Source organism: Cydia strobilella, chromosome Z (assembly GCF_947568885.1).
Source record: "Cydia strobilella chromosome Z, ilCydStro3.1, whole genome shotgun sequence".
Taxonomy (NCBI): Eukaryota; Metazoa; Arthropoda; class Insecta; order Lepidoptera; family Tortricidae; genus Cydia; species Cydia strobilella.
Genome location: NC_086068.1, coordinates 371,821 through 443,909, shown reverse-complemented (window position 1 = coordinate 443,909; position 72,089 = coordinate 371,821). Strand labels below are relative to the sequence as shown.

The 72,089-nt window shown below is 38.6% G+C and overlaps 6 protein-coding genes and 1 pseudogene across 6 annotated transcripts; 4 read left to right on the top strand and 3 right to left on the bottom strand.

Moving 5' to 3' along the window:
• The first annotated feature begins 23,567 nt into the window (after positions 1–23,567).
• Positions 23,568–25,684, top strand: LOC134755264 (E3 ubiquitin-protein ligase SIAH1B-like). The gene is made up of 3 exons (XM_063691778.1): positions 23,568–23,748; positions 24,390–24,582; positions 25,327–25,684. Exons 1-3 carry the CDS (start codon positions 23,581–23,583, stop codon positions 25,509–25,511), a joined length of 546 nt encoding a protein of 181 aa, XP_063547848.1. The 5' UTR covers positions 23,568–23,580; the 3' UTR covers positions 25,512–25,684.
• Positions 25,685–27,649: 1,965 nt separating this feature from the next.
• LOC134755262 (E3 ubiquitin-protein ligase SIAH1-like) lies at positions 27,650–32,854 on the top strand (annotated as a pseudogene).
• Positions 32,855–32,863: 9 nt separating this feature from the next.
• On the bottom strand, positions 32,864–34,037 carry LOC134755263 (ribonuclease P protein subunit p29-like). Its single transcript, XM_063691777.1, has one exon. It carries the CDS (start codon positions 33,918–33,920, stop codon positions 33,294–33,296), a length of 627 nt encoding a protein of 208 aa, XP_063547847.1. The 5' UTR covers positions 33,921–34,037; the 3' UTR covers positions 32,864–33,293.
• A 1,564-nt stretch (positions 34,038–35,601) lies between these two features.
• LOC134754126 (transforming acidic coiled-coil-containing protein 3-like) lies at positions 35,602–38,619 on the top strand. The gene has a single exon (XM_063690205.1). It carries the CDS (start codon positions 36,007–36,009, stop codon positions 37,438–37,440), a length of 1,434 nt encoding a protein of 477 aa, XP_063546275.1. The 5' UTR covers positions 35,602–36,006; the 3' UTR covers positions 37,441–38,619.
• A 746-nt stretch (positions 38,620–39,365) lies between these two features.
• Positions 39,366–47,764, top strand: LOC134755040 (complex I intermediate-associated protein 30, mitochondrial-like). The gene is made up of 5 exons (XM_063691518.1): positions 39,366–39,393; positions 40,928–41,047; positions 41,199–41,296; positions 42,408–42,593; positions 47,669–47,764. Exons 1-5 carry the CDS (start codon positions 39,366–39,368, stop codon positions 47,762–47,764), a joined length of 528 nt encoding a protein of 175 aa, XP_063547588.1.
• A 2,414-nt stretch (positions 47,765–50,178) lies between these two features.
• On the bottom strand, positions 50,179–52,457 carry LOC134755038 (tudor domain-containing protein 1-like). Its single transcript, XM_063691516.1, has 3 exons — positions 52,444–52,457; positions 52,015–52,238; positions 50,179–51,090 (listed from the first exon to the last, which is right to left on the bottom strand). The coding sequence occupies exons 1-3, from the start codon at positions 52,455–52,457 to the stop codon at positions 50,243–50,245; spliced, it is 1,086 nt and encodes a 361-aa protein (XP_063547586.1). The 3' UTR covers positions 50,179–50,242.
• A 3,552-nt stretch (positions 52,458–56,009) lies between these two features.
• On the bottom strand, positions 56,010–59,617 carry LOC134755037 (uncharacterized). Its single transcript, XM_063691515.1, has 4 exons — positions 59,583–59,617; positions 58,277–58,974; positions 57,730–57,878; positions 56,010–56,141 (listed from the first exon to the last, which is right to left on the bottom strand). The coding sequence occupies exons 2-4, from the start codon at positions 58,434–58,436 to the stop codon at positions 56,010–56,012; spliced, it is 441 nt and encodes a 146-aa protein (XP_063547585.1). The 5' UTR covers positions 58,437–58,974; positions 59,583–59,617.
• Positions 59,618–72,089: the final 12,472 nt, after the last annotated feature.

The window sequence follows — 72,089 nt, the reverse complement described above, 5'->3', positions numbered from 1 at the left end:
GTAGCGGAGGTATAATACACTGAAGGTTGGATGGATACTGAACGATTTATTGCAATATTGTGTTACTTAGGGCAAGCAATATAGTGTTATATAGTATAGGGGTAGTACTATTAGTTGTTCTGTGGTATAGGTCCATTTCGTGGTATAGTTGGTTGACAGTAGTTTTGCAATACCAGTCTTCGACTCCGTGCAGGTAAGTTGCAATGCGATGAACTCCTTTCCAGTAGTTAGTTAGGTTGTAATACATAAGTAGCGTCCATTGGTCATGTATCATTTGTACCGGTCAGTACCTCAGGGGTCCAATGTTGGTAACACGATATTTCTGGTGCTGATGAATGACTTGCCATTTTTATCTTCTCACACGCAGCTTATTATGTATGCAGACGATATCTGCGCCGTAGTGAGTGGGGACTGTGAGGATGAGCTCCGTATCAATGTCGAAACGGTAATAGTGAGGCTCTTGCACTGGTTTACTGCGAATGGCATGCAGCTCAACCTCGAATAAACGAATATTCTGGACTTCTCATTGGCTACAAGTAAGACCACAAACATAAACCCTGTAGTAATACAAAACACAAACATTGAAGCCGTGAGCTCCGCAAGATTCGTGGGATTTACTCTAGACGGTAGACTGCAGTGGCAGGAACATATTGATTCCCTCTGTGCTAGGTTAAACTCTGCTTATTATGCCGTAACCAGACTCAAAGGCTCCTTGTCTCAAAAAAATCTACTAGCCGCCTACTACGCTTATTTTCACTCCCATCTTTCCTATGGAATCGATCTTTGGGGTTTAGCTGCAGACCGTGATCGCCCTTTTATTATTCAAAAAAAAGTCGTCCGGTCTATATGCAGAGTACCACCTGACGAACCAGCAAGAGAGCTTTTTATTAAATTACGCATCCTAACGGTCCCCTCGCTCTTTATATTTGAGGTGGGAAAACTTATCCGACGGAGCAGGAAACACCTTTCCATCTCTACTATGCGTGAGTCGTCAAATTACAGTAATAACATATACTAATCTATGGTCGTCAAGACGAACGCAGGTACTAGTAATACCTAGGCACAGGCTTGCAAAAACAGGTAACTGCGTCCAAATTATAGGCCCACGCATCTATAACAGGTTACCGTCTGATATAAAGGATGTTGCATCAGAACCCATTTTTATAAGAAAACTCAAGTGTTTCCTGATCCAAAAGGCGTATTACTCGGTTAAGGAATTTCTGGAAGGCTAATTGGGATCACTCCTAACGTATTGGAACGGGGTATGATTATTTTATTGACAATTGAATTATTATTATTATTTTTTGTTATTATTGTTATTCTAATGTTTAATGAAACCCAATTTTAATTGCACATATTTCTGACATATCTATTGTAAATAATAATATTAATAATGTAAATTACGCATCCGCGACAATGTATGATTAATACAAATAAAAAATATGAATATGAATACCTTGCCAATTGTGTCGTAGTATATGGGCCCCTTGGCCAGTAAACCGATTCACTATCGTAATAAGCAACAAAAACACTAAATACCTTTTGTGAGCAGCGAAGGACCCGGAGAGGTTCGAAGGACTATAAAATGTAGGGGCCGTTCGTTAGCCCTTACACTTGATTGACGTAGCTGGTAGCGTTGGTGGCGGAGGTAGAAAATAATACACTGAAGATTGGATGGATACTGAACGATTTATTGAGGAAAACCAGGGTTTAATAGTGGCTGTCTACGTGCTTGGCATTTAGGTGACATTTTACAGTATTACCATAAATATAATAAATATTAGATGATTCATGCCCTTAACATTTCTATTGTGCATTTAATTAATCTATTTTCTATTTTCTTAATGTCACATGACATATGCATCACGTAGGGCTTACGCTATAGTTGATCACAATTCACAACGTACCTATATAAGCATGTACAGTAATAGGACTGTAGAAGAATAGAGATAGCAATATGATAGGTGAGTCAATGGTATGTGGAACGCGTCTCTTCTGTGTCCATTTTTGTATTTTGGTGCTGGCAACCCTAAAAAAAACTATTTGACAGCTGAATGTTTAAGGTTTCTAAAAATAGCGAGTTATACAAAAGATCAACGCGTTTTTATTATTGACCAATATTTCAAAAGTAATGAAAGTTTCGCTGGTACGGTTCGAAAATTCCGTGCAAAATATGGTCGGAATATTGACTTGACTTCATGATTCATCAACTGTGAACTTGCAATTTGACGCCTTTCTTCTTTTATGGGGTTATTTAAAGTCTAAAGTCTATGCCAATAAGCTCACAACCACTCATGCTTTAAAAAGCATGAGTGGTTTTTTTTTGCTCTTTTAAGAGGAAATTCGACGCTGCATCGGAGAAATTCAGCCGCATCTATGCAAAATGGTCATAGAAAATTTTGACAAAAGAGTGCGGATGTGCCAGCAAAGCCTAGGAGGACATTTGCCTGACGTATTATTCCACAAATAACCCTATTTTATGTATTTCAAGATTTTATATACAAATATATTATAACGAAAAAAAAAATGTGTTTTTCATCAATTTCAAATCTTGCGTTTTTTGGGACAGCCTTTATTATAGTTGTCATTCTTGTCATACATCATTCTCATTAATTAATAAGGAATTTGTTTCAAATGTTTAAATGAGGGCAATAACCAAATATTTAAAAATGTTGCTTTTTTAAACTCGAATATATGTATTCACAAATTTTTTACAAAAACTTGCTATATTAATTTCTTGAACGTGATTATTAAAAATATGAATTGCAAAATATTGTTGATGCATGAAGTCAATTCAATTATCCTCCTTATAAGTTACTTATAACACAATCTCCAATCCGTGTTAAAGCTGCACCTTAAGACTGCGTCTTACGTATAGGCTAACGACTCGCGAACGCGAAGCGAAGCGGCGCGACGCGGCGGCCCACGCAGCGAGAAAGAAACAAATCGTTGATACGTATGGAAGTGTCCTGGGTGAGCGTTATTCGCGCGAACGCGGGCGGCGCGGAGCGGCGCGATGCGATGGGCGTCTGTCTATAAGGGTGCGTTTTGACCAGAGATGTGCTATGCTATGTTTTCATACATTTGAAACGTAGCTGTAGCTGGAGCATCAGCGTTTCAAATGTATGAAAACATAGCATACCGCATCTTTGCTCGAAACGCACCCTAATACACGTGCACAGGTTTGATGCTAGAAAGATATCGACCTTATTTTTATTTAATAAAGTCGATTTTTGTATTGTGTGTGTTAACAGCGCCATCTATGGGACTCTCTGTATTCTCTATCGAACCCTAGATAGTTTACCTACATTACGCACCCACCAGGGTACGTAGTTCACAAGACGGTCCATAGGTGGCGCTATAATCAACTTAGGATAGAAATTATTTTATTTATTTTCCCTATAAATTACAGTCTAATCCGGTATTTTACATGCGCCACGCCTCTAGCCGCGTCGTAGTCGCGTCAAAAAATCAAATGGGTTGATCGCGTCCGCTTCGCGCCGCTTCGCCATCGCGTCAAGATCGCTCACCTAGGACGGCTAGGACACTTACATAGGTAAGAACGGTTTGTTTCTTCCGCGCCGCGCCGCATCGCGCCGCCTGACGTTCGCGTGCAAATCGCGCCGCTTCACCCCGCGCCCGCGTCGCGTTCGCAACGAGATCGCTCACGTAGGACACTTCTATGGGTATCAAAGGATTGATTTAGCCGCGTCGCGCCGCTTCGCTTCGCGTTCGCGCGTCGATCGCCTACGTAAGACGCTACGTAAGATACAAGTTGTTACAGATCGGTGAAAATTATGTTTCATCGACCGTACGTAGTTTTATTTAACTTGTGTTTGATTGAGTTAAATTATAGGTCCTTGCGTTATTCCGACGACAATACGATAATAATTTCATTAAAAAAAAGGAGAGGAGCTACTCGAGCAGTAGGCCGAGCACATGACTGGCGCGACAGTATCTCGCCGCGAGATAGACTACCCTTCTTTTACTAACTGTATGAATTAAAGAGGGACGGGTAGTCTATGTCGCGGCGAGATACTCTCGCGCCAATCATGTGCTAGCCCGGCAGGTGATCACAGTCACAGCAGAACGCTCTCTGTTGCAGCTCGACAGTCGTCGGGCGTGCATTACACCTTTGGGGAAGTACCGTTCGCCCTCAAGCCGGGCTGGGGGCGTTTTTCGGTCCGGGGTGACTTAAACGCCCACATACGCCTTTACAACCAGTATCGGTATAAAGGAACGCCAAAACATCCACACCATAGTTATTGGGTAATTCGGTTTACTAATGAATGGGCCAAAAACGTTTCCCAAATTATCACACCCCAAACTATTAAAATAGTTATTTACGATACAAGTGCGGAAAAGAGAAAATTCGAAACGAGTGGCGATAAATTCAAACACGACCGCAGGGAGTGTTTTAAATCGACACTAGTTGCGAATTACCTTTTCGCACGTGTATCGTACAACGTTTTACAGTACATATGGCCCTTTAAACTTTCGACATATGGACGAAAAGTGCTCTTTACGCACTAGTGCGAGAAAGTAGCACCATATGTACTGTAAAATATATTTGGCAAAACAACTTATCGCAATTTTACAGTTAGCAACACTCTTTTTTTGGCAAGTTATTGTTTGACAAGTAATTGCTTGGTCGAGTTTAATTTTATTTAGTAATTATTATAACAAGTATTATTTAGTCGAATGTATCGTTAGGGATTAGGGATAACTAACATTTCCTAAAATATTGCATGGCATACGACTTACATCCCAATAGGCTATTGTTAAAAAGTCACTGATAGATATAAATGTACCTACAAAGACTCAGTAGCATGTAAAAATATTTATCCTGAGTCATGGGTGTTTTCTATGTATTTAAGTATTTATACAATAATATACAATAAGTATTTATACAATTTTTACCCTTCCATAGAAAATGGACCAGCCAAAATGTATGAAACAGCCAATTTTTTTTTCGCTTCGGGATGGTCCCATAGTAAAAGTTGCCCAGTATAATCCCAAAACCTCCCTGGCAACGGGAATTTACATATTTTTGGCCACCTGTATATCATTGTCCGAGTACCCATAACACAAGCCTCCTTGGGCTTACCGTGGGACTTAGTCAATCTGTGTAAGAATGTCCTATAATATATTTATTTATTTATAACCATTTTGTTTAAAATTTATTAAGGATTATTAAATTTCTTTCCTAATACTTTCTGAAAAGTTAAAAAACCGTCAACCGCGACATATTTCATACTAAAAGGAGGGGCTGCGTCAGTTGGAGGGGAGCTAGGGCACGCTAGTGTGCGTAAAGCACCATTCACCATACCCAAATACTACGTTTACTGGCCATTACGGGGTCAAGGGAATCCTGGCCAAGATGGGGCCTCATGGGGCACGCTGACAAGTAACAGCGATTGTCTTATGTGTGGCGAAGAGGAAGAGGAAGAGAAGAGACAGTAGAACACCCACAACACCAGGCCCCGTAGACATGCCAATCGCTAACGCTCCGTAGCGAACGAAACGCAACTGTCACTGTCACACTAATATGGAAGAGTGGAGAGGCACAAAGCGATTCGATGGCGAAGCGATAGCGATTGTCACCTTGGCTAGGCAGCCTGATGTGTGAATGTCACGCGTCACGCCCTCGTCAGACAAACAATGAAGGACTTTGGAAGTTTGGAACAGGCTATCTGGAACCAAAGGAATTCAAAACCCAGGAGCTCCATCATCCGGCACATGGAGATGGTGGGAAAGCTCTTGAGTAGCTGACGGATCTTTCCCAGGGGGTAACTGCACAAAAGATCCCTATGGGTCGAAGACTCGAAGTGTATCCGCAAGGGCCCCCGAAAACCATAAGATAAAATCGTACTACATTAATTTCATGCTGGCTATAATGAGGGCTATCGTTTTTTTGCTCACCAGTTGGCGCCTCTGTTGATGGTGGTCCAAAAGACTATAGAAAAGCTGTCAGTCATTGAAGTGACAAGTGACATTTGACATTTCGAACTATGGAAAAGACCACCATCTACACTAGCGCCCCTAGCGGCGAATTCATACGCGTTAGCCCTCATTTGTTTGTCTTCCCTATAAATTAGAAAATAACTTGACCGAATCAGAGCGTACGTGTACAGTCAGCAATACTATTCGCTTAGCACCTTTGCATACAAACTTCTATGCAGGGGGGGGTACCTTTTCTCTGCAGCTGACTGTACGTCGCGTCGCGTATACGCGCGTATAATATAATAAGTAGATCAAATGTAAAGTTGACATTTAACATTACGCAGCTCCAAACGTAAACATCGGTCAAGCGTCAACTGTAACCTTACCACGAGTTCCTGTTCCTGTTCCTGTTCCTGACAGTGTGCAGTGCCAGAACTGACATATACGCTAACGACGACGTAACTTACTTTCTATGCATCTCGCTTGTACTGACACTACTGACATATTGGTGCGAGTGAGATGCAAGTATAAGGTCCGCGACCTTGGTGCGGTGCGGCATATGTGCGATCGTGTGTAAAAGCCGTAACAGACTACCGCACCGCACCGCGATCTTGGTGCGCCACACCCATAAGTGAGAGCGAGAACGAGAATATCTCGAAAACCCGTATTGGTGCGGTCAAAATATCTCTTTCTTGCTCTAACTTATAGCTGCGTCCTTAACGTACGTACGGTGACCACGGTGCACACTATCGATACGTGCGCCGCACCGCACCAAGGCCGCGGTGAGGTGTGGTAGTCTCTAACGACTTTTACGATAGTCTGTTAAATACGGCTATAATATTTCTTTCTCGCTCTAACTTATAGCTGCGTCCTTAACGTACGTACGGTGACCACGGTGCACACTATCGATACGTGCGCCGCACCGCACCAAGGCCGCGGTGAGGTGTGGTAGTCTCTAACGGCTTATACGATAGACGTAAGAGATGCCTATTTGCGCTATATACCTTTGCGAAGTGACAGTTTGATCAAACATCTTCATGGACTATAACGTTAGCGCATAAAATACGATGCCAAATGATAATTAGCTCCATGCATGAATTTATTTTTATTTTTGGATTCATAATTTATATCGTTCATCCTTGCGACGTGTCCGGCCCACTGCCATTTTTGTTTGAGTGAGTGCTCGAGAGCGTCTATCACTTTAGTTTTTGCTCTTATGGTTGTGTGGCGTATTTTATCCATCAGTTTGATTTTTAATATTTTTCTCTCTATTGCCCTTTGACAAACTTTAATTTTCTGTTTTATGTTGCTTGTGTATTTCCATGTCTGACATCCGTAATTCAATGTGGGGAGAAGACAAGAATCGAGCACTTTTCGTTTCAGATATAGTGGAAGAGTGCTCAAAAGGACATCTGCCATACTCCAAAACTTCTTCCATGTCTTGTTCATACGTCTCTCTACTTCTTCGTTGTTTTCTGGCCTGAAGGATATTTGTTTCCCTAGGTAGATATATTCTTGTACATAATCTAATTTGATGTCATCTATAAATACGTCTCTTTCTATATTGTTAGTCATTATTTTGGTTTTTTGTAAATTCATTTCTAGACCAACTTTTTTACTAGCTGTGTTTAGAGTGCTAATTAAAAATTGCATCTCCTTCCAATTTTTAGATAGCAATACTATATCATCTGCAAAAGCAAGATATGTAAGATATTTTCCTTGGATATATATTCCTCTATGTTCCCATTCTAAGTTCTTCATTACATAATGCAGGACGATTATGAAAAGAGTTGGAGAAAGCGGGTCTCCTTGCCTGACTCCTCTTTCGATGCTTATATATCTGCCGGTGTTTTCTAGCTTGATTCTACTTCTGCAATTTGTGTATATGTGTTTTAGTATGTTTATGTAAGTTTCGTTTATCGTTGCTTCACTCAACGCTTTCCATATAAAATTCGTGTTCTACAGAGTCAAACGCCTTCTGGTAGTCTATGAAAGCTATGTATAATGGTTTCCTGAATTCTCTATGTTTCTCTATGAGCTGCTCTACCGTTTGTAAATGGTCGATAGTACTAAACCCCTTTCGAAAGCCCGCTTGTTCTACAGCCAGAAAACTTTCTATTTTTGGGGCCACTCGGTTCTGAAGTCCTATTGCAAACAACTTATATAAGCTGGACATAAGGCTAATTGGACGGTAGTTTGCGATGTCTCTTGGATCGCCTTTTTTATACAGGATCACGATGTCCGACTCTACCCATTGTATAGGTACTTTTTCCTGTTGCAGAACTTTATTAAAGAGTTGGACAATGGGCGTCAGTAGTATATCTTTGGACTCAATCAGCATATCATTAGTTATGCCGTCGCATCCTGGGCTTTTTCGGATTTTCATTTTCTTTAATAGTTTGAGCACCTCGTTTCCGTCAAAAGGTTCTGGATATCCTTCTCTTTGCAATGCTACGTCCGTTTCATATAATGGTGTGTTATTGTGGCTTTTGTAAAGATTTTCATAGAAAGAGGTAGCTATATCTAAAATATTTGGTCTCTGTACATCATTGTTAAGTTGTGCAATCCATTTCTTGCTACAGTTTAGTTCTGCTTTTGCTCTTTTAATACTGCCTGAACTTTTTAGGTGTTTCTCTACTATGCGAGATCTATACTGCTCATATTCCCTTTTAATTCTCTTGTTAATTTGTTTATAGAGCGTACTTAACTCTGTCTTATCTTCTTTCGTGAGTGGTCTCTTTTTCTGCAATTCAGATCTACGTTTGATGAGTTTCTTAGTTTCTTCTGATATTTTGTGTTTGTTTTGTCTTGTTTTGTTTTGTCTTGATTCTGGTTTTTGTGTGTTGTAGCGTGAATGCTTTCTGTAATAACCGCCTCTATTCTATTATAATAAGCTTGGACCAGTTCAAATTCATTTGTACACGATATTTGTTCTTGTAGCTCAGACAGTTTGTTAAGATATGTTATTTGTTCTTCCTTTGTTGATATAAAATGGACAAAGCGAACCACTACTTGGCTCGGCCTCGGCCCAGGAGGCAAGCGCGGAGCAGGGCGCCCCGAAAGGGCGTTCAGACGATATTGAAAAGATATCCCACAACTGGCTTTCGGAGGCACAAGACCGAGAACGGTGGAAGAGGTTGGAGGAGGCCTATACCCGACAGGGGTCCTAACACTATAGTATGTAAGGTTAAATATATTTTTTTAAGATTGTAAATGTTTTATTAGTAGTTATGGAATAAAAAGGCTTTTTATTTTATTTTATTTTATTTATTATTAATTTATATCGTTGGAACACCGGAAATGATAAAAATACTTTTGTAAACCTTAACATTTTTTTTTTTTTTAAATATTTAAAATGTTGAAAATTTTTGAGCGGTTGAAACGCTCATAATTTTTGGCGCGAATTCGACAGAGCGTGATGACGTCACACGTTGGGCGGCCCAACTGACGTTTGCTACTAATGACACTAATCTGTCGAACGCGTGAAGTCACGTGGCGTTTCGAGCGTTTCGCTCACTAGCTTTTCGCGGGCAAATTTTTGTACTTTTTATTTATAATTTTAAGTAATTAAATGGTAATTTAAAAACGGAAATGCATTTGTAACATGATATAACGGTAACAAACATCCGAATAAAACATATTTCGTTCAACTATAAACTTCATGCATGAGGCTAATTCGGCCAAATTTGCTGAAGGTTCATTTGGGATATGAAACTACTGAGATAAGTTTGTTGGGAAGTGTCACTTGGCGGAAGTAACCCATGCCACGCCATGTCTTGCCTTGCCTTGCTTTGCCTTACTGTAAAACATTTGATATCAATCTTTCGACGCGACGTATGTATGACGTATAGTTGATCGATCGTATTCGTATTCCAGCTGATCCTCGACGCCGACTGGGGTGCAGTTTCTGGGAACTACTATTGGCAGGACGACTTAGGGGAGACCCGGATAGTTCAGCCGCCGTACGGACTCCGCGGCGTTAACGCCTGGGCGGAGTACACCGTTGTGTGGAACGCGACCTCCGGCTGGTTCCTCATGTCGCAAGCGCGCGAGCCCGACTGGCGGTCGCACTACCACCTCGAGCTCACGTCCCCTTGCCCCTGGGACATCAAGTACCTCGACGTGACGGCTCACATCAACAAGCCGTCCTGGATATTCCACGGTGTGTAGTGTACACGTACACGACACGAGCGCGGCGCGGCGCGGCTGCAGAAGAGATTTAGGCTTAGAACGCCCTACTATTCATTTCTTGCGTTTTCAGTCTTGCCGAAACCGCCGAACCGCGTACGAAGTCGCCCCGCGGTTTGTGTTTTCGCGTTTTTTTCCTCAGCATGTATTGTGGCCTTCGCTCTCGAAGCCGAACTGACGAAAAAACCGCGTTTGCGACCCGCAGTGGGGGCGCCACTATACACAATGTATGGGATACATAAAAAGGGGCGTTTGAATTGTATTTAAGAAGTTGCGTTTTTAATCAGTGACTGAAATAAATCGCAAGTGCTTAAGAAGCATGCCGTACGTTCTGTTCTGAAACCGCAAAAAACTAATCGCAGTGCGTGCTAAGCCTTAGTTCATTTCTAACGCCCGACGCAAAAATAGGGGTGTTATAATAGTCAGATCATAAGTTTTGTCAAAAAGGTTTTGAGGTGGTTTGGTTTGACACAGACAAAATGTAATACAAAACCTTTTAATAATAAAATATAAACTTGATTTGAAATTTATTTTCAAAATTTTTGGTCGCGATTTTTTTTACGATTTATTTACTCTGTTAGACGCGAATACACGGCTGGATTGTGAAAAATTATACTTCACAAAAGGGAAGGGAGTAAAATTATACTTTACAAAAGGGAAGGGAGTAAAATCCAGTGTCACATTAATATAAAAAAATATGTGTGCTCGAGTATTTAGCAAAAAGATAGGGTTTAAAAATTGCCTACTCCAGAGCACACAGTCGCTGTGGCCGAAATCGGTCAGGAGAGCATCATCATCATGTGTTTGTATGAAACTACTTTATTTGTTCGACAAGTCTGGAACTCTGTACCAGCATATTATTTAGATCTCGGACAAGTCTAGATACTTATAAAGTAAATAAAATAAAAAAGCCTTTATTTCTTACAGAATTAATTTTTCAGTTTCCAAAAGTTCCATCACCTTATATTATGAAATAAGTGTGTCTTATGCAATAAAGAATTTTTGAAAAGTAGTCTTGTTAGTAATTATCATGAAAAAAGAGTGTAGCTATTTTAGTGTTAGTAAACTATAGGAAAAAGTATTATTAGAATATTAGAATTATTATGGTTAGCGTTATTATTATTTGTTTCTTTTTCCTGTGAGTTATTCTGCAAGAACCCCTCTGCAGGTAAAGGCCTCTAGATACTTAAGGCCGTTCCCTGAGTCAGATGTGCAAAAATACCCCAAGATTTTTCCTATTTTTCGAAGAAACGTTGAAATTTTTAGACGTGGGAAAAATATATGTAATTCTTGATTATATTATCTTTCATATCATAGCGGTCGATACACGATTCATAAGACTTCGCTCGATACAATTTATTCCCAAAGTAACCTCCAACTCGAATTTTTACTCTTACTTTACTCGTTTTTTTACTTTGTGACACTATGAAATACAAAAAGGAGAAATATCAATCATAACTAAAATAGTAATTTCATATCTTCCGAATTTCGATAATTTGAGGCAATATTTTTAAAATAAATAAATATCGACAAATTCTATCGCAACAAGATATTGACTTACGGGCTGCAAGCTCTATCTCCGTCCCTACTTAAGTCGCCACTTCTTACGTGGCGCTGTTGTATCGTCATTGTACCGAGGGGCGGGACGGGTGGCGTAAGGAGAGGCTTGATTTTAGATTTCATTTGGGTATGGGAACAGCCTTAAGTCGCCACTCCTTACGTGGCGCTGTTGTATCGTCATTGTACCGAGGGGCGGGACGGGTGGCGTAAGGAGAGGCTCGATTTTAGATTTCATTTGGGTATGGGAACAGCCTTAAGTCGCCACTCCTTACGTGGCGCTGTTGTATCGTCATTGTACCGAGGGGTGGGACGGGTGGCGTAAGGAGAGGCTCGATTTTAGATTTCATTTGGGTATGGGAACAGCCTTAAGTCGCCACTTGTTACGTGGCGCTGTTGTATCGTCATTGTACCGAGGGGTGGGACGGGTGGCGTAAGGAGAGGCTCGATTTTAGATTTCATTTGGGTATGGGAACAGCCTTAATAGCCTTCAAACTAAGGCGGGTACTTTTCAGTAACACGCTTAGATTTGATTCGCTTAACAAGTAGACATACCTTTTTACGAAGTATCAAACTTCTTGCTTAAAATAAAACTTGAACCCCATACAAACTTTCAACTTTCAACCCCTTTACACCCCCTTTCGAAAACGGTGAAATTTGCTTTCCTGCATTTTATAAAAATACATTTTTACGAAGTTTCAAATTCCTAGCTTAAAATAAAACTTTCGCTTTAGCAGTAGGTATCACAGTATTTCACAGTGTAGTTTAGACACAGAATAACTAATGGTTTAGGATCAGGATTCTACATCCGACATCCGATAATGTCGGTCAGACTCAGACAGCTGACAGGGGTTCGACATCTCTGAAATTATCGGAAGTGCCTCAGATATCGGATCGGATGTCGGACGTTGCCTATGCCTGTGAGAAAAACAGCCCAGATGCCCTACGGCGTAATGAACATAATTTTTCGTTTTTTTTTTTCAGATTTACCACACAGTAAGTCTATATTTAGTACCCAGAGACGTGCACAAGAGAGCAGCGTGTGTTTCGGTTGATAAAAATACAATCAATTAAATTTAAGTAATCAAAACATTCCTAAAATAAGGGTACAGTACAGAGTTAGGAAAAGAGAGTATGTCTTGGTTTTCCAATAAAACACAAAATATAGGGAAAGTGAAAATATGACCTCAGCCTACAACAAAGAATATAATACTCACTAGGAGAAGGATAACTCCATCTCCCCATACAAAACTTGTCCCTTTCAAAAGTTCGTTTATACCTATACTAGTGGCGCTCACAAGTTCACAACCCGTTTAGCCTAGCGGGTATTAGCAGTAATCCAATGAGGGCTATCGTTTTTTTGCTCACCAATTGGCGCCTCTGTATTCAATTAAATTTTTCAGGTAGTATGGCTCCATCGGTACTGTCGATGATTTCGCCAACGTCAAAGTGGAATCCACGTGGGATCGAATTAATATTTCTTGATTAAAACATATCGGCCATCGGCCATAGCCAGTGTACGGTAAACAATAAAATTATGGGTCTCTAGGGCTCTAGCCAGACACGGTTAGAGGTAGAAATACCAAATGCTCTTAGAGCACGACGTTGTTCGGTGGTTGTTGTAGTTGTCTCGTAAAACCGATAGCTGGATTTTACGAGAAGCACGTGGACTACCGGCCGTTGACTCCAAAATGGTGGTTAAACACGCTTTGAGATTAATTCTCCATTCACTGCACACTACTACATTAGATTACTGTATAATAAAGCTATCGATATTACACTTTAAACAATATTAATGAGCAAAAAACAAAGTAATTAATCACGAGGCTACTATCAAGATGGCGTTCGAACCGGAAGTCCCGGCGCCTCTGTAAAGAAAGACAGTTAAACAGCTGTCAGTCATTAAAGTGACAAGTGACATTTGACATTTCGAACTATGGAAAAGACCACCATCTACACTAGCGCCCCTAGCGGCGAATTCATACGCGTTAGCCCTCATTCAGGTAATAGTTCTGGGTTCGGATCCCAGCGAGGGAATTTCTTTTTGTATTTATTTCTTTTTTGTTTTTGTTGGGGTTAATTTATTTCTCAAATAAATAAATAAATATGTGAAGAGATAATGATTTATAATCTCTTACAATACAAAAAGACAAACAGTTATTCATTAAGATATAAATAAATATTTTCATTCCTATTACCAAAGATAGATATAACTCCGTAATAGATGGATACAGTCTAAGGAAAAAACGTGCCTCGAAAATCACGAAAATTTGATTCTCGATCAGATGGCGCCACTAGTTTTGGCCTACACTCGTATAGAGGGCGTTGACGGTTTCGTTTGTTATTTATAATTTTAACGCATATCAGTGAAAGAACATGGGTCAAAATCATATAAAAATAATTAATGCAAATAAAAAAATCATTTATCCATATTTAAATACATTTTAACGTATTTTTATAAATCTTCATTTTTAGTTTTAAAGTATGTCGATAGATGGCAGTGAATTTACAGCGGTTACAAAATTTACTATGACAGTACCGCTCTATCTAATTATATCCTCATTGCTATTACGTAGTTGGTAGCATCAAAAGAGCTTGATTCGAAAAAAATACAATAGGCAGACGGTTCGTGTTCCGCTGCCAGCCTTCTTGTCCTCGGTGCATAGTGCTCAAAACTTAATGTCGAGCATTTTAACCCCTTCTCTCGGGGCCATAGAGGCAGCACATTGCACCGAGGCCAAGAATGTTTGGTCACTAACCTGTGGCAACACAGACCCACCTGACAATCCCTGCTCGCAGAGGCAATGGGACGAGCCGATCTGCCGTCTAGTACGGACGGAATAATCTTGTTGATACGTCAACTGGTAAGTCAGATCATAGAGTAACTTATACTAGAGCGGTACTGTCATAGTAAATTTTGTAACCCCAGTAAATTCACTGCCATCTGTCGACACACTTTAAAACTAAAAATAAATATTTATAAAAATACGATAAAATGTATTTAAATATGGATAAATGATTTTTTTATTTGCATTAATTATTTTTATGATTTTGACCCATGTTCTGTCACTTATATGCGTTAAAATTGTTAAATAACAAACGAAACCGTCAACGCCATCTATACGACTGTAGGCCAAAACTAGTAGCGCCCTCTGAACGAGAATCAAATTTTCTTGATTTTCGAGGCACGTTTTTTCCTTAGACTGTATCCATCTATTACGGAGTTATATCTATCTTTGGTCAGATCGAGCTCGTCTTCTTGCCACTACAGAGTGAGAGTCGGGTCTGTGGTTGCAAGCTCTACCCTCACCATCCATAGGCACCCTAATAGACAATTCCACATTTCGATTGGCGACCTGTTTGCGTTTAGGGACTATAACTATACGGACTATGAATATACCTAAACGACATTTTTTTCTAGGTACAAACTTTAATCGTTAAAATGATTATATTTTCAGATCTCCAACTGGTGAACACGGGCAGTTGCCAGCCCAAGCTGCGGGACGACTTCCCGACCGATACGGAGGAGGTGATGAAGAGGACGCGGGACGTGGAGAGGGAGTACCAAGAGCGCGTGCAGGCCGCGCGCGTGCGCCCTCAGAACTGGTCCGCGGAGGACGGGCCCTACATTGAGTACCCCCACGGCTTCTTCGACAATCAGGGATAACAAAATGGGCTGAAGAGATTGATAGATTGATTGAGACTGCAGAGATTGTAAGAGTTTACTAATTAAAGTTTACATTTGTTATGTGAACAGTGAGTTTATTATATTATTTAAAAATAAGTTTTATATAAGAGATGGTCTAGGTCCAAGTATAATACCGCGAGTCAGAGCACTGTTTAGTGCATGTTTAGAGCAGGGCCGGTTGCCACGAGCATGGAAGATAGGGAAACTGGTACTTATACAAAAAATAGGACGTCCGGTTGACTCACCTTCCGCATATCGACCGATCGTTTTGCTTGACGAGGTGAGCAAGCTCTTCGAGCGGGTCATCTCACTCCGCCTTGTCAAGCACCTCGAAACTGTGGGTCCAAATCTGAGCAATAACCAGTACGGCTTCCGTCGCTGCCGATCTACCGTTGACGCGATCGCCAGAGTCAAGACCAAAGAGTAGTATGCTCCAGCTCCAGACTACGCGGCGCGAAGCCGCGAACGCGAGTGTGGAGTCGATTTCGCTGATTAGCGAACTAGACTCCATACTCACGTTCGCAGCTTCGCGCCGCGATTCGCGCACGAGTGTGGAGGGCCCTTAATATAGTTATTTGTTATACAAGGGTGCAAAGTTGTATTTTACCCGCGAGTGTGGAATTGAAACACGAGCAAGCGAAAGGATTCTATAGTTGAACCACGAGCGAAGCGAGTGGTTCTAAAATAGAATCCTGAGCGTAGCAAGTGTTTCAACACACGAGAAGTAAAATACATTTGCACCCGTGTGTAACACAAAACTTTTCACCTCACTATAGCGAGGAAAGTGCAACATCCACAGGCGTTAGATCACTGAAATCACTAATTTTTTTTACGATATTATAACAAAAAAAACTGGAAATTCTGTATTTTTACGTGAGAAGTTTTTAAGTAAAAATTTTGTTGACATTTCTGACGTATGAAATGTCAATGATGCGTTTTGAAATTGCATGGACTCAACTTGTGCGTTCAGAATAATATTTAACATCATTATTAAAAAAACAAACGTTTCTTATGGAACTTTAAGGTATATGACATAAAATCATTAAATAAAGCTAAATTTGGTATTTTTTATTAGATTCTCAAACCATTTGTTTAATGATAATTAATATCAAACCTCAGAATAATGACTAAAGAAGAAGCCAGGCAAAAATAAAAGCTTGGTAAAAGATATCGTATTCACAACACGTTATTACTTTTTTGTCTATGAGTGAGTGAGACAACAATCCGCAAGTTCTTTCGTTTTTTTCAGTATTGTCATAAGATGAACTGAGGGAAATGTCAAATGGTCCTATGTGGTTCTATAATATAATCCAGCCAAATAAAATATATGTTCGTTATTTCACAGGTAGGTGTCAACTGTAACAACTTGACATAGTCGTATTATTTTAGTTGAAATATTTCGGGACGTTTCAGCGGTCATCTTGGTTTATTTTAATTATATTCTTGTTATTCCTGAAAGATTGTTGGAAAACGTGCTGAGTTTTTATTTGTAATGGTTTGAAGTTCCCTTTGTGATAATGTCTTGTGTGATCGAGGGCTGTAAATCGCATACAGGAAGAAAAGAAAATACGCACGAACCGATAACCTTTAATCGGTGAGTTTTGTTCAATTTTGAAGAAATTTATTTATAGGACCTGACCCTAAACATAGAAATCGATATGTTGTTTATGTAATTATTACTTGCATTCAAGTCTATATAGATTTTTGCATATATTTTCGAACTTTTCTGCTAAGTATGAAAGGTTATATTTTTGGCATAGTGATGTATCGACCTCAGATCAATAACCTATCGACATTTACAGCTTTCTTATAGTTTGGCCCAGGACTGTCTCATTTTAATTGATGAGTACAGTCAGTCAGTACAGTAACATACATTCCCAAAGTCTCAAAAATATGTGTACGCTCAGAGAATAAAATCGTGTTCACATATTTTTAAGCCATTTGTCTGGATCGATATTTTTGCCTTCGACTGTACCTATAGTTTTCTTTGTTCTTACTTACTGACAGATTGTGTTTGCCAAACTATAGTTTAATACTAAAAACCGATCAAGTGCGGGTCGGACGCGCGCACCAAGGGGACCGTACTTTTTAGTATTTATTGTTATAGCGGCAACAGAAATACATCATCTGTGAAAATTTCAACTGTCTAGCTATCACGGTTCATGAGATACAGCCTGGTGACAGACAGATGGACAGCGAAGTATTAGTAATAGGGTCCCGTTTTTACCCTTTGGGTACGGAACCCTAATAAAAAAGACATTAATGATCATTGATGAATGTTCCTTTTATTTATATTATTGGTCACAAAACTCAACTTTTTATTTCAGATTTCCAAAGGACGAGGAATAGGGGATATTACTCCAATGTTCTGCCACCAGAGTGCAGCACTAGCTTTTTTAGTGCACCGTGAAGTAACTTATTCATACTGTACCTTTAACAGGTTTTTGACAAGTTTTCAGGGGACCTACCGGAAAACTCGAATCCGAAATTTCGTTATCTAGCTGCCTCTTTATCGCTCGAATACGCAAGAGTGACAGAGATATAAAACGAAAGTTCGATTTTCTTGTTTCGCGATAGACCCTTAGATTGTGATAGTGGCGCCACCTACGCCGAGTTTTGCGTAATATTCCCTATTATTAAATAAAAAATATATATTACACGAACGTTTTTTTTTTCATTTCCTATTTGGTACTACATGACTAGAAACTATACTTAGTCTTAAAAGACTAGTAAGAGTAGTATGCTAAAGCATTAGAAAAAACGGTAAACCATTTCCACGTGTCTTTTTATTGACAAGTTTTTTTATAAATATAGCAATATTTTACTTATGAAAGCAAAAGTATGTAAATGATCGTATATTATATTTGTTGTGACTTATTTTCAAAGTGTTTTTCGATAAAACGACACGTTAAGATCGCTCGCCTTCTTTCTAATGATAAAAAAACGAGAGGTATAGTTAGATGGTTCTGAGTGGTAGACTGCAAATGAGATAAAAGCTATATTAGGTACATGCATTAATCCTCATATCAGGCGGCTCTTTGATTCCAAGGATTGCATAATTTTTATACTTTTTAATGATTTTTAGAATATGAAAATTATAAAAAGTATAAAAGTTATGCAATCCTTGTATTCCACGCATTTCCTTTCATTTCATTTCAACGAGCCGCCTGCTACAGATTTCTTGAAATTGCCGCGTTTTTTCAGGTTCAACTTTCATTAGCCAGACCAATATCAATTTGCCAATTTCGTGATTATTCTTTTACACGGCACATAAACTTATGCATAATTTATCGATATAAAAAGTCGACACAGTTACATCCCTAGCAAATTATCAAACTTATGACACCGTACGTAAATGAGAAATAACAAGCATATATGCATCTCTTTTCGGCACATTATCTAATTCGTAAGGAAGTAAAGTACGGGTATACATATTTGCGAAGCATTTTTGCCCGACTTCTATGCTTTAGTCATTATTCTGAGACATGCACCTTGAACCATAGAGTTGCCACTCTTTCTCCTATATATTACAATACTCTTTGGTAGCCGGTACCTTTGTGTATAGACGTGTGCGCGTATCCGACCCTACGACCGATCACGAGTATCATAACATTGAATTGTAATAGTTTTAGTAATTTTTAAGTATAGTGGACTGTTGTGTATCGTAAACCGTGTTCTTTAAGTTCAATAAACTGTTTTAACTTCAGTGCCGGTTGTTATTATACCTACACCCGCTATATAAATAATATTCGATTTCTTTAAAAAAATATGATTTTTTAACATTATGAAACGTTGCATTTGTAGTGCCTGGTAAATCATTAATTCTAGTTTCAAAATAACTTTAATCGTATAAACCGTTTAGGAGATATAAGCAAAGTTAGTCGCAAAACGGCCTGTCGTAATGTTCCTTTTATGGAGAAACTATAAGTCACAGGGAAAAAGTCAAACGTTACTTCATGTCAAAAATAAAATAAGTATTTGGTTAAAAGTAAACTTTAATAGCTAAAAACATAACAACCATATAAGGCTGCGCGTGCAGTAAAGGGTTAAGTAGGTAAGTTTAGGTTTAAGATAAAGTTAAGTTGCATATCAACAGCACAAACGCAAAGGAGCCTCGTCTGCCAACAAACCACTGTGTGGTTTGGCAGAAGAAAATAGGTATTTAGTTGTAAGTAAGATCTTTGAATAAACGTTTTTTTTTTTTTTTTTGTTGTACATAAAATGTAGATTCATATATATTTTTTTCATAATTTTTTGTTGAACCGTTAAGAAGATATATACTCTAGAAAGTAAGAGTTTACGGCCAAAAATAGCAACTAGCGCCGTGGCGGCGGTGGCGGTAAAGTCGGCCGGCGCTTTTGATACATGAGATGAGAGGCCGGGCCGACCCAGCTGATCCACACTTTTGCCGCATGGCCCGCATGCGCAGGTATGGGGCAGGCATATTTTGGAGCCGGTTCTTAGACAGACGGGTATTCTCAGTGTATTTTTTATCTAAAACTGAACCGATGTTATGTGATGTAATACACATTTAAAATATTTCATTTAAATATTAGCGGTAAAAATGTCTACTATTAGCGGTAAACACGCGTAGGAATTTTTAAATCGTTTGTGTTTACTTCCTGGGTCATAGGGGGCGGCAGAGACCCAATAGCCCCGGGCGCCAAAGCGTACACGGAAAGAACATGTCTAGAGTTAGACCAAGACTAGTCTGAAACGATTTTGATAGCAGCAGTGCGTTATTTAAAACGTCAAACTTCTATGAAACTATGACTTATAAAATAAATAACACTTGCACTGCGTATGCTATCAAAATCGTTGCAGACTTTTCTTGGTCTAACTCTAGTCACTTTTTTTTGCGAAAATGAGATGGTATGAATTTGAGGTACTTTCCCTCCAGGGCCCATTCATTCTTTCCACACTGTATAGTACATACATATAGGTACCACCACATTTTAACCACGCATTTCTGAGGCCAAAAGAAGGAAAAAAAATTTTTTTTAATGTATTTGTTGTCCACACACATGCACGAACCGCGGCGCGAAGCCGCGAACGCGAGTGTGGAGTCTTGTTCGCTAATCAGCAAAATCCGCGTTCGCGGCTTCGTGCCTCGTATTCTGGAGCGGGCTTAAGGTCAATTCGGAGAAGACCGTCTATCAGGCAAGTCCGTCTAGTCTACTCTCTATAACTTTTATACTGCTCCGTACGTATAGGAGAGACGGGTAGAAACATTTCCACATTTTCCACCAGATTATCCGAGCACATAACGTAATATGAAGAACAGGGATAGGTAATTAGCGCGAGGGACCACCTAGACGCCAAATTAAAAAAAAACTTATTTTTAGGGTTCCGTAGTCAACTAGGAATATACTTATAGTTTCGCCATGTCCGTCCGTCCGTCCGTCTTTCTGTCTATCCGAAGCTTTGCTCCGTGATCGTTAGTGCTAGAAAGCTGCAATTTGGCATGAATGAAATATTTGCTTAAACATGGATATATAACTCTAAGAACAAATTAAATTATTTTCTATGAAAATATTTTTAGCCGAGCGGTTCAGGCACCTGTCCGGTAAACGGGGTACGCTGGTTCGATTCCAGCTCTGGACACTGGAGGCTTTGGTCATTTTTTCCTTCGTATATGACATTTATTTCAGTTCATGGATATATAAATCAATAAATCCAACAAAGTCGTACAATAAAAACTAAAACAAGTTTTTTTAGGGTACCTCATCTACACGTAAAGTGGGGGTGGGGGTGGGGGTTTTTTCACTTTAACCCTACAGTGTGGGGTATCGTTAGGTAGGTCTTTCAAAACTATTAGGGGTCCTTAACAAACATTTTTTTGGAAAAGTGAAAATTTTCGACAATAATCGCTCCGAAAAAAAAATGTGTCCCTCCCCGCTCTAACTTTTGAACCATGGGTCCAAAAAATATGAAAAAAATCGTATAAATAGAGCTCTAAAAAGACATTAAATGAAATCTATAGCGAACATGATCAGTTTAGCCATTTTTCAGTTATCGCATAAAGTCGCCAAAGGCCAAAACCAAAGCGCTGATGGCCTAGCGGCGGATAGAGCGTACGACTGTCAATCCGGAGGTCGCGGGTCCAAACCCCGGCTCGTACCAATGAGTTTTTCGGAACTTATGTACGAAATATCATTTGATATTTAGTTATTTACCAGTTGCTTCTTGGTGAAGGAAAAACATCGTGAGGAAACCGGACTAATCCCAATAAGACCTAGTTTCCCCTCTGGGTTGGAAGATCAGATGGCAGTCGCTTTCGTAAAAACTAGTGCCTACGTCAATTCATGGGATTAGTTGTCAAGCGGACCCCAGGCCTCCATAAGCCGTGGCAAAATGCCGGGATAACGCGAGGAAGAAGATACATGCTAAAGTTTGGGGTGACTGACGACATGAGTCGCGACCAGCGGCGTTCTCAATAACAAGCAATACATTTTGCGAACTTCGATGTTCGCGGTAGGCCCTCTGAACTCTGATGATTCTGGTACAGTGAGAATCGGGTTCATTTTGATTCTTTGGAGCTCGCGCGCGCACCTTATGATAACATTCATGTGGTATTTTCTATAAAAAGGGACCTTATTGTCGATAGCGCTTACGCCATTATAAACGATGCTCCGATATAAATATAATGCTGCGCGACGCTGTGCGGCGTAAGCGCCATCGACAATAAGGTCCCTTTTCATAGAAAATGCCAATGATTGTAAGACGCTGCGTAACTTGCGTAAGGATTACATAACAGTGTAAGCTTTCTATTTGTACCAAATATAGCAATGAGTTATGAGTCATCGGGTGTTATGCTTTGTATTTGAATATTGTTTAAACTACAGTGCTGCCAAAGTGCCCATTATAGAACTTCGAACCTTGGGTGTATGTTACTTTGGTATTACGGTATTTTTTCGCCTGTTCTTCCTCAATAAACGAAATGAAATAAGGTATACAAATACAGTGTGTCCAAAAGTAATGCTGATTTCGTTACGTTTAACGACATAATCGGCATATTCATCACTATTTTGTATGAATTCCGGAAGAATGATTTTAATATGACATAACATGAATTACCTACAAATTTGTCAGTCTTTCAATTCCTTCAGGGTAAACAAGACCCAGGTGCGACAACTGCCCGTCGTTTAAGCGTAAGCTTGATAAGAGTAAACATAAGCAATGACTGTTATCGCTTCTCGGTATGCCCAGGCAGTCACGTTTAGGTAGATATACATACTAATGTCGATAAGAGCGTATCTTATAACTCATTTGAGGCTACTGGTCAACGTATCTACGCATCACAATACGTGATATTCAATTATTCACTCATGAATACCGAGTACAAACCACAAACCCATGCATGCTTTGATCAATTTGTGTAAACTTACTTAGAATGCTATATCTTTTAACCCCTGTCATACTATTACTTATTCTGTGCCCCTGTTAAGACCAACCAAGAGTGAAAGAGATGGCATTATGCCTCAGTCGCCAGTTGGTATTGCGGTAAGTATAGTAGGGTTCACCGTTCATCATTGTTTGTTATCAGTAGGCCGAAACTAGGCTATTCAAACCGGTTTTGATAATGAAGGACTCATCTATTATCTTTGCCATTAAGGGATCTTATCTGCTCTGTTAATTAAAAATGATTAGTAAAATATTCGAAGGTTTTTAAATAATTACACAGACAATGCTCGATTATTATTGTTATGCTATTATACTTTAACGCACTCACACGGCATCGGCACGTTTTAACGTCATCGTAAAGCAGGGTACCTAAATGTATGACAATGTCATGTTAATTTAGTTCCACAAATTAACATGACAAGTCTTTAAGTCTTCAGTTTGTTGTTGTTCAGTTTGTCGAACGAATTTGGCATTAAATGGCAGGCGGAACCGAAAACCTTTTCATTCCCAGCCTTCCCGGGTGAATTAACGAAAACGGTTTTAAAAATAAAACGGTTTATGAGACCTGAGAGCCGAAATCGCGAAAAACGAAAACCGAAATTTCGTTATCTGCCTCTATCGCTTTTGAATGTTTGAGCGATAGGGGAAGATCAAGAAATTTCAGTTTTCCTTTTTTCGCGATAGGGTAGCTTCTGTTCCAAATTAATATTTCTCTCCTCAACAAAATGACAGACGGGACATCGAAAATACTTAAATCTAGCTTGAGTTAGATGGTCGGTTCCAGGATGTCGGAGCGGGCGATGGAGTGCCCAGTATGCCTGGAGACGATGACACCACCTATCCTGCAGTGCCAACGCGGGCACAGCCTCTGCAGCCGCTGCACAAGTCGCGGCCACACGAAATGCCCTATTTGCCGCTCGCCCATGACGGATATGAGGAACTGGGCTTTGGAAGATATCATTTCAAAGGTTAGGCGTTTGCATGAAGGGTTCTCAGGTTTTGTTAATTATGTCCCTTTCTGTTCCCGCAAGTACACCAGCCGAAAAATTGTATGCCCATATTATGAATTCATTCATAAAGTTTATGCAATTTTGCACCTCGCACATTGGTAAGGCGGTCGCTAAATTCATCCTTAGAGCTGTCTCACTCATACACACCGGAGTTGCGCGCTGCGTGCGGATCCTCGTATTGTTCTAACCGCGTGAAGCATTCGATATCGATCGCCCACAATTTTGACAGGCCAAAATGACGTAAGAAACAGTTTTGTTCAAAAATAAATCACAACCAATTAATCGTCCTGAACAATTTTCGGGAACAAACAATATTTTAAAAGTGGAAAAATTCACTGTCTTGGGTCGGACTTGAACCCACGACCACTCCACCACTCAAGTTTCCACTTTAAATTTATTTCTAAGCTTAATAGCATTGTTCGCAGACGTTTCTGCTTGATTCAAAATTATGTAATTTAAAAGATACTTTTTTGTTTTTTTTGTGTCAGTATGAGCCTTAAGGCAAGCGACGTTACGACGTTAGATTCCGCAAAAAATTAAAGAAAATTGACATTTCTTCGTACCGATACCAACCAATAGTCACAGACTGAATCGCACAGGTGAATACACCAGCCCCAGTGCCAACGCCAGCGGCACCGTCGTCCAAACTGCTCTGTCCTCACAAAGATGCGGGCTGCGGGTTCACATTCAGCCAAGCTAAAGCACGCGAGCTTAATGAGCACGCCAATGAATGTATCTTCAGGGACATGCTCTGCCCGCTTGGCGCCGCTTTCAGCAACTGTTTCTGGATAGGTAAGTGCATTATGTGTAGAGACCCAGGTTTTAAAGTAGATCAGTCTCACTAATACATGCAGTCTGGACGAGAACGCCAGTGTGGCGAACATCTACACTTAAGACAGTCGCGCGCAAGTTACTTCTGGATTCCTAAAAAAAAAGTTTTTTTTGAAAATTGTTTAAGGATTCCCACAGTAACACATCATTTTTAGGGTTCCGTACCCAAAGGGTAAAAACGGTACCCTATTACTAAGACTCCGCTGTCCGTCTGTCCATCTGTCCGTCTGTCTGTCACCAGGCTGTATCTCATGAACCGTGATAGCTAGACAGTTGAAATTTTCACAGATGATGTATTTCTGTTGCCGCTATAACAACAAATACTAAAAAGTACGGAACCCTCGTTGCGCGAGTCCGACTCACACTTGGCCGGTTTTTTATATTTATTAAACTATATTATCTGTATTTCATTAACTAGAAATTAAAACACCTTGTGTTTTGTGATTTTATTAATTGAGTATTTACGAACGCCAAGAACACGTTGTATAAATTATTTGCAAACTGATAATTATCATTAAATACGGTCAATCAAGGTATTCACATTGAATAGAATAGTTTTTATTCGTAAACACACAGACCATAGACATGAAAAGAACATAGTGAAAATAATGTGTCACGAAATGGCCCCATCTCGGCATGTTGCTGGCGACTTCCAGCGCTGATCTCATTGTATATGTTATTAAAATTTAAAATGTTCATGTCCAGGTAAACTCAAAAGCATGATGGACCACTTCAAACAAAGCCACTCATCCAGCTGCGAGATTGTCTCCGGCGTCGACACGGAACTCGAGCTCCCCCTCAACCAAGACCTGGTCAAGGTCTACCTAGCTGCCACTGGCAATATGCACTTCATCATCACCATGAAAATAGACATGACTGAGTGGAAATAATCTGCCCACTGCCTCCTGGGTTGTGCAGCATATTGGCAGTAAGAAAAACGCGCGTCTATACACATATGAGATTCATCTAACTAGTAAGCAGGACGTTAGGCGGCGCTCTGTGATGGTGGAACACTGCGTCAATGATGTGGTGGAGCCTCTGGATGTTATTAGGGAGGGGAGATGTGCGGTCATGCCGTTGAAAATGCTGACGCATTATGTGACGGACAATAAGGTTGTTTTTAAGTTAGTTATTAAGAAGGTACCGCCGACTAACGTCATAACTTCATAAGAAATATAATAATACGTAACGTTACCATGGAGATCTGTCCACAACGTGACACTTTTTCGTGCATGCTACCGGTGTTTAACGATTTATAAGACGTTATCACGTCAAAAACTAAACTTTAAGGAAAATCATTCTTAAATACGTTGACATTTCAAACATTCGTCCGCCATATTGTCATTTCTTGACAGGTTAGGCATTCAGCCACGATTGAAATATATCCATAACTCCCGCGGGAACATAGGCCTTTACCAGTTAGTACAGCTGCATGAAATAAGATCTTTTTCGAGCAAGTGCGATGAAAAAGAAAGAAAGTGATAATAATTCTCACTTGACAGTTTATCGCATGAGATTGCTGACAGGTTGTGCCTTACTTTAATGCACCTAATATGTAAGGTCAACCTCATCAATCAACATAATAAAAGATTTTTGACCTTTGTTCCATTGTGTGATTTGACTAATTTGTGTAGATATTTATGGTGCTGACTATTATGTAGTGCATGAATTAACTGGCAGCACAGAATAAGTACCTAATATCCATATCCAAGGTGTAGGGTTAGTAAGGTCAAGGCTTATTGGCTTGGCTTTTGCTGAGATCTGATAACTTTTTTACGGTAAAAGCTAGTGAGTCTATGCCGCTAATTTTGCATGAAATGTTTTTGGTTAATTTTCTCCTCCACATCAACAGAAAGTTGAGGGTGAAAGTTACAGATTTCTTAAGTTTTCTGATCTATGTATGTAAATCCTCATCGGGAAGTACCCTAGAGAAAAGGTAGGTATTGCCCCGCGTTTTTTTGTTGTTCTTGCTGCCTGGCGGGGGCACTGCCGTGCCCCAAGATTTGATCAAAATATCAAACTAGATAGGGGTCTCCCTGTATTTGATTTTTTACCTATCAAATACGTAAGATGATTATTGTTTACATTTAATGAAACATTTATTGTTATGTAATGCTAAGTTAATCTTTAAAAGATTGTGCACGCTCTTGTTATTATTTTCCTATAAAACGAGTGCCTTAGAAAAGCATTTTTGTACGAAGTTAAGCGCCTACTACACGGCAGGCAACCAAGCGTCCGACGGTCCAAGGTTACTTTAGGCTACCGTGACCATGGTAGGGGCTGAAAACTATTTGATTGGTCGAAACCTACCAAGGTCACAGTTGTGGGAAGCCTAAGGTTTGCAATATCCGTCAACTTTTCAGATCCGGATATTTCGGATATTAGATCCGGATAATACGGATCTATATAAAAAAGTTACGTTCGTGTTCGTCGCTTTTTTCGTGTCAACTCTTTCCTTTATATCACACCTAGTTCTGTCCTTTATATGACATCTGAAAGTGACACAACCACACTAGGCAAACCAAAACCACGACGAATCACGGGTACCTTTAAATAACCACAGTAAAAAAGGCGCGAAATTCACAATTTTGTATGGGTGATCAACTCTAAATTTTTTTAAAATTTGCCGCCTTTTTCTACTGACAAAGTGGCTGTGCCAGAGTATACAATCATTTCTACAGCCAACTATAATGCCGTCAAAACGTGTGCCTTAAATAGTTTGACTTGATACTCTAGTTTGTCTATGGTTTCCACACAATGCTACCAACCTAACATTTTCTGGGAATACCCTCATCAGTTTTTCTTACGTCTCTTGAATCTATAACAATCACCTTTAAATGCAGTGAGATAAAGGTCACTTTTACTGCATTCCTAAAGTTGTAACTGTAATTTTATACGTCAGTTGAAAATGAAACAACATAGACCTAGCATTACATGTGAAACAAGTACCCAGCAAGTACCTAGTGCAACTAACTATAAGTACCTACATAATCAATAGCGGTGAGCTAAGCGATAACGAAACGATTATAAGTCACTTGCTTTGGTCACTTGATCCAGCGATTCAGCACTGTAAAGTTTGTTGATTGTTCATAACATTCCTTTGTGAAATAAGAGTGGTTTATAAAAGCAATCTGGTGTGCACAAGTCAGCTAGGTATGTTTAGAAGTTACAAGTTAGTTGGAAATGCTAACTAATAAAGTTAAGGCGTTATGATTTACTTCTAAAAATCATTTCGATTACGTCTTACTCGTCATAGTATTCGTGTAAGCCGCTTGTGGACTGATTAGTGATTGTAAATAGTTTGATTAGGATGTTTTGGTAGGTATGTACTTTGTTTTTGACTACCTAAATGGCAGCTTCTACTTTCTCATGCTAAGCATTTAATTATTGGTTAGTTACGGTCTAGTATTTAACATGTTTTCCCCTGACACAATAAGTGATTGTGCTTGAATGTGCTGGATGCTTGACGGGGTCCAACCGGGGACAAATCCTGGACGAGAGGCAGTTCTATTTGTGATACATTATTTATTATTTCATATACTAATTTCTTTGTTAAGATAAGACACTAATTACGCTTTGTACATATTACAGATTCTTAAATGGCTTCCAAAGGAAAAAAGTAAGTGATCATTAAATTCCAGTTTAGTTAATTGTATATTTATTTTTAGCCATTATTTACATATTAGTTCCAACCAAAGAGCTCTTATTGATGAATCACTTTAGCTCAAATTCTTTGTTATATGATATTTTGTTAGAACTAAAAGCATTTTTTTCCAGTCCACTCTTTTTTCCACAACTCCATTTTATTCTCAAGAGACCTTTTAAGCCCTTTCATTGGCAATTTATTTTCTCCAGATCAGTAGCAGTGGAGATCCCAGAATGCCCAATATGCTTGGAGACCATGACCATACCGGTTTTCCTGTGCCAGTCGGGGCACAGTCTGTGTAACTCCTGCACACTAGCTCTCTCCTCTCCATCATGCCCCATCTGCCGACAACCCATGACCCAGATGAGGAACCGCTGCCTTGAGGAACTCATTAACAAGGTAACCAATAACAATAATAGTGGTTCTGTCGAAAATACACAGGAAATATTTTTCTCCGCCGAATAGCACCTTCCCACACAAATGTAGTTCCGCTCTCATTTTAAAACTATGTGTTGGATTGTAATGAAACTTTGCACATACAATGACATGAGGTTTATCTAGGTCTGTAATTTGTTTATATAGCTCCACTCTAGTTTATAAACCAAACGAAACAGCAAAAACAAGTTTTGTATGAAAAACTTTAATTTGCTGTATTTTTTTAACTATGGTATCTGAAGCTACATAAACTAATTACAGACATAGATATATCTAACCTATTGTAAGTACAAAGTTTCAGAGCAATCTAGCTAGTCGTTTTAAAGCCCGTACATTTTAATATTCTGCCACCAAGTTTATTTGTGCAAAAACAATCTTAATGTTTTATTGACTTCACTTTATCTTGGGCAAAAATGGAGGTAGAAATTAGATTAGGAGTCGCGAAGTTTACAGCTCACAGAGCCACTAGTTTGATTGTATGTATTTTTTATTGCAGGCCAAGTCGCCATGCCCCAATGCGCGGCGATGGCCGACCATCTCAAGGAGTGCCTGTACCGTCCGCGAGAGTGCCCGCACGCGGTCTTTGGCAGGTGCTCCTGGAATGGTATCATACGCTGCACTGCATAATATACATTATTTAAGTTTAATTAGAGCAAAGTAGAGGCTACTAAATATGTATGTCACTCATCATTGTTGTGGGGCTTGTAGTTGGCACATATTTTTTGTCCTTGCCATATCTCGGCACCATGGGATCCCGGACCTTTGGGAGGCATGCGTGGGGCCGAAGCCAATAGCGCAGACAAATTTTAGCCCTTTTAGACAAACTTTTAGAAAAAAAAGACACCAGCTAGAACCTGTTTACGGGTATTCAAATAGATACCCGTAAATTGGTCCCAGCTGGCGTATTGTAAATAAAGTGCAGGAGAAGAGGGCCGGTTATGGTGTTGAAGTTTGGCTAGTCAAAAGATTGGGCTATTGTAAAGAGGTGAACACCTGTAATAATAATGTTTTTCTCAAACATGCTATGTAATATTGATATTACGTTCTTTATATTAGGCTGGGAAGTATCACGTTTCAGGCGCGGCTAGACGAGAGGTCTGTAATGAAATTTCATACAAAGTTGCAGGCCTAGGCCGGGAAGTGGCTTTTTTTAAATCTCTATTTCACATATAATTGTGGCACAGCATCATGGCATTCAGCCATTAATAAAAAACTATAAGCAATATTTGCTTTTTGGTTCGTTTTTTTTTAACCTGACTTGGGCTCTATAGCACTAGGGCCATTAGAGCGGTTGGACTGTGTGGGGGGATGGTAGCCTGGGGAAAATCCAGGACCCTATATTAATCGTTTGAGAAAAGCACTATACATACATCGGCGTGAAAACGGGTTGTCGGCCTCATAACTATTCTATTCGGCCGGCACGGCAACCCCTTCCTTCCCGGCCTCTGTAGTAATGTACTATTACACGTTAGGCAGGCAGGCAGGCGGTGACTCGCCGCTGACTAGATGGGCCCCTGAAACTGCCGTCGTAAAGACGGATAGGAGCAACACGGTGTGAGCGGCTCAGGGGTGTCGAGAGGTGTGCGCCGCTTTAACAGCCACTGTGCCAACTCGCGTCTTATGCATCTTTCACTTCCATGGAGCATATAGCTCTAACGACTCCTCTCTGGACGGCCAATTAAGGCAATCCAGAGCCGAGAGTCCTGCAGGTCCCCTAGGGGTCCGACCGACGAAGACACGCTGGAGATGGAGACCCTGATCAACTCTCTGGAGCACTCGGGTCCGTGGGGTCGTTACTCCCCAACAGCAGCTCGCCACAAGCTGCCCTGCGGGCTTATTATTATTGTGAGCCAATTGTAAAACACCAACTGCTGGGTAAAGGCCTCCCCCCCTGTTCGTTCATTCGTGCTTTGCATTTTACTTTTTATGTGTATGAAAATTAACTGATATCTATAACTTCTGATGAAACGGAGACGGTATTAGGTACTAAAGAAGCGAATTTTACCAAATATTTCCCAAACGGATCGACCTATCTAGTAACGGTTTTATGTAAAGGCGACTCGAAGGCGAATCGGTATTTTAAATTTAGACTTATTTCACATACCAACATAAGTTAAGCCAAATTATATCATAAACAGGTGATCTAAGGAGGATGATGGAGCATTTCAAAGAGAAGCACCCGGCCCACTGCGTGGCCGAAGTGGACCGCGAGGCGGGTTGGAGGCTGCAGGTGGACCAGCTAGACTTGAAGGAGTGCGCGCGGCACGTGTTTCTCGCCGCGCAGCAAAACTTTCTCTTCATCATCACCCTCAAGGTTGGCTGAATTCTACTGAGATTGGCAATCGGTCATATAAACGGTTGTTTTGTTGTTTGACAATAGTCTGGGGAGATGGGGTTGCCCTGGGAGGGGGGGGTACTATGGTCAGACAACAAAATATACAAAATTGTACCTACATAATATCTGTCGTTATATACGAATTATATCTAACCACTTTAAACGTGACGGACTTAGGAAATGCGCAATACATAATTAACAAGAATACTTGTCTGTATGTCTTTAAAGTATAGTCCTTTTGCTCCATGACAAAATAACTTAAGGAAACCCCTTGTATAAGTAAAAAATCTGACTGTGCCGTAAGAGCAAGATCGAAGCTGATTCAAATGCCAGACAAGCAGGACCCAGTATAACATGCCCTTATTTCGCCTTATTAGTGACTATCTTTTGACATACATTTTCTTTATTAAAGGTGGACACTATCCAGCGCATGGCCTACTGGGCGATCCAGCATATCGGACAAAAGAAAGTCGCCAAACAACACCTCTACGAAATACACGTCATCAGCCAACGCGATCAGCAACGCAAAGTTGTCTTCACCGAGCACTGCTTCAACGACAGCATGAAAGCCGATGAAGTGTTCCGACAGGCCAACTGTGCTATCATGCCTCTTGACATGCTAACCCATTTCATAAAGGACAAGATATTTTCCTTTCGCTTTGTTATCAAGAGGTTGAATAAAGATAATAAAGAGAATGTTGGTCAGGCTCCGAGTAGTAGGGAGTCCTCTGTTTCCAGGGGCCGGGAGGCTTCGCAGGACCCAGAGACGAGAGGCCCGGGGCCAAAGCCGCATTGGAAGAAACATCCAGGACAGAAACCTGGGCCTAAGAAATTTACAAAGGCACAGGATTAAGTTTTGTATTGTATTGTAATGCTTTTTCGAGTTTTAAGTTAATTATTGCTAATTTGTCATATATAAGAATTTCAGAAAACAGTACCCTAAGAGCCAAATAATGTTAGTATTAATAATTAGGAATTTTAAAAGGCCAGTAAAGTTTACATGGTCAGTTGGGAAACAAAATAACCAGCATTGTACCTCGAAATAGCCCATGCAGCTGGCCTTGTCTATATATGGTGGCCAACTGGTCAGTTTATTATGTTCACTGATCATGTAGAAATTACATACCTAAGTATAGGAACACAACATATATTATGTAGGTATAAAAAATTGTAACATGACATTTGTATTGTTACTGTAACTTCTTATTAACCTTTGGACGCCAATGACGGATATATCGGCAGCGTAGGTCTAACGCCAAAGACTGATTAATCTGTCACAGACACATAGACCTACGTGCATTCGCATAAAGTTCAAATTCAGTTTTGACACTTCGGTGGGGTGGCGTTCGAGTTAGTGTTTGACATGGCATCGAGAAGGTTAATCTAATGTAGTTACATATATACCCCATCATACCGTGCAGCACTGGCAACGTACTCACAGCCCCTCTGGTGTTGCAGGTGTCTATGGGCGACAGTAATCGCTTACCATTAGGCGATTCGTCTGCTCGTTTGCCTCCTGTATCATAAAAATTTTTTTTTTACATAAATTATGTACAGTCAAGTGTAAAAATATGGGTGCACTCATCATACTCAAAAATATGTCCCATAGCTCTTATGTCAGGGAATTAAAAACTATGGGAAATATTTTTTAGTAAGTTGTATGCACCCATATTTTTACACTTGACTGTACACATAAATGGGACATAACATTAATTTATAAGCTAATATAAGTGATATACTGTTTGTAAGTTGGTTTGCTTTTAGGAGCCCAATGCATGTAATAAAACAAATATAATAGTTTTTTTTTTTTTTCATTGTACTTGCAATTTTATTCCTTATATTAAACATGTTCACTACGGCATGGGTTGATTTGACACCATACAAAAATAGTTACATGTGCAGTTATACTTTTGCGGCAGCAAGTTTCTTCACTAGAGTTGGACCAAGATAAGTCTGCAACGATTTTGATAGCATATGCAGTGCAAGTGTTATTTATACGTCATAATTTCATAGACGTTTGAACACACTTGCACTGCGTGTGCTATCAAAATTGTTGCAGACGTATCTTGGTCTAACAATCATTTTTTTATAAATTAGAAAAACATGGTTAACAGCTTATCCTTTTATAAAAAAATGGGACTTGCATACTTATTTTCACAATGTTCTTTGTTAACATAACCTTTTCGAAACATCAAAATACTTATTGTTGCTTAAGTCTATAGCATTTATAACACTGAGCACCATAACATTAAGAGCCTATATTAGATCAGGATGTAATTGAGTCTTTACTTTCTTAGATGACCTTTCTGCTGGCCGCACACACAAATGCTTCCCAAACAAAGTCACTGCCACATTCCTTATGTGCATTTCAAACACTGAACAAAATTTAGGCACTGTAGTCACCACATTATCTTTCGACACTATTTTAAACGTGTTCCTCGTGTCCATAATACATATGCCGCTCTTGCCGACGTAGCTCGGGCATTTCGAGCGGACGACGTGAAGTAAGCTGCCATGGAAATCTGACCGGTACAGGGTTTGTGTAAACTGCTCCCAACTTTTACTTGTACAGTCCGGCAATGGCTTGCCCAGTTCTAGCATTTGACTCACATAATCACTCCACATATTGTGCATAGGAAGCACATCTTCGTATTTAACACTGCGTCTTGGTATATCGTAGAAACCTAAACATTTTTTCTCACGTCTCGTTAAAGTACGAATCTTCTTAGTTTTAACTTTCTTTTGGGGCTTTTTACTCTTCTTTTTAGCTAAAAGAAAATCCTTTTTCAACTCTGCTTCGATGTTGGCTTGGTCCGATTTGGGAACGTTTGTTTTGAGGAAATTTATGATAGAATTATCGGCATTACGTTCTTCGGCAGACATATTAAGGTGTATTGGAATGGTACTGGGTGTTCAGGTAATTTATAATACTAAACTTTTTATTAAAATAGTAAACATTCGCGCTTTGGTCGGTGAGCGCTTAGAGGTTATGTTATGAAAATTGAAAGACAATCAAAATGGCGCCTGACATTAGCACGGATTTAGATTTTAATAAACCGGATGGAGTACACGGGCCAAAAAGTGTGTCCACATGAGAAGTCAAAGTGGGCGGTTGCATCTCTTTCTAATTAGGGTGACCATAAGTCATATGTATGTGGGATATTAGGATAAGTTGGAATGTATAGTTTGGCCAAGATCTTTTTTCATTCATGCATAGGAAGTCAGAGAGAATGGATATAGTTTTTTTCTCCTCTGTAAAACGCTTCACAAAACCTTACTTAATTTAGTCGTTATAAAAGCTGTTACTGATGACAGACAGACTGACAGACGGACAGCGGAGTCTTAGTGATAGGGTCCCGTTTTTACCCTTTGGGTACGGAACCCTAAAAATGGTCACGTTTTTTTCATTTGTAGTCTGCCTCTGTCGCACTCATGGTATGTTCATATACGTAATGGCTTCTCTTTTGCACACTTCAGCTATTCTTTAAGCGTCATCGTAGTTAATTGCACCATTTTTTTTTAATTTGCCGCCTTTGTGTACTGACGGAAATGTGTGTTCAACCTATATAGAATATTATGTATAAATGTGTGTAATATTTAAGGATTTTGGATTTCAATTTTGGCAATTATATAGCTCTCATTACGTGCACAAATAAATCATTTATCTATCTATCTATCAACCAAATAATTAAACATGCCGAAATAAAGATATACTTATTTAGGTAAACTTATTTTTACATTAAGTAAGTACGTAGGTAATAAGAACTGTAAGCCCGATTCACATCGTGCCGACATCATAGTCACCCTAATGAGTTTGACAATGTTTTCTTGTATTTTTATCGTAAACTTTAATAGTTGAGGCTTACCTGTGAAAAGATATACCACAATCAACAAAACTTTCACTTCTGCAACCTTTCACACAACATCTTTTACCCATTTTATACTTTATTTCGCAAATAAATCTTGAGCGCCGCCATTCATGTATTTTGAAAATTTCTTTATCAAATTGGGGATACCAATTTATATTCAAAGTTACTACAATGACTACCATATTAAAATTAATGTATTTTTTGTTGTGCACATGCTTGGTTAAATCAGTTAATAATATTGACATTATAACTATTTACAAATTACGTAAAAGATATCAGAACCGCACTCTGAATATAGCACTTAAATAATATGAGAAGGTATTTAATTTTAGTAGTTATTGATATAAATACTACCAAAATGGTATTTTTTTAACATTGGCAACATGTGCGAGTGGGACACCGCGACCCACTTTTGCTATCTCATGTGGACCGTTTTCTCTAGTCTGGTACGAACACCTTTCTGGCTCGGTGATAAGGTTCAATTTAGTATGGCAAAAAAAGTGACAGTTCGCTCCTGTTTAGGGTATAACTTCATGGACATTAGTGACAGCCGCCTAATTAGGCACGAATACCGACTTAAACAGCCTAAAGCACGATAATATCGAAGGTGTTCATCTCATCGTGGGTCAAGCAAAGGCAGAACACCTAAATTCCGTTAATTTTTTTGCAAATTTCATAAATCCTTCTTGATTTGATTTAATCTATATAAAATTCGATGTTTTAAAATGTAGCTGAAACAGTGTGCAAATAGGTTGGCAACCCAAACCATTTTTTGATCTGGCAAGATGAAAAAACAAACAATACGAATGTCATATGGTATTTTAAAAATATCCGTTACCTAACCTACACAAAATTGACAAAATAAAATCGGTTGTAACTTCTGTTTTTACTCCTTTGAGTCTTTGAGTGCGAGTGACGAAAATAGCGAGACTTAAGTAGATTGACGAAGCTTTTCCTTCAGTGGCACTAAAGCTCGCGTGGGGCTGAAGGCCGGATGTTCTCTAATATAGTAATTGTCGATCCGTCTCCGACCTACAATAAAAACAGGAGTGAGCAATACATATCAGAAGTTTCAAAGTCTCCTCGGCCGTGGTACGAATATGGACATCGGCAGCTGCGCTAAAGAGGACATGTTATCTGCGAGGGGCAGTACGGTCGCATCAGAGGACAGTTTCATTACGCCGGTGTCTTCGGTCGGAGATCTGATGGCGATGTCACCGCGAGGCAAGCAGGCCCAGGAGTCGGCTGATGTGACGAGTGACCTGCTCACGGGCGACAGTGTTTGTGATATAACCATGCAGGAACTTCATCATTACGAGGATACTTTTTACATAGATCCGACAAGTATGGACTATCTAGTGAAGTGTGCCGAGTCCACTCACAGCAACAGTCACGTAGACCGCGGCAAGGAAAGCTTGTTCATAAAATTCGATCCGCTTTACGCTCGTCAAAAACCCCCATCCACTCCTACTGAATCCCTCCCGGACTCCACGGAGGCTGACATAGGCTACGAAACAGGAAGTGCTGCATCCATTTTCGCTGACAACAGTGTCGCTACGCCTAAGCATTCAATGTCTGCGGGATCTATCTCATGTGCATGGGAAAAGCCTACTCAAATGGTTCCACCCGTCAAAAACGATTTGGCCAAAACTGAAACTAAACCAATGCCGCAGTTGGTTCGAAGCCTATCGTCTAGTCACGTAGCTACAGACAGGCTCATAAATTTCATAGGGAGTACACCGCCTGTGGCTGCTCCGCGCAGTCCTCATCACCGTTCAAACAACCACCAGGTAGGCAGACAGTTCACACATTCTCTTCGACTTATACTCCAGAAGCAGGAACATGAAGCTTTATTACTCAGACAGGAAAATGGAGATCTCAAGTCTGCGTTACACAACATTGAGAGTAGATACACAAGTACTATTGAGGAGTTAGAGTTAAAAGTTAAGAAGCTTAAGGATGAAAAACATAATTTGATAGAGAGAGAAAACCAGCTACTTCAGCAGCTTCATGACAAAAACCTGAATAACAAACAAATGGGTGTAGTAATGGAAGAATATGAGAAAACTATATCTTCTCTGATCGGTGAGCATCAGCGGGAGCAACTACTGACTCGGGAAATGCAACAAAAACTAAGCACTGAACGAGACCAAGCTTTAAGTCACTTGGCAAGCATGGAAAGCTCATTCAACGACTTGCTGTCCAAGTATGAAAAATGCAAAAGTATTATTATGGAACATAAAGATGCGGAGAAAATATTTGAGCAGAAAATTACAGAGTATGAAGCTGGTTTGAAAAAATATGAAGAACTTTATACAAACTTTAAACAAATTACTGAAGAGAGCTTGTCTAAAGCCAATGAAACATTGGAAACTGTGAAGAAAAACCATAGTGTGGAGCTAACAAAATTAAATGCTACCATCAAGAAGCATGAGATCAAAATTTCGTCTCTAGAGGAGTCACTGTCTCAAAAAATAAGAGATAATGAGGAGTTAACAAGAATTTGTGACCAGCTCATAAATGAGGTGCACTAGAGTGCACCATTTTAGAGATATTAAACTGTATTCTATTATCTAAAATCTTTAGTTATAGTTGGATATATTATTATAACTTTATGATTAGAAACCTATTAGGGGTCATCCATTAATTACATCACACGTTTAGGTCAAGAATATGTGACATGTTGTGACAAGGGGAAGCGGGGAGTCACAAACATTGTGACGTCACTTTAAATTATTTTATTTGCTGTACAGTTAAATAAGTTTTTGGAACAAGTTTTTATTCATTTAATTTATATATCCTAATCAGTTTTGGGTTATAAAATTAGTAATATTTCTATTATCAAAATATTTTTTTTCGCTTTTGTGTGACGTAATTAATGGATGAACCCTTATCTAAGAATGCTATTTTATGTTTGAGCTTATTTGATATTCCATTTACAGGTCTTGGTGCTTGTTGACTAATTTGTAGGAACTGTTTTAAAAATGTACATTGTGAATTCATTTTTTTATAAATTCCATTAAAAAATACAAGACAGCTTCTACTAGATAGATTAGACTTCGAACTTGTAAACATAAAATAGGTGTAACACTTAATAATAACAAACTCTATTAACAAATTATGTGTAAACTTATCATGTACCTAATGTCCTTATCTTGATGTTAATTGCCTTGTTTAGATGTTAAACTAACTTAAAAATCTTAAAATGTTTATCTTTGTTTTTTTTTTGTTTTGCTCTATGTCAATTAGTTACTTATTGCGTCCAAATCCCGCCTATGTTTTGTATAGACGGATTAAAAGTGCTCCTGCACCTACACTGGCTGTTACATAATGTTCTATAACATAAAACATTGACAGGGACAGCATAATAAAACACTATCATTACTATCATTTTGTCCCTGCCACACGATGTAATTAATTTAGCGGCTAGTGTGGGACCACCATAAGTTTGGGTATATTAAAGAAACTATAAATTGAGAGATTTAAAATATTGTGCAACATATTAAACGGTTTTTAGTTTTTCTATTTGCTAAAGTCTTTATAAAACCCAGACTTCTTTACTGCATCTAAATCATAGGACTGAGGTGTAGTGTTTCTCCATTTCACCTTATTCTACAATATAGGAGCCTTTGTTTAGGTAGACATCCGTCTAAGATCGGTGTAACTAATATTTATTATGATATATGCTTGTAAGTAGATTAAATTTTTCTGAAATAAAAAGCTGTAATTAAGCGATGGTTTTTATTTGCATATTTTTCGTAGTATTATAGTAAAAAAAAAACAAGTTATAAAATTTGCTTTTTTTTGCCAAAATACATGCTTTATATTATGAGTAATTATAGTTACCTAACATTTGAATAAGCATGTGACAAATAGAGTTAGACCAGGCTAAGTTGGCAGCGATTTTGATATCCCAGACTGTGTAAGTGTTATTTTAAACGTCAAACTTCTATGAAATTATGACATTTAAAAAACACATGCACAGTCTGAGCTGTCAACATCGCTGCCAACTTAGCTTGGTCTAATTCTAGAAGTTTTATATACCACCAACATTGTAGAAGTTGTAGAAGCGCTGGTGGCCTAGCGGTAAGAGCGTGCGACTTTCAATCCGGAGGTCGCGGGTTCTAACCCCGGCTAGTACCAATGAGTTTTTCGGAACTTTTGATATTGACCATCAGCCGCTTTTCGGTGAAGGAAAACATCGTGAGGAAACCGGTCTAATCCTAACAAGGCCTAGTTCCCCCTCTAGGTTGGAAGGTCAGCAGATGGCAGTCGCTTTCGTAAAAACTAGTGCCTACGTCAATTCTTCGGATTAGTTGTCAAGCGGACCCCAGGCTCCCATGAACCGTGGCAAAATGCCGGGATAACGCGAGGAAGATGATTGTAGGATTTGTAGATGGACAAAAAATTAAGACCTTTTACAGCCCCATATTAACCATCGTGAATTGCGAGGATCACGATGACGCGCCGCGACGCGCACGATAGGCGTCGTGTAGCGTTCAAAGGGATAATTAGATTTTTGCTGTCTATGTATTTTGTACTAGTTACACAATCCACTCCAGCAGTTAGCGATGCTTTCGCGAACATGCCATCGCCAGTTCTTAACGCACCTTTCTATCACCACCCTTTCATTTAATTATCATCACATCTTTCCAAATTCCAAATTATTTATTTGTTAAACATAGGTATGTACAACAGGTCTTAAATGTATAATATAGTATCACAATGTTTCGCCACATGGCACACAAATAGCTACAGAGCCGTAGCGTGAAATTATAAACTAGTAAAATATACACAACACAACAAACTAAAAGGAAATGAAATCTCCTGAGTCAGACAAAAAATCTTGAATAGAATAATATGCTTTACTTACTAGGAAATCATATAACATTTTTTTAAATTTCTTTAAATCATCAATTAACAAAATTTGTTTTGGTAGCTTATTATAAATTTTTGGTGCCATTCCAAAAAAGCTTTTTGCTAGTAACGCTGTTTTACATGATCTAGATTGTATTCTATTTTGATGGCGATAACTTATGAAATAGGAGAATTGATCAGGGTTATACTTAACATATAATGTTACTTCATATATATAGAGACAGGGAAGCGTGAGAATATTTAGCTTAATAAAGTAGGGTTTACATGATTCCATGTTTTGTATACCGCATACTGATCGTAAACACTTTTTTTGAGCTCTGAAAACTAATTCTCTATCAGTACAATTACCCCAGAATATAACCCCGTATCTCAAAGTTGATGTAACATGAGCGTGATAAGAGATTAAAACAGTCGACTGGTTTACTACTTTTCGCAAATTATGTAAGGCATATGAATATTTATTTAGTTTTTTACAAACATTGTCTATGTGGTTTGTCCAACTTAATGTTCGATCTAAGGTTAGACCCAAAAAAGTTGTTGAATCCGTTTCTTCAATGTCCTGATCTTTGTATGTAATTTTCAAATCAGAAATAAGTTCTTTTCTCTGTTTAAAGGTCATTGTTTTGGTTTTATTTAAGTTGATAAAAAGATTATTTTGATATAGCCAATCGATTATTAATTCTATTGTTTTATTAATGTGTTGTTCAAATGATGATGGGTCTTCGCTAGTAAAAATCACTGTACTATCATCTGCAAATAAAACTATTTTATCTGTGATTGCTTGTGGCAGATCGTTAATAAGACCAAAAAGAGGAGCGGGCCTAAGACGCTTCCTTGTGGGACGCCAGAATTTGTTTGTTTTAAATCTGAATAAAATGTGACCTCTTTTTTAGACTTAACACAAATTCGAGTTATTTGTGTGACTTGCTTTCTATTTGTCAAGTAGGATTGTAGTAAATTGTAGGTATTTCCACGGATACCATAATTATACAGTTTTGATAATAAAATTTTATGGTCAACAAAATCAAAAGCTTTTGTTAAATCCATATACAATGCTGTAACAGGTACTTTCTTATCTAACTGTGACTGGATTGTGTTAAGTAGATCATAAATGGCCATGTTTATGTTTATGGATCTTTCCAGGTGAAACCGACCTAATCTGGTGCCTCAACGAGCGCTCGGTCCTGGATAAATTCGTGACGACAAGCGACAGCGACCACAACGAAGGTTTCAGCACCTGCAAACTGGACATGAGTCCCGCGGGCCGGGCCCTGTTCCACGGACACTAGGGTACCCAAGGATGGAAAGATTAAGAAGGCAGGGTATTGTGCTTTAAGATCGTAGCGAACCCGGGTAAGTTGTTACAGTTTTGCTCTGTTCACTAAGTACGTGCTGCTCGACTTGAGTCCCTCAGGCTGGGCCCTGTTCCATGGATATTTGAACAGTAGAGTAACCAAGGATGGGAGTATTAAGAAGGCAAGGTATTGTGCTTTAAGATCGCAGCGAACCCGGGTAAGTTGTTACAGTTTTGCTCTGTTCACTAAGTACGTGCTGCTCGACTTGAGTCCCTCAGGCTGGGCCCTGTTCCATGGATATTTGAACAGTAGAGTAACCAAGGATGGGAGTATTAAGAAGGCAAGGTATTGTACTTTAAGATCGCAGCGAACCCGGGTAAGTTGTTACAGTGTTGCTCTGTTCTCTAAGTACGTGCTGCTTGGACTTGAGTCCCGCAGGCTGGTCCCAGTTCCATGGATATTTGAACAGTAGGGTAACCAGGGATAGGAGTATTAAGAAGGCAAGTTATTGTGCTTTAAGATCGCAGCGAACCCGGGTAAGTTGTTACAGTGTTGCTCTGTTCTCTAAGTACGTGCTGCTTGGACTTGAGTCCCGCAGGCTGGGCCCTGTTCCATGGATATTTGAACAGTAGAGTAACCAAGGATGGGAGTATTAAGAAGGCAAGGTATTGTACTTTAAGATCGCAGCGAACCCGGGTAAGTTGTTACAGTGTTGCTCTGTTCTCTAAGTACGTGCTGCTTGGACTTGAGTCCCGCAGGCTGGTCCCAGTTCCATGGATATTTGAACAGTAGGGTAACCAAGGATAGGAGTATTAAGAAGGCAAGTTATTGTGCTTTAAGATCGCAGCGAACCCGGGTAAGTTGTTACAGTGTTGCTCTGTTCTCTAAGTACGTGCTGCTTGGACTTGAGTCCCGCAGGCTGGTCCCTGTTCCATGGATATTTGAACAGTAGGGTAAACAAGGATAGGAGTATTAAGAAGGCAAGTTATTATGCTTTAAGATCGCAGCGAACCCGGGTAAGTTGTTACAGTTTTTCTCTGTTCTCTAAGTACGTGCTTATTGGACATGAGTCCCGCGGGCCGGGCCCTGTTCCACGGATATCTGGACACTAGGGTATTCTGCTTAGAGATGGCAACGTGCGACGCTAAGTTTTCCTTACAGTTTTACGCTGTCTGTGCCTTGTCAGAGGTATTTTATACGGCCGCGTGTGCGTTTGCCTCTAGTGAAGTAGGTCTACACAGACATTGCTGCTTCGCACTGCCCCTTACACCTTGTGCCATCCACCTACTTCAGAAGACAAATTTACACCACCTTTTTTTTCATTGCAGAAATCATTCAAACGCGAAGCCACTTTCGACTGGCATCTATACAACACACTGGTGATAAAGATACGCGGCGACGGACGCTCCTACCTTCTCAACCTATCGTGCGAGGGCTACTACGATATCACGTGGAACGATATCTACCATTACGTCCTGTACACCAGGGGAGGGCCTTATTGGCAAATAGCCAAGGTACGTTTAAAATAAACAGTGTTAACCGTCTATTCGTGAGCCTTATTGCAGTGGCAGAAGGTCACTTGGTCAGTCAAGAAAACAGAACGGCCACGCACCGCCCCGCCCCGATGCGAATTACCTCACCCCGCGACAGCTGATTGACGGCCGTTTGCCGACCGCTCAGAAGCAACTCATGCGCGCGCGCATCGCGCGAGTCGCGTTTTTAATATGTTTAATATGTCTCTCACGGGAGTTTTGTTTTTAAAATCATTAATGTTTAATTTAAAATGTATGTACTTTTTCGTTAAGGTAACAGAAGAATGTGCAATACTCTTACAAGGATAACGAATGAGGCAATAGAGAACTACAGATTGTCAAAAGAGATAACTATAAGTAAAATTTAGCTGAATTAGGCCTAGTAGTATGGTTTATAACCCACTTCCTATCTAGGTTTAATACTTACACTATGTACATCAATTTCAGCTATTCATGAATTCTTGTATAGTTTATGCCATAAGTTATTTATTTATTTACACGAAACTGATTATATGTACCAAAGAGAGAGTGCTCACTCAATAGATCAGTTTTCTTGTACCAAACCGACTTTTATTTTCGTAGTCGACATCTAGTGTCAAGTAGCGGAATTTCAGAATTATCGGGACTGCTACTCGACAATAGATGTCGCGACGAACGGAAAGTCTAATGCTCAACGATTTTCAGCTAATATTATAACCGGAACTCTATTTTCAACTCCTTCTGCTTATAATATTAATATTAGTTGTAAATTGTTGAGCAATACACTTTTCTTCAGTCGCGACACAAGTGACATCTAGTGTCGAGTAGCAGCACTGATAATTCCGCTGCTTGACGCTTGATGTCGACTACGAAAATAATAGTCGTTTTGGTAACAAAATTGATGTATGGAGTGAGCACTCTATGTCTACTTAATTCGTTTTGAATGTACATAGTGCCTTTGAAATCTTCTCCACATCCGGTCCATTATGAGAAATATGATCGAGATTCATAACATGATAAGTAGTTTGTAACTTGTATATTTATATTTAATGTCTTTGGAAGCTCATTGTTTACCCAAGAGCGGTTGCGTTGTATTATCCCAGGTAGCAAAATGACGTAAAATGACGTCAGCGACGTCATAATGACGTAATAATGCCGTCATTATGACGTCGCTGACGTCATTTTACGTCATTTTGCTACCTGGGATCTGATTGTGATATTCTCTGAGAATAGGGACAGTTGCATTGTGTGCAGTGGCTAATTATAATATGAGATAAAACCATATTTGGCATATTTCCTAACTTAAGACAAAGATAGATATAACTCCGTAATAGATGGATACAGTCTAAGGAAAAAACGTGCCTCGAAAATCACGAAAATTTGATTCTCGATCAGAGGGCGCCACTAGTTTTGGCCTACACTCGTATAGAGGGCGTTGACTGTTTCGTTTGTTATTTATAATTTAACGCATATCAGTGAAAGAACATGGGTCAAAATCATATAAAAATAATTAATACAAATAAAAAAATCATTTATCCATATTTAAATACATTTTAACGTATTTTTATAAATCTTCATTTTTAGTTTTAAAGTATGTCGATAGATGGCAGTGAATTTACAGCGGTTACAAAATTTACTATGACAGTACCGCTCTATCTTATTATATCCTCCTTGCTTAAGATCACTGCACAACAGTTACGCGTGTTGTAATGTATGAATTCATATTTAAGGAACGCCACACTGCATCGCACGCACGAGCCACGCGAGCGGTGTGACGTCGTTTATGTCCATCCATACATTACAACGCACGTGCAGGTCCAGTCATACGAGGTGCTCTCAAATATCTGAGCACAATGCTCTTATCAAGGTTTTGTAGACTTCAAGCTCAGATATTTTGGAACATTCTGTATTATGCAAATACATTTCTTTGGCAACTGTCCCTTTTCTCGAGAACAAAACAATTTGTAAGGATAGTTAAGGGTTTTTGAAACCTATTTGTGTCAAGTGTTTAAAGTTTTATTTTTATGTAAGCCATGAGCACTATATCACACATCACATAATGTGAATTACATACAAAACTTTAAAAAAAATCTAAATAATAAATTTTCAACAACAGATGTGATAGTATTTATCAGTACGGTTTTTACTCACTATTATACCGTACCGATACCGTACCGTACTGATAAATATTTTGAAATATGTCTCACGATAGTTTAAGTGCGAGATGTGATAGTATTAAAATTTAACCCATTACTAACTTAAAACATGTTTGACATTCCACAGTGTTTTAAGATTGGGATAACTACTTATAAATAAGACTCATTAGTCGTACTCATATCCATCCTCATATTTTCCGTTTTGTCTTACGCATCATCGACTAATTATTCGCAAAGGGGTGAGCAGGCACATCTTTTAAATAGGTATAGTGCGATATAAAATAGTAGAAATTAAATAAAACGGAACTAAAAAAAATCATACCAAATTGTTGTCACATTTTACGCCAAAAATGTGACAGTTACCACAGAATAAGTAATAAAACCGTACAGAAAGGACACTTCCTACAAACCCGAAGTTTGACAGCGATTTAGGGTCGAATCATGCTTTCCCATCCTAATGTATGGCACTATCACTGTCGGTTATTTAGGGTTGTCAAAATTCATGTCAACCCTAATAATTGCTCAGAGCAATGCTGAGCCGAACGGAGCCAAGAAAGCCCGAAAGGAGGAGTGTCCCCCCACTACAGTTACGTTGGAAGTGGCGCCCTCAATAATTTTCTACAATTTCTTGTCGGACTATACCTACCTATTTACAGCGGGCTTAGCTATGATGGCAATTGTTGAAAAGAAACGCCAATCGTAACTTGAATCACGCAAACTTCACTCTACAATAAAAATAATAGCATGGTTTCTAAAGGACCTATATTAATTTATCCTATTTCAATGGATATAAGTAAACATTTGAAAAACTATTACTTAGCCAACTACGGTTTACTTCGTTCAGAATTCTTACTCTTTGTCTCTTCTTCTTTTCATCCTGTTACCCTTCCACTGACTCCGGTTCTGGGTAGCTTGGGTAACCTCCTCCCATCCCATCCAAACACACCCAGCTCTGGCTCCACAGACTTTGTAACCGGTTAAAAACGTTGCCGATGATATCCAATCACAAACAAGCTACAAGCAAAACCTCCCCTCTTATAATGTCGGTTAAAAACGTAGCCACGTCAGCTTCTTAAATCCGAATGGATGACTCCTTATCCACCGAAATCGACTCAGTAGTTTTGACGCTAGGACGGAACACACGACACCAACATACATACATTTATAGACAGCCAAAATAATAGAGAACATTTCCTTGAATAGGGCCATAGGGCATCGGATCTGCTGTATACCGCATAGTGTTATAATATGGTTATAATACAGACTTATAAATTGTAACCCTTTTCCTGCTTCAGCCATTTTTCCAAAACGGCGACTTGTGGATAACGTCATTTTGCCTAGTTAAGTATAATTTTGTAATCATTATATATTTTTATAATACCTATGCGTAATTTATCATATTAGGTTACTTGCAATTTATTCATATGAATAGAACGAAATAAATCAATTCCATATTTGTAATCATTGTATTATTTCATATACTCTGCTACGGTGACTGGTCGATCCCGCTAAACTATTCGTTGTGCAAGAGAGCGAAATTGGACATTCGACAAGGTGAACACGACGACATTTCTTAAAAAATCCTATTGGCTGGTATGACATGTTTTAACGACTGTTTTAGCACAAAATATTTATTTCTCAGAAGCGAATTATATTTCTCAAGCTTCATTCTTCAGATATAAAAACCAGGTAGTCCTTTAACCTACTAGGCAACTCATCGCATGTTTAAAGTACGTAGCAAAAACTTTAACTCAAACAGGTCTATCCCTACTTTTCACCTAGTCTTGATGGGGCGCGCGGCTTGCCGCCATTGCTCATTCTTTATTCTTGCGAGTAGAGATGGGCGAAATGTGTCAGTAAAAAGAAAAGAGTGATATATATCTTTCTCTCACTGGGATATATATCACTCTTTTATATCTTTATATCCGTATGCGTCATTGCTCCCGCTCGCAACTGTATCGGCACTTGCTCACGACTTCGTCGTTTTTAAATAAAAGCTTGTAAAAATAATGTGAGAAACAAGAAATATTACAAATATTTACAGTATACGTATACCTAGTGGTAAATGATTAGCAACTAATCACGTAAGTTGATCGGCAAAACTCGTATGAAAATCGGTTCGGACCGATTCGTGCGATACTCGCACGTACGTGAAAAAAATGTCATACGAGAACGAGTTTAGACGAGTCGAGAAATCGTAAGCAAATATCTCCCTAGAATGCGGCTCCTCGTGTAAACTATTTCGCCTGGCGATAATCTCCGTGCGAGTATCGAATGACATAATCGTGGGCGAGTTTATATTTCTCGCATGAATGTAAACATTTTTATACGATACTCGCCTGGCGATTATTGCATACGATAATGTCATACGATTTCTCGCCCCAAAACGTGCGAGAAACTCGCACCATGTAAATGGGCCTTAAATAGGATTACTTTTACTTATAACTCTGTTCTCGTGTAACTGACTTGTATGTCTTTTATGAGAATAGATATCTTTAAACCAAAAAATATATATATATATACTGATAGTCGGGAGTACTAAAAAACGTTATTTTGCCATAACATACTAAAATGCTTTCAAATTAAAATCCAGGCGAAGATACGAAACTCGACGGTATGCATTCCCCGCAAAATAGCCCGCATACACGGCCCATGGTAAGATCTGAAATAAAAAATGTTTGTAGGTCTGAATTTGGTCTGAATCAAAGCTTTTTTGATAATACCTATGTAATACACTTTATTATACTTAAAGCTTACCTGGGACTATTAATTGTAGCTATAGGTATAGTTCCAGTTGTGCGGAGAGATATGTTTTATCCCTCGACGCAAAGAGAGGGGTGTTATAAGTTTAACGTGTCTGTGGTATCGTATAGCTTCCAAACGGACGAACCGATTTTCGTTTAGTTTTTTTTTTTGTGTCAGATAATTTTATCACGAGTGTTCTTAGCCATGTTTTATGAAAATCTGTTCAGCCGTTTGAAGATCATCAGCTCTTTTCTAGTTGATGAGGAGACCTGACTAACTTAGGTATGCCCGGTCGCTTCGAAATTTAGTACTGTGTTACTCCAATGATATTGAGAGTATATAGGTATGGTAAGGTTAACATGACCTGATCGGCCGTTTGAAGATCAGCTCTTTAAGAGGCCGGTGTCGATTTTAGTCGAAAAATGTAAAATTGATAGATTTAGTCAGTGAAATTGTACCTTTTGTTACCTAATAATAAAAATACGATTATTTATACAAAACTTTTTTATTTATAAAACAGTTAACAATTTGAGAAATAAACTTTTCATAAACGTAACTTATTTGCGAGTGTCTGTTCTGCTGCATATTGGAGATGCTATATAGATAAAAAAAGTGTATGGTAACACGAGATCTGCCTAAACAAAAAACATTATAATCGCATTCCTAATTTAGTAAACAGTAAACAACGTCGAACGTTGAAAAATACGAGTATTTACAATACCCACCAAAAAGTAATCACTAATCAAGTAAACGTCTTAAATATAGGAAAACAAATTTAATAAAGTAACAAAATGTTTAGAGATTATCTAAAACTATAAAACATAAGGTATGGATGGTATAGAAAGGATGCCAATCTCTTATGGCAGAATTGTTGTAAAAGTGTCCGCGTTAAGCTTTAAATAATAGTTCCTAATCTCTCCGGTGGCGCTAGTTAGGCTCTGGGACATGAATATAACATGAACCATATAAGGCAACAAATAACCCGACCAAATTACGTAGGTTGTTTTTGGTAGTATTTCGGTGTATGGTGGCGCAGCCTAATTACTGTTTTTTGATGGACACTTTTCATACATACAGATTTATCTCCTTTATACAGTCTCCATGACATAAGGCTATTCAGTCTAGTCTCAGGAGGTTTCGATTTAACACGGAAACTGTACGTGGTGAGTGATGGAAGTCAATTTATACGTATACAATTAATAGTCTACTACAAAAACCTTCTCTTGACACATCAATACAATTTTCACTGAAGCAAAGACATACAAGGTGTTCATGAGGAAACCGAAAGATTTTAACCACGCTTTTCTGAGACCAAAAGAAGGAAAAAATGTAATGTTTAGGTCAAATTCGCAAAAAAAAAATGGTATTTTTTTCAATTTTTTAGATGTATTAATTAGTACATAAAAAGTAAATATTATTGGTAAACTTGTCACTTAAAATGGACTTTTACTTTTTTTTTGTAAAACGTAGTTTTTACCATGGAGACTATATAAAGGAGCCAAATCTCTATGTATGAAAAGTGTCCATCAAAAAACAGTAATTAGGCGGCGCCGCCATACACCGAAATACTACCAAAAACAACCTACGTAATTTGGTCGGGTTATTTGTTGCCTTATATGGTTCATGTTATACTCATGTCCCAGAGCCTAACTAGCGCCACCGGAGAGATTAGGAACTATTATTTAAAGCTTAACGCGGTCACTTTTACAACAATTCTGCCATAAGAGATTGCGATCCTTTCTATACCATCCATAGTTACTTAGACCCATCGTGGCAACATCGACATCAAAAATGCGTTTTGCAGAAATGCGTTTAGGTCAAATCGCAAAAAAAATTTTTTTTTTTTAATTTTTCAGATGTACATAAAAAGTAAATATTATTGGTAAACTTGTCACTTAAAATGGACTTTTACTACTACTTATTATTGTGACCGCGTCGTGGCGGAGTGGTACCAGTCCTAACTTCGCGACGAGAGCCCGAGTGCACGGTTCGAAGAAACTAGGGTCTAGTTTGCAAATTACAGAAAAGTTTATAGGACATTTTAGTCTTCAAATATGATCAGGAATACGCTGTTAAAATTATTCGGTATCCTCATGTTACACTGTGTATAAAGTAAATCACTAATATTACAACAATTATTTTATTGTACCTTATATTTAAAAATATAACTATTATCAATATCGATTTTAATTTCTTCGATTTTACCAAAGATAGATATACCCGTAATAGATGGATACAGTCTAAGGAAAAAACGTGCCTCGAAAATCACGAAAATTTGATTCTCGATCAGATGGCGCCACTAGTTTTGGCCTACACTCGTATAGAGGGCGTTGACTGTTTCGTTTGTTATTTATAATTTTAACGCATACCAGTGAAAGAACACGGGTCGAAATCATATAAAAATAATTAATGCAAATAAAAAAATCATTTATCCATATTTAAATACATTTTATCGTATTTTTATAAATATTTATTTTTAGTTTTAAAATGTGCCGACAGATGGCAGTGAATTTATTGGGGTTACAAAATTTACTATGACAGTACCGCTCTAGTATAAGTCACTCTATAATTTTACTGACATCATTTGATTTAACGCTAGGGTACAGTATTGTTCTCTTATTATTTATGGAATCTTTAGAATTATCTCTTTTTAGTTTTTAGTTCTATCAGAGCTTTTCGGGGTTGAAGATGGAGTGTCCCATTTAGGAGAATGTAGTTTTGCTTGAGCTGCACTCAGAACGCTCTGAGGGCTCACGCTCTGAGCCCTGCGCCACGTGCCGGTCGGTGTGGTTGCGCACGGGGTACGGCCACTAGCAGGTCGACGCGCGTGTCGCCGACGAGCGCCTCGAACCACTGGCCGGTGGGCGCGACGTCGACGTAGCAGCGAGCGGCGAGCGGATGTACGTACATACTCTCCGGCATTTTCTTGATGAGGCCACGCCGCTTGTGGAACACGACGAGGTTGCCGTAGTCGATGAAGCGCACGGCGGTGTTCTTGTTGTCGGGGTAGAGCACCCGGGCGCGGTACCGGAGGCCGTCGGCGAAGTGCTCGGCGACGCACGGCGTGCCCGACTCGAGCGTCTGCAGGTCCTTGTACGTGTCGGCGGCGGCCGCGAGCTCGGCCCGGATCTGTTCGATCTTGCCGACCTTGTCGGGCATCTGGAGTACCGCGTTGCTGAGAAGCGGCACGGGTTCGGAACTCACCTCCGGGGTGGCCGGCTTCTCGTTGACCAGTTTCATGGACGAGTCCGCTCCGTCCAGGTGTAGAGTGGCGAGCCGGCCGTCTTCGTATACGAGCGTGACTTGCACCTCCTTGTCTAAAGTCCATTTGGACAACTCGGTGACCGCGTCGTGGCGGAGTGGTACCAGTCCTAACTTCGCGACGAGAGCCCGAGCGCACGGTTCGAAGAAACTAGGGTCTAGTTTTTTAACCTTGTCCTTGGGGACGGTCTCCTTGTTGCCGTAGTCGGGGAACTGTACGGTGACGTCGGCGTCGCGGTTGATGCCGATGATGATGATGGCGCGGTACCAGTTGCCGTCGGACGATTTGGCGGCGCACAGGGTGCCGGGTTCGAACTCCTCGAGCGGTTCCGGTGTACCTATAACAAATTAAGAAATATAATTAAATTTATTTAATCTCATAACAAACCCGATCAGAAATTAAGATATTGAATAAAACCCTTTTTTTGCCTACAGAAAATTATAAACTAAATAGACTGTGACAGAAGAGCGGACAGAAAGAAACTGAACTCTTAGTGATCCTATAAGGGTTCGGTTTTTTCCTTTTTATGGAACTAGCAAGTGGCGCCATCTAGCGGATTTGCTATGAAAATAACAAGTGGCGCCATTTGACGGATCTTTGCCAAACTAACTAGTGGCGCGCCATTTGACGGATCTTTGCCAAACTAACTAGTGGCGCCCCCTTGCGGAAAAGTTTTGAGCCAGAACCGGCACAGCGGGGCTGGGAGGAGGAGGAGGAGCTAGATATCTTATCCTATTGTAAGTACAAAATTTCAGAGCAATCTAGCTAGTCGTTTTAAAATGAGAGCGTAACTAAGTTTGTATGGACAATGAGGATATAATAAGATAGAGCGGTACTGTCATAGCATAGAGTAACTGATACTAGAGCGGTACTGTCATAGTAAACTTTGTAACCCCAGTAAATTCACTGCCATCTGTCGACACACTTTAAAACTAAAAATGAAGATTTATAAAAATACGATAGAATGTATTTAAATATAGATAAATGTTTTTATTTTATTTGCATTAATTATTTTTATAATTTTGACCCATGTTCTTTCACTGATATGCGTTAAAATTGTTAAATAACAAACGAAACCGTCAACGCCATCTATACGACTGTAGGCCAAAACTAGTAGCGCTCTCTGAACGAGAATCAAATTTTCTTGATTTTCGAGGCACGTTTTTTCCTTAGACTGTATCCATCTATTACGGAGTTATATCTATCTTTGGTATGGAGAACCGAGCGAGTTCCCCTTAGACAGTTACATTAGGGCCCTCACCTTCATCGTAGAAAACGTAGAGCTCGCCCAGCAGCTGCTGCACCTTTTCGATGTCCGCCATCTTCTGCAGGTAGATCTCGTTGAGGCCCTGCAGGTGCTGCACGATGCAGAGACCGAAGTTGTAGTTGAAGACTGTGCGCGCGCACAACCTCTCGCCCTGGAGGTAGGGCTCGAAGATGCTCAGCTGCTTGCCCGTGCTGATGTCGTACAGGACGGTCGCCAGGCTGGAACGGAATAATCCGATTAGACATTTTTTTTTTTTTTTTTTAAATCAAACAAGTTTAAATAACCAAACCCTGCTAACTTACACAGAAAATACAAAAAGAAAAAGAAACAATATACAAATAATCAAAAATTAAAATACTAACATTTAAAAATAAATAATTAACACATTTTAAACAGTTGAAGGACGTGCATCCATCTTCTCACAAAACCTCAAACATTCATCACCACTTTTCTGCCTGCTAACAAATCACACTGAGAGGCTGATGCAAGGAGCGCATTCAAAAGGAGCAAGGAACGAACCAGAGAGGAATTCCTACGCGATACAGTACGCAGAGCCGGGACTGCCAGGAGACAACGGTCACGAGGTCTGAAATCGATTCTGGTCCGCGAGGGAACGTACAGACGTACCAATTGCTCCGCCAGTTCGATACAGTCCGACTCCCCGCGCAGGATACAGCAAGCAGTACTCCCCGCGCAGGATACAGCAAGCAGTACTCCCCGCGCAGGATACAGCAAGCAGTACTCCCCGCGCAGGATACAGCAAGCAGTACTCCCCGCGCAGGATACAGCAAGCAGTACTCCCCGCGCAGGATACAGCAAGCAGTACTCCCCGCGCAGGATACAGCAAGCAGTACTCCCCGCGCAGGATACAGCAAGCAGTACTCCCCGCGCAGGATACAGCAAGCAGTACTCCCCGCGCAGGATACAGCAAGCAGTACTCCCCGCGCAGGATACAGCAAGCAGTACTCCCCGCGCAGGATACAGCAAGCAGTACTCCCCGCGCAGGATACAGCAAGCAGTACTCCCCGCGCAGGATACAGCAAGCAGTACTCCCCGCGCAGGATACAGCAAGCAGTACTCCCCGCGCAGGATACAGCAAGCAGTACTCCCCGCGCAGGATACAGCAAGCAGTACTCCCCGCGCAGGATACAGCAAGCAGTACTCCCCGCGCAGGATACAGCAAGCAGTACTCCCCGCGCAGGATACAGCAAGCAGTACTCCCCGCGCAGGATACAGCAAGCAGTACTCCCCGCGCAGGATACAGCAAGCAGTACTCCCCGCGCAGGATACAGCAAGCAGTACTCCCCGCGCAGGATACAGCAAGCAGTACTCCCCGCGCAGGATACAGCAAGCAGTACTCCCCGCGCAGGATACAGCAAGCAGTACTCCCCGCGCAGGATACAGCAAGCAGTACTCCCCGCGCAGGATACAGCAAGCAGTACTCCCCGCGCAGGATACAGCAAGCAGTACTCCCCGCGCAGGATACAGCAAGCAGTACTCCCCGCGCAGGATACAGCAAGCAGTACTCCCCGCGCAGGATACAGCAAGCAGTACTCCCCGCGCAGGATACAGCAAGCAGTACTCCCCGCGCAGGATACAGCAAGCAGTACTCCCCGCGCAGGATACAGCAAGCAGTACTCCCCGCGCAGGATACAGCAAGCAGTACTCCCCGCGCAGGATACAGCAAGCAGTACTCCCCGCGCAGGATACAGCAAGTTATATCTATCTTTGCATATATTGACCGGGATGCGGACCGTGATTACCTTTTGCAAAGATAGATATAACTCCGTAATAGATGGATACAGTCTAAGGAAAAAACGTGCCTCGAAAATCAAGAAAATTTGATTCTCGTTCAGAGGGCGCTACTAGTTTTGGCCTACAGTCGTATAGATGGCGTTGACGGTTTCGTTTGTTATTTAACAATTTTAACGCATATCAGTGAAAGAACATGGGTCAAAATCATAAAAATAATTAATGCAATTCATTTATCTATATTTAAATACATTTTATCGTATTTTTACAAATCTTCAATTTTAGTTTTAAAGTGTGTCGACAGATGGCAGTGAATTTACTGGGGTTACAAAATTTACTATGACAGTACCGCTCTAGTATAAGTTACTCTATGGTGAGACGGAATGCACATTGGACCAAGATATTGGAATGGAACAGACGGAATACCAACCGGAAGTTTTTTTTTCACATTATCCTTTATAACTCCATTTTATAAAAATGCTTTGTAATGTTCAATTTGAGCTCTTTCAAATGATATCCAACTTGACCTGGTAACTACAGTTTGAAATTTTGCCCCCTCTTTAAATTGGGTATTTTATTTTCCATAATTAATAAAAATAATTAAGTAGTTCTCGAGATATTTAGCAATATGACAGACAGACGGACGGACGGACAGAGTCGCACCATAAGGGTTCCTTTTGTACGTTTTTGGTACGGAACCCTAAAAACTAGCGACCCGCCCCGGCTTCGCAAGACTGCAATGCTAATGCATTAGACATATCATAGAGTAACTTATACTAGAGCGGTACTGTCATAGTAAATTTTGTAACCCCAGTAAATTCACTGCCATCTGTCGACACACTTTAAAACTTAAAATGAAGATTTATAAAAATACGATAAAATGTATTTAAATATAGATAAATGTTTTTTTTTATTTGCATTAATTATTTTTATGATTTTGACCCATGTTCATGTGACTGATATGCGTTAAAATTGTTAAATAACAAACGAAACCGTCAACGCCATCACAATAAGACAGTAAGCCAAAACTAGTAGCACCCTCTGAACGAGAAACAAATTTTCTTGATTTTCGAGGCACGTTTTTTCCTTAGATTGTATCCATCTATTACGGAGTTATATCTATCTTTGGACATATAAACCTTCCTCTTGAATTACTATTACCTATTTAACAAAAACCGCATCAAAATCCGTTGCGTAGTTTTAAAGATGTAAGCATATATAGCAGACAGCAAGAAGCGACTTTGTTTTATACTATGTAGTTATATATATATATATATAACAACTCTGTAAGGTGAGCCGTTATTAAAATAAAAATAAAATAAAAAATGATTATGACGTACATTGGCCAATGATGTGGTGACAGTGTTGCCCTATGGCAAGACTATTCGGGCAACACGGCGACGACGTTGTTTGCGTCTGACGTGTCGTTCAAGATGGCGGGGTAGATTTTACCCTCGTGCTTCACTGCGCAGTGGATGCCGTCCGTTATAGTATCTTGTGTTAGTGGTATCAACTGAAAATAAAATAAATAAAGGTCATACTTATTCATTGAAAAACCAAACACGTTATCGTCCGACGGAGGTGCGACAATGGAAGGTAAAGTGAGTTGCGATAAGCCATAGAGTAACTTATACTAGAGCGGTACTGTCATAGTAAATTTTGTAACCCCAGTAAATTCACTGCCATCTGTCGACACACTTTAAAACTAAAAATGAAGATTTATAAAAATACGATATAATGTATTTAAATATAGATAAATGATTCTTTTTATTTGCATTAATTATTTTTATGATTTTGACGCATGTTCTTTCACTGATATGCGTTAAAATTGTTAAATAACAAACGAAACCGTCAACGCCATCACAATAAGACAGTAAGCCAAAACTAGTAGCACCCTCTGAACGAGAAACAAATTTTCTTGATTTTCGAGGCACGTTTTTTCCTTAGATTGTATCCATCTATTACGGAGTTATATCTATCTTTGGACATATAAACCTTCCTCTTGAATTACTATTACCTATTTAACAAAAACCGCATCAAAATCCGTTGCGTAGTTTTAAAGATGTAAGCATATATAGCAGACAGCAAGAAGCGACTTTGTTTTATACTATGTAGTTATATATATATATATATAACAACTCTGTAAGGTGAGCCGTTATTAAAATAAAAATAAAATAAAAAATGATTATGACGTACATTGGCCAATGATGTGGTGACAGTGTTGCCCTATGGCAAGACTATTCGGGCAACACGGCGACGACGTTGTTTGCGTCTGACGTGTCGTTCAAGATGGCGCGGTAGATTTTACCCTCGTGCTTCACTGCGCAGTGGATGCCGTCCGTTATAGTATCTTGTGTTAGTGGTATCAACTGAAAATAAAATAAATAAAGGTCATACTTATTCATTGAAAAACCAAACACGTTATCGTCCGACGGAGGTGCGACAATGGAAGGTAAAGTGAGTTGCGATAAGCCATAGAGTAACTTATACTAGAGCGGTACTGTCATAGTAAATTTTGTAACCCCAGTAAATTCACTGCCATCTGTCGACACACTTTAAAACTAAAAATGAAGATTTATAAAAATACGATATAATGTATTTAAATATAGATAAATGATTCTTTTTATTTGCATTAATTATTTTTATGATTTTGACGCATGTTCTTTCACTGATATGCGTTAAAATTGTTAAATAACAAACGAAACCGTCAACGCCATCTATACGACAGTAGGCCAAAACTAGTAGCGCCCTCTGAACGAGAATCAAATTTTCTTGATTTTCGAGGCACGTTTTTTCCTTAGACTGTATCCATCTATTACGGAGTTATATCTATCTTTGGATAAGCGTATCATCAATATCTTCACGGTGCTTTAATACGTTTTTTTCTTCCGGTAAAGATGTAGATCTGAATCGTGGTGAAAAAAAGATTCATAATTAATGTTTTAGCAAGCTAAAATTTGTAGGTTCATGTTTTTATAGTAACTAAAAGCCCTTTAAATTATACTTTCATAAAATTTTCACCTCAGCAGCTTGAACAAGCCTACTTTCGTCACTCCCTGGAGTGACGATTTTCCTCACTTCAGGGAGTGACAAAAGTGCGACTTTCCTCACTCCAAGGGAGTGAAACAAAGTAGCTTTTTAATTTAGTGAAGGCCATATGAACTGCCACTGCATACTTCGGGGTCTATTATAAATTCGAAATACATTTTAAACTTTAATATATTCTTACTACTGTGGTGAAAAATTATGTGTGCAACACGAGAGTATAGTTATTTACGATACAAGTGCGGAAAAGAAGAAATTCGTAACGAGTGGCGATAAATTAAAACACGACCGCAGGGAGTGTTTTAAATCGACACGAGTTGCGAATTGCCTTTTCGCACGTGTATCGTATAACGTTTTACAGTACATATGGCCCTTTAAACTTTCGACATATGTACGAAAAGTGCTCATTCCCGCTCTAGTGCGAAAAAGTAGCACCATATGTACTGTAAAAGTTATTTTACATCTCGTGTTTTTGAGTCGCTCGCTACGCTCAAGATTCTAACTCAGAATCACTCGCTTCGCTCGTGATTCAATTATAAAATCTTTCGCTTTTTCGTGACTCATAATTAACTCGCAAGAAAAACCAACTTTCCTCTCTTGTTGCACAAATAACTATTCCACTTTCGAAACAATTATTTCGGAAAATATGACTATGTAATTCCCTTGCTAATAAAGCTCTGTATAAATTATTTTAAGTACTCTTCCACGTGGCTACATTTACTGTACGTACCTACCACGTTGACGTCGGAGATGGCGTCACGACTTGGAGCGCCATCGACTTGGACGGACGAAGACGAAGACAACGACGACGGAGCTGCGCCTTATCCAAGTCCACGTAGAACTACTCGTATGACTCGAACTGCGTCACACGGCAGGGGAGCAGCTGGCCCACTATGATGGTCAGGTACGTACCAAGTTGACGTCGTAGTTGGCGATGGCGTTCTCGACCAGCGACGCCTTATCCATGTCCAGCTGCACGTGGAACTTCTCGCACGACTCGAAGTGCGTCACACGGCAGGGGAGCAGCTGGCCCTCTATGACGGCCAGGTCTATTGCCTCGTCTGAAAGAAGGGTGAGATGTTATGTTAAGTAACTTTCGTCAATCATTGATTTTGTAGATTTCGTATCTAAGGGCGGTTGCACCAATCATAATATAATATAATTCAATGTCCAGGGTCGCCAACTTAAGGGGCCCACTGATTATCAGTCCTCCGGACGATATCAGCCTGTCAGTTAGAACAAAAATTTGACAGTTCCGAACAACTACATCGACCGGCAGACTGGTAATCAGACCGCTTTAACGAGAACCCTAGTAGAAATAATTTATTTAAATTCATATACCCACACGGTATTGATTTGGCTGCTGCTGTCTGGTGATTAAATAATTGTGAATGCAACAAGAACTTAATATAAGTACTCAAAATAAATGTAACAACTGATTAAGTACTTCAATATTTACCTTCAAATGCAACAGAAGATTGCTGCTCCGAAAGCACAGCCAACTGTTTCTCTAGCAGCATATCCATAACACTAGCTCCGTTGTTCCACAACAACACCTGATACTGCCCTTCCACACACTCCTGGAACACGCACTGATACCGCGGCGCGTTGAAACACATGTCTATCTCGGGATTGGCCTTCCATCCTTCTATAGGCGCCACGCCGATCAGCTAGCAATGAACCACCATTTTAGGCAGCTCTAACAGCTGCCTATCCAACTGCCAAATGTCCTTAGCGTCCACCAGTTCTTTATTCCCAAAATCTATGAACTGGACTATAAATTTTGAGAACGGTTGGTCGGAGATGACTGTGGCTCGGTAGAGAACTCCATCGGCAGCGTATCTTGCCAGTATATTACCACCAACAGGGACGATCCCCGAGTAAGGCCTGACGCCTTTGTAAAGCTCTGGGATTTTGTGCATCATCTCTACGAATTTCGGTTTGAGGGACATTATTTGTGTGTAGAAGCTATTGGGAGATATAAGCCAGCTTACAGATACTAGTTGCATTTTGGTGTCGATGGTTGGTTCGTAATAGGGGTATTCAAACGGGACAGGGCTAGGAAGCTCCTTGTACCTTGTCCTCGAGCTGCTGCCCCAGTCAGCCATCTTTTCCGGTACGTCTTGCTTTATGTCTTGCTCGCTGAGTTTGTTGTAACTGCAAGGCAAGTTTTATATTAAGCGCCCGGTAACGATTTTGGAGCAAAAATGTCAAATTGATAGATTGATTTGATTTTGTTACTTAATATCTGTCAGTATTTATATGTGGGTAGATTAAGATGTAGGGTAGGTTGTAGCGGCATGCAAGAAAATAATAAATCAGTCTATAATCAACTGAGGTGGTTTCACTGATCAGTTCCCATATCTTTACAATATCTAAATAAAAATTATTGGTTTCTATTAGCACGTCTTCTCATCTTGCCTTTACTGAACCCATTTCCTTTGTTCTAATGCTAATAAAGTAAAGTTGATCAAGAATGAACAACATTTCCGCCATTTTCGCACATAATCTAGGCACTTAATGTTTTATTTAAGCAATTACACATATTTAAGTTCTTTCTCATTAAAAATATATATATTTTAGGTTTTTATGCAAAACAAACGAAAATGTTTTCAATAGAAAATATTTTCTCGACTTTTATACGAAATCGCTGTTACCATTAACAACTGTTTATAATATTATTATGCTCTTTACGTAGGACTGAATCATTAGGTAACAACTTCGTATTAAATAATAAACCAAAAAACGTAATATTTAATACTCACAGATATATTCTGCGCTTCAGTACGCTGGTCATGGTCACCAAAGAGTATTGTAATATTTGTAATATCTGTCTTCCCTCCAAGAAAAAATTTTTTTTTAGCAGATAACGTTCCAATACGCCCTTGCCTTCCGAACGTCAAATCACCTCGAACTCCTTTCTAATTCGAACAATGTTCAAATAAAATATATATTTGTTAACATTAATACTACTTTACAAGACTCATGTTTATTACTAATAATTATATACTTGATGCCATCCTTTGCTTCGTTTTATTTACAATGTCGTTTATCTGTGCGTGGAACGCAACCGTGAAAACTGTCACTTCCATTTTTGACAGATAAACGTCATTGCCCATAGACCTAGCATTACATAGACCAGCTATACGCGTGCGCCCGTAAGGGATATAGACCTGTACCGCTGGCTATATTTTGACCCCTAGGTTATAAAAATATTAAAGTCAATTCTGTTTTCGCTTATGAATACTTTGTTAAGATGTAAATCTTACATTTTGTTTTGTGTCATATATATAATTTGCTTTTCTAGTAATTTGTTATTTTGTGGTAATTATTTTTTATTTTTAATTATCTTGGAGAAAAAAATATTCGAGAGAAAACATGTAACTGTGTTGCATTTAGGATAGTGTTTTTAGTGTGAAAACATAGTTTGTGTCAATTACGTCCACTGCAATCTGATACTATGTCATAATATTCTAAATGACACAAAAAAAAATTAGAGTTAAAAAAAATTACTTAGGTCGAATTTAATCGTTTAAATAGGTCCATTAAATGATTTTGTGTCTTATTAAGGCATAGCTTCATAAGATATTTGATGATTTTGTTGTAACAGGCTGTCACCGTTACAAAAGAATATTAAAGATATTAGAGTTTACATCTTATTAATTTGAAATGCGGGATAAATAAGATGTATGAATTTGTGTCACTTGCATCCACTGCATAAACAAATATTACAAAAATATTATTTGCGTTCAAACGAAGCTAGCGGGCGGTCTGAATGGGCAACGGAGGCCATGCAGGGTGGGGCCGCGGCGTGACCTTGCCGTACGCAACGCATGTTTACTTCGCCTGTGCGCCAAATTAACGCAACTTATTCAAAGAAGTTACGCAAACAACACAACAACAAGCAAGCAAAGAATGCGTCGAATTATCTTTTACCTATTTAAAACTCATAGATATTGTACAGTGTCACCATTATGCAAAAGAACTGTAAGTACATGTTTGATTTGCGAGCGAGCTGGCAACATTGCGCAGGGAAATCTTAAAAATATCGTGTTTACGTGAACGCCACATACATTTGTGACAGTGATAGGGAAAAGGTACCACTAAAGTAAAATTTGGTTATTAATACCGTGACTTTCTTTCATTCTTTGATAAAAAAAAATGCTATTTATGCAACAAGTGCGGAAATCATCTTTACGCACGTGTATCATACAATGTTTTACTATGCATTGTGCGAGTAAATAAAAAAACATGTCATGGCAAATAAGTTTAATTATTAAAAGGAGTGTTTTAAATCGACACGAGTTGCGAATTACCTATTCGCACGTGTATCGTACGTTTTACAGTACATATGGCCCTTTAAACTTTCGACATATGCACGGTAAGTGCTCTTTTCCGCACTAGTGCGAGAAAGTAGCACCATATATTATGTACTGTAAAAAAAATTGAAAACAAAAAGCACTAGTCCGGAAAAGCAGTACTTTCCGCACGATATGGCTCCGTAGGAAACGCACTTTTCGAGCACATGCATTGTAAAAAAATATATAGGACTGTATCTCCTAAACCATGCGTCGTAGCGCAAAAATAATAAAATTTTCGTTCCCCTTTATGTAACCCAAAAGTAATACATGAAAAATACAATGAAAAAAAAGAAACAAAATCTTTATAGGGCTGTATTAGCTGTATCTCCTATATCGTGCATCGTAGCGCAAAAATAATCAAATTTTCGCTCCCCTTTAAGAAGCCCCTAATTAAGATTTAAAAACGCAAAAAAGAAAAAAAAGAGGAAAAAATCTTTATAGGGCCGCATCTCCTAAACCGTGCATCGTAGCACAAAAATAATCAAATTTTCGTTCCCCTTAAGAAACCCTTAATTAAAACTTTAAAAAACCAGGAAAAAAACTTTATAGAGCTATTATAGCTATATATATATAGATATAATATCTCCTAAACCGTGCGTGGTGGCGCAAAAATAATTAAAAAAAATCCCTTTAAGAAACCCCTAATTAAGATTGAAAAACGCAAAAAAGAAAAAGAGGAAAAAAACCATTTTAGGGCTGTATCTCCTAAACCGTGCGTCGTAGCGCAAAAATAATAAAATTTTCGTTCCCCTTTAAGAAACCCTTAATTAAAACTTAAAAAAAAACCCAGGAAAAAAACTTTATAGAGCTATTATAGCTATATATATATATATAGATATAATATCTCCTAAACCGTGCGTGGTGGCGCAAAAATAATAAAATTTTCGTTCCCCTTTATGCAACCCATAATTTATATTTAAAAAAAAATCATTATAGGGCTGCATCTCTTAAACCATGCGTCGTAGCGCAAAAATAATTTAAAAAACCCCTTTAAGAAACCCGTAATTAATACTTAAAAAAAAAACAAAAAAAAAACAGGAAAAAAAACTTTATAGAGCTGTATCTCCTAAACCGTGCGTGGTACCGCAAAAACAATAAAATTTTCGTTCCCCTTTATGCACCCCATAATTTATATTTAAAAAATACGCAAAATTTTAAAAAAAATCTTTATAAGGCTGTATCTCCTAAACCATGCGTCGTAGCGCAAAAATAATAAAATTTTCGTTCCCCTTTATGCAACCCATAATTTATATTTAAAAAAAAACGCAAAATTTAAAAAAAAAACATTATAGGGCTGTATCTCTTAAACCATGCGTCGTAGCGCAAAAATAATTTAAAAAACCCCTTTAAGAAACCCGTAATTAATACTTTAAAAAAAAAACAAAAAAAAACAGGAAAAAAAACTTTATAGAGCTGTATCTCCTAAACCGTGCGTGGTACCGCAAAAACAATAAAATTTTCGTTCCCCTTTATACAACCCATAATTTATATTTAATAAAAACGCAAAATTAAAAAAAAAAATCTTTATAGGGCTGTATCTCCTAAACCATGTGTCGTAGCGCAAAAATAAAAAAAATTTCGTTCCCCTTTATGAAACCCCAAAGTAATATACAAAAAACACAATGTAAAAAAGAAAAAAAAAAACAATAAAAAAATCTTTATAGGGCTGTATCTCCTAAACCATGCGTCGTAGCGCAAAAATAATAAAATTTTCGTTCCCCTTTATGCAACCCATAATTTATATTTAAAAAAAAATCATTATAGGGCTGCATCTCTTAAACCATGCGTCGTAGCGCAAAAATAATTTAAAAAACCCCTTTAAGAAACCCGTAAGTAATACTTAAAAAAAAAAACAAAAAAAAAACAGGAAAAAAAACTTTATAGAGCTGTATCTCCTAAACCGTGCGTGGTACCGCAAAAACAATACAATTTTCGTTCCCCTTTATGCAACCCATAATTTATATTTAAAAAAACGCAAAATTTAAAAAAAAAATCTTTATAGGGGTGTATCTCCTAAACCATGCGTCGTAGCGCAAAAATAATAAAATTTTCGTTCCCCTTTATGAAGCCCCAAAATAATATACAAAAACACAAGAAAAAGAAAGAAAAAAATAATAACAAAAAAACTTTATAGGGCTGTATCTCCTAAACCGTGCATCGTAGCGCAAAAATAATCAATATCCGTTCCCCTTTAAGAAGCCCCTAATTAAGATTTAAAAACGCAAAAAAGAAAAAGAGAAAAAAATCATTTTAGGGCTGTATCTCCTAAACCGTGCGTCGTAGCGCAAAAATAATAAAATTTTCGTTCTCTTTTTGAAACCCCAAAGTAATAACAAAAAACGCAATGACAAAAAAAAGAAAAAAAAACAACAAAAAAAACTTTAGGGATGTATCTCCTAAACCGTGCATGGTAGCAAAAAATAAACAAATTTTCGTTCCCCTTAAGAAGCCCTTAATTAAGATTTAAAAACGTAAAAAAGAAAAAGAAAAAAATCTATATAGGGCTGTAACTCCTAAACCGTGCGTCGTAGCGTAAAAATAATCAACTTTTCGGTCCCCTTTATGTAACCATTAATTTATAAAAAAAAAAACGCAAAAAAAAAGAGTCTTTTTTTATAGGGCTTGATCTCCTAAACCATGCGTCGTAGCGCAAAAATAATTAAATTTTCGTTCCCCTTTATGAAACCCCAAAGTAATATACAAAAAACACAATGTAAAAAAGAAAAAAAGAAAAAACAATAAAAAAAACTTTATAGGGCTGTATCTCCTAAACCGTGCGTCGTAGCGCAAAAATAATCAAATTTTCTTTCCTCTTTATTCAACCCTTAATTTATATTTAAAAAAAAAAAAACGTTTTCACTAAACTGCTGTAACTCGGAAACTTAGAATCCACAAAGGGGACTTTACTAAATTATGACACATATTAAAGCCTGACCAGTAATATATGATCATTGTCAAGAGGGCGCTGTTCATTCTCATGTATAGGGGGACAGTTCAGTATAGTATGAAAAAATATTGTATTTAATGAACATCATCATCAATGTAATTAATGTTGCTTGCCACGCTTAAACATAACAAAAATCACAATAAATTGCGTCTTGAAATAAACTTAAAAAGTCTACTAAAAATCGAAACAAAAGTAATTTTTAAGTCGCTGATGTGACATTCTCAATCAAAAGGTAGGTACCACTTGGTCGTTTACCATAAAGACGAAATTTGATTATATCTTTATACAAATAACCTGTCAGAGAAAGTGGTACCTTTTGATTAGGAACGTCACAAATGTTGGTCAGTATGAGGAGTGCAGCCTACAGTTTATTTTTAATTTTATTTATATACCTACTACGGTAAGATTGATAAGACAATGTAATTATGCCTCCGAATGAAATAAATACACTGTATCGCAAAACTAAGTGGCGAGACAGCTCATAATGCCATCTCTTGGTTGGTCTTAACAAGGGTAAAGGAGAGTATTAAGATCTCAGTCGCCAGCTGATATTGCGGCAAGTATAATAAGCACCCCACCCGCGTAGGTACCCTTCCCCGCGCACGCCCTTCTTGCTCAATTGAGTTTTATTTTGCCAGATAGTAAAAAAACCGTGGATCAAAATGACCCAAATTATGAATGATGTCTCAATGTGGTATTATAATATTGTAGACGTAAACTTAATAATATGAATTTTTTTTTGTGGCAGATACAGGGTGTTAATTAGAAAAAATTTTTTTTTAAATAAAAGCGGTGGATGAATTTGACACAGATTTGTTTGAATAACATATAACAATGTTCTGTAAAGTACAACACTTCACTTACCGACTCTAATATTTTTTTAGGCGTTTTAGGATCAATATTAGGTATTTATTAAATGCCATTATACCCGTGGATGAAAATGACACAAAATGCGTGTGTACGTCGGAAGCCACTTTGCCTTTACAGGGAAACAAAGAATTTCGTCTCTAATTTTTTTTTTACAGAATGCTGATTGAAAAAAGAAATACCTAAATTTCTACCTAAGCAAATACCTAGGATGACACAAAATATTATTTTTAGGTTTAGTATATGGTCTGGAAACTATATATAAAAAATAAGCAACATTAATATTCTTATAACCTCAGAAGTTATTGGTACAGGTCTAATAGACATAGATGACGTCATAAACGTGGGGATACCATATTGGTAAAAATTACCCCAATATTTGATATCACGTTGGGGCGATTACCCTGGAGGCAAAGTTAGCTTGTTTGACGGTATATCAATGGGCCGTTCTTTTTAGGCGTATAAACAATGAAATAGCTCCTATAATTCGCGCAGGTGGTACAAAACTAAACATGTTTAGTAAATAAAACGTAAAATAAAATGTATTATGGGTTTTAATTTAAAGAAATCACAAATCGCAATCACACCAATTAATGTACACCACATTTAATCTTCACAACATTTGTTTATTTATTTTTTTGAATTAGAAGTACGAAAAAACTTCGAGGTCAAAATTACCCATAAAATTATGATATTTTCATCTTGGTATCCCTAACATGATTGTTATGCAGCTAAATTAAGAAGAAGTTTAAAAATGGCTGACCTCAGACTCCTACCTACCTACGTAATTTGGGCGGATAATTTTACAAATAATGTTTTCTTAATTTGCGTAAATAATTGTGATATTTTTATTGAAATCGTTTGATTCTACATTGCTTTGAGTGTAACGTAATTTTACGATGTTATTCTCACATATTGCGTTAAGAGGAAGGTGTAAAATACCGTACTTACGTGTGAAAGGTTATGATCTCATATTTTTGCTCAGAGCGGCTATTACAGCCGATTACAGAAAAATTCACCAGTATTTCATCAAAGTTCAAGCATTCAAAACGCTAACCATCACTATATTTCATAAGAGAAAGCACAATTTCATACAAAACAACGATAATTAAACAAGCAACGAACAAACATGACATGTCACGTACTTATTTGTTTGCCACAACCTCGGTTGTGGCAGCGGTGGAAAAGTGAAACTATGACAAGGACAAACAATAACAGCGCTTTCTCTGCTACTCCTACTGAAAGATACATAAGACTATCCCGTTCGGTCATTTTCCCCCACTCCTCATGACCGATCCAGTTATACTAGATTCATGTCATTGCCTGATGTACCTTCATTTTCGTTTTTAAATCAACCAATGATTTCATATATGATTTTGAAAATACTAAATAACTCGAAACGTGACCGATCTAAATAGCTTCAGTGAACTGCGATGAACATTTTGATATGCTTTTGGCCAAGTTCTGTACAGTGGTTATGATGTAATTTGGATGTCAAGTTTCGCCAAGATCATTTGCTTTTCTTAACCTGTTAACCTTAAGTTAGCTGATTAATAGGCTGGATATCCTACTCAACCTACAGCTGAGAAGGTATGCTTCAGTTTTACATAAGTGTTATACTGGAAAACATGTTATTTTGTTGAAAATCTGACATTGATGTTTTGGAGGTTTAATGGTAGGTTATTTTGTATATCAATGTATGTAGCATCGCTACAATATCCCCTCTCTCGGTAAAGAGGTTAAGTACCACTTAACCGAGGCAGCCGGGGCATAGAGTAACTTATACTAGAGCGGTACTGTCATAGTAAATTTTGTAACCCCAGTAAATTCACTGCCATCTGTCGACACACTTTAAAACTAAAAATTAAGATTTATAAAAATTTTGACGACCGGTCTGGCCTAGTGGGTAGTGACCCTGCCTGTGAAGCCGATGGTCCTGGGTTCGAATCCCGGTAAGGGCATTTATTTGTGTGATGAGCACAGATATTTGTTCCTGAGTCATGGGTGTTTTCTATATATTTAAGTATTTATATATTATATATATCGTTGTCTGAGTACCCATAACACAAGCCTCCTTGGGCTTACCGTGGGTCTTAGTCAATCTGTGTAAGAATGTCCTATAATATTTATTTATTTATTATTTATTTATAAAAATACGATAAAATGTATTTAAATATAGATAAATGTTTTTTTTTAAATGCATTAATTATTTTTATGATTTTGACCCATGTTCTTTCACTGATATGCGTTAAAATTGTTAAATAACAAACGAAACAGTCAACGCCATCTATACGACAGTGGGCCAAAACTAGTGGCGCCCTCTGAACAAGAATCAAATTTTCTTGATTTTCGAGGCACGTTTTTTCCTTAGACTGTAAACATCTATTAAGTTATATCTATCTTTGGTTGCTGGTAATGCACCTACACTCAGTCACGATTTAGCACTGCAGCTTATATTAATAAAATGAGATCTTTTATATGCTTCCGATATCACAAATTGCATCTTATTAAAATTAGTTATTTTTTACAGTTCTAGAATATTATTTTCTAGCTAAACTTTTTTTACTTAGGTATGCTACATTTCGATACTTATTCTTTATTTTACGTTATTTTTAACATTTACACTATAAGTCTTATCATTATTTTACAGAGAAAGGAATATTAGATCCGTCAAGCAAGGAAACAGCGGACGTTATTCTTTTTTTTGACGAATTATTCGACTGTCAACGGAGGATTCATGAATAGAAAAGACCTGGCAAAGAATTACTGGGTCCACTCACACCCAAATCAAGCCATCAGCGTGTTTGGACGAAAAGTAAAGAGGTTTTAAAAACGATGAAGTTTGTAACCTTTAGGATTAGGACCCTACACTAGGGCAGGGGTTACCAATCTTTTACAGTCCGCGAGCTTAAAATTTAATCTCGGCGCCCTAACCTAGCTGGACTATTCGGAATACACTACCGCTCATAATTTAGGCACTCGTAATTTTTTCCATACAATTGTATACAAAATCGACTTTCAGAATTATACCGCTATGTCGCAGTCGGGTAACAGTTTTTTGTTGAGTTTACTTTTTAATTTAACAGACATATCGAGCTTCAAAATGATGTGCAGAATATTCGTGTACATTGCCTATTTACCAAATGGCAAGCGTAAATAATCCATAAATCGTTTTCCAGTACAAAATCGTTTTATTTTGTATGAACTAGTACATAAGGGTTATCGTTGCATAAAGTAAACTCGAAATTTTAAACTGTATGTTTGTATCTCATACAGGGGTCGGAAACCGGTATTTGCTCCATACCAAAGATAGATATAACTCCGTAATAGACAGATATTTATATATTTTTTATTCGCATTAATTATTTTTATGACTTTGACCCGTTCTTTCACTGATATGCGGTAAAATTGTTAAATAACAAACGAAACCGTCAACGCCATCTATACGACTGTAGGCCAAAACTAGTAGCGCCCTCTGAACGAGAATCATATTTTCTTGTTACCAATTACTATCCTAAACCTATTGATTAAAGCGCCACCTATGGGCCTTCTCTTGAACTACGTACCCTGGAGGATGCGTAAAGTCAAAGATAGATATAACTCCGTAATAGATGGATACAGTCTAAGGAAAAAACGTGCCTCGAAAATCATGAAAATTTGATTCTCGCTTAGATGGCGCCACTAGTTTTGGCCAACTCTCGTATAGAGGGCGTTGACTGTTTCGTTTGTTATTTATAATTTTAACGCATACCAGTGAAAGAACATGGGTCATAATCATATAAAAATAATTAATGCAAATAAAAAAAAATTTATCCATATTTAAATACATTTTAACGTATTTTTATAAATCTTCATTTTTAGTTTTAAAGTATGTCGATAGATGGCAGTGAATTTAAAGTGGTTACAAAATTTACTATGACAGTACCGCTCTCTTATCCTCATTGGTAAAGTAGATTAAGCGACTATACTGTATCCAATTGATTAAAGCGCCACCTACGGGCCTTCTCTTGAACTACGTACCCTGGTGGGTGCGTAAAGTAGATAAGCGACTCTATACTGTATTTAATTGATTAAAGCGCCACCTATGGGCCTTCTCTTGAACTACGTACCCTGGTGGGTGCGTAAAGTAGATAAGCGACTCTATACTGTATCTAATTGATTAAAGCGCCACCTATAGGCCTTCTCTTGAACTACGTACCCTGGTGGGTGCGTAAAGTAGATAAGCGACTCTATACTGTATCGAGAGTTCAATACAGTATAGAGGGTGTCACATAGATGGCGCTGTTAACACAAATTAACAGGGACATTCTCGTGGAATGCATCCATTACAGATTGGATTTTGTATGTAGCATCAAAGATTATAACTCCGTAATAGATGTATACAGTCTAAGGAAAAAACGTGCCTCGAAAATCAAGAAAATTTGATTCTCGTTCAGAGGGCGTTACTAGCTTTGGCTTATTGTCGTATAGATGGCGTTGACGGTTTCGTTTGTTATTTAACAATTTTAACGCATATCAGTGAAAGAACATCGGTCAAAATCATAAAAATAATTAATGAAAAAAAAAAATACATTTTATCGTATTTTTATAAATATTTAATTTTAGTTTTAAAGTGTGTCGACAGATGGCAGTGAATTTACTGGGGTTACAAAATTTACTATGACAGTACCGCTCTAATATCAGTTACTCTATGCCCTTATTCTACGATAAGGATCGGAACTCAACTGACTACCTTACAATGTCAATATTATACATCACCATTAGAACAAACTTGGACCTTGTCCTGAAGTATTTAAGGTCCATTTTAAACTAGTAATTTAGTATGCCAATCGTTCCGGCCTCAGGACAAAGTTGTAAAGTTAAACAAATTTGAGGACGCGAAGTAAATTTGTATTACAGGATGTTTTATGTTAGCTGGAGTAACAAGTTTCTTTTATTGTGTTATACAGGATGATCTATTGCTATGCAACGAAAAGGGAAAGTACCGTAAAATGGGGTGAGTAGGAGCAAAGGTAGATATAACTCCGTAATAGATGGATACAGTCTAAGGAAAAAACGTGCCTCGAAAATCAAGAAAATTTGATTCTCGACGGTTTCGTTTGTTATTTAACAATTTTAACGCATATCAGTGAAAGAACATGGGTCAAAATCATAAAAATAATTAATGCAAATAAAAAAAAAACATTTATCTATATTTAAATACATTTTATCGTATTTTTATAAATCTTCATTTTTAGTTTTAAAGTGTGTCGACAGATGGCAGTGAATTTACTGGGGTTACAAAATTTACTATGACAGTACCGCTCTAGTATAAGTTACTCTATGGTAGGAGCAAAACTGACATTCAAACCTCGATAACATATTATTTTTACATATGCAAACTGAATGGTGTATATAATAAGTGTTCCGGACGTTTGTATTTTAGTTTTTATTTTATTTTGGGTAGTTCCATTTCATAACTATGACGATAAACAGGAAAAACCACCTCACCCCGTAGTCCCTCGTAATTGGGGTGAGATGGGTTTTCATACAAAGGTGATTTTGGAAGATTGTTGGATCGTTTTTTTATTATTATGAGTATTAACAGCTATAGCTCCATTTTAAATTGGAATACATTATTTTTGTAGCAGTAGCCCTAAAACCCATCTCACCCCCCTTTCAAACTTTCTATCCCCATTCATAACGCAACTCTCCCCGCGAAACCTACTCACCCCATTTTACGGTACTCTTATGAATACATATATTGTTTCATTATTATTTACAATTACTTTCTGTTTACAGTATGTCTGTATGTCTGTTTGTATGTTCGCGATAAACTCAAAAACTACAAGCTGAGTTATCAAAGAAACTATTATTACCGAACAAATGAAAAGCTTAGATATTTTACAGTCATAATACTAATAATAATTACCGGTTCATGGGTCTCTATTGTTGCGCCTGTGAACGGGTTCCAGCAGGCGTTCTACATGACATTAAAGCTCTCCAAGGGGCCTCTACGTGTTGGATCTATATCCCCACGCAAGCCTATCAAATGACCGTCATTTATAGGCCCGTGAAATACAAGGAGATACAAATAATAATTCAGCCTATATAGGTCCCACTGCTGGGCTTGGGCTATAGTCCCCACGCTAGCCATTGAGCTAAGTCCGCAGGGCAGCTTGTGGCGAGCTGTTGGGGAGTAACGACCCCACGGACCCGAGTGCTCCACGCTAGCCAATGAAGGCAAGCCAGAGCTGAGAGTCCTGCGGGTCCCCTTGGGGTCCACTCCGACCGACCATAGAGTAACTTATACTAGAGCGGTACTGTCATAGTAAATTTTGTAACCCCAGTAAATTCACTGCCATCTGTCGACACACTTTAAAACAAAAATGAAGATTTATATAAATACGATAGAATGTATTTAAATATAGATAAATGATTTTTTTTATTTGTATTAATTATTTTTATGATTTTGATCCATGTTCTTTCACTGATATGCGTTAAAATTGTTAAATAACAAACGAAACCGTCAACGCCATCTATACGACAGTAGGCCAAAGCTAGTAGCGCCCTCTGAACGAGAATCAAATTTTCTTGATTTTCGAGGCACGTTTTTTCCTTAGACTGTATCCATTACGGAGTTATATCTATCTTTGGACCGACGAAGACACGCCGGAGACGGAGACCCTGACCGACTCTCGGGAGCACTCGGATCCGTGGGGTCGTTACTCCCCAACAGCTCGCCACAAGCTGCCCTGCGGACTTATTTTAATTATTTTAATTATTTTAAAAATAGCCATCGGCATTGGCCGATTGGGGACTTCACATACACCTTTGAATTTCTTCGCAGATGTATGCAGGTTGCCTCGCGATGTTTTCCTTCAACGAAAAGCTAGTGGTAAATATCAAGTGATATTTCGTACATAAGTTCCGAAAAACTCATTGATGAAAAATGTTTTTACCCTTTGGGTACGGAACCCTAAAAATGATAAATTTAAAAACGACCTCCGTGTCTTAAGTCATTGGTATTTTCGAGTCATTCTGATTTAACTTTATCTTCTGTTGTCGAGTTACGGCCTGATTGGAACTTTAAGATACGTCAAAAATTTGCTAAAGAT

Excerpts from the sequence above, each read along its gene's own strand:
- LOC134755264 (XM_063691778.1), top strand. The coding sequence starts at position 23,581 with ATGGAGTGCCCAGTATGCCTGGAGACGATGACACCACCTATCCTGCAG. Across the intron at positions 23,749-24,389 it reads TGGAAGATATCATTTCAAAG|GTGAATACACCAGCCCCAGT; the intron begins GTTAGGCGTTTG and ends TGAATCGCACAG. Across the intron at positions 24,583-25,326 it reads CAGCAACTGTTTCTGGATAG|GTAAACTCAAAAGCATGATG; the intron begins GTAAGTGCATTA and ends GTTCATGTCCAG.
- LOC134755263 (XM_063691777.1), bottom strand. The coding sequence starts at position 33,920 with ATGTCTGCCGAAGAACGTAATGCCGATAATTCTATCATAAATTTCCTC.
- LOC134754126 (XM_063690205.1), top strand. The coding sequence starts at position 36,007 with ATGGACATCGGCAGCTGCGCTAAAGAGGACATGTTATCTGCGAGGGGC.
- LOC134755040 (XM_063691518.1), top strand. The coding sequence starts at position 39,366 with ATGACGCGCCGCGACGCGCACGATAGGC. Across the intron at positions 39,394-40,927 it reads CCGCGACGCGCACGATAGGC|GTGAAACCGACCTAATCTGG; the intron begins GTCGTGTAGCGT and ends GGATCTTTCCAG. Across the intron at positions 41,297-42,407 it reads TAAGATCGCAGCGAACCCGG|AAATCATTCAAACGCGAAGC; the intron begins GTAAGTTGTTAC and ends TTTTCATTGCAG.
- LOC134755038 (XM_063691516.1), bottom strand. Across the intron at positions 51,091-52,014 it reads CTACGTTTTCTACGATGAAG|GTACACCGGAACCGCTCGAG; the intron begins GTGAGGGCCCTA and ends AATTTGTTATAG.
- LOC134755037 (XM_063691515.1), bottom strand. The coding sequence starts at position 58,436 with ATGTGTTTCAACGCGCCGCGGTATCAGTGCGTGTTCCAGGAGTGTGTG. Across the intron at positions 57,879-58,276 it reads ATCTTCTGTTGCATTTGAAG|ACGAGGCAATAGACCTGGCC; the intron begins GTAAATATTGAA and ends CCCTTCTTTCAG. Across the intron at positions 56,142-57,729 it reads CCAACTACGACGTCAACTTG|TTGATACCACTAACACAAGA; the intron begins GTACGTACCTGA and ends TTTTATTTTCAG.